We start from the raw sequence: 68,405 nt of genomic DNA, 5'->3' as shown, positions 1-68,405 counted from the left end.
GATCTAAATAAAGAAGATGAAAACATAAAGGAAATAATAGAGAGAAATTTGAGGAAAAAAATACCTGAAATAAGAGGAATATGCTTCAATTGTTCCAGAGATATGCTTCAATTGTTCCTGCTTCAATTGTTTCCGGAAAGAGATTAGAGAGACAGAGAGAGACAGGGATTTGAGAAGATGTTGTGTTTTATGTAAAGAAAGGAAAGTGTTTTCCTTTTCTTATCAAAAGGAAAACACTTTCCTGCGATGAAAGTTACTTTTTCTTTTTACCGGAATTAACTTTCCTTTGACTAACTTTTTGTATGGTTACCAAACATGGGAAAATGAGGAAAATGGTTTTCAGGAATTTGTTTTCCTGGAAACAAATAAGGCACTAGCATATATCTGAAAAGAAAACTCTATCTCTCTCTCTCTCACACGCGCGCGCACACACACAAACTAACCTGTTAAAATCCGATGTTGTTACAACCACAACCACCAAAACTGATAGCTACCAACCTCCACCATTTTCCCCAACCATGGTAATTGTGCCTTGCCAAAAAAAAAAAGATTAGACTTTATTATCTCTTATGCTCATATTTTTTTCTCATTAGCGGTTACCATATTCATTTTCTTTCAATCCAACACTAAGGACCACAAAGGCGACCCAATTCAGCTCATACCAACATCCTCCATGGTTATGAATAGCGGCACCAACTTATTGGAGTAAGGAGGAAGCCAAACTTTCTAGGCTCAAAATTCCCTTACCGACTGTTCGTGAGATACACGACCTTTAGTAATGGGTTTATAAGATCACAAGCTCTCTGATCCATTTGAGCATATGCCAAAATAGCCACAAGAAAGTATGTCACCAATGAGGCAGCGATGAAGAGTGAGGAGAATGTGCCATATTGTTTTTTGGTATTTTTTATGATTTTTTTTTAAATTAACATGTTTTTTTAAAGGTCAAATAACACAGCTTAAAAAATAATTGGTGAAATAACATAATTTATACATGTCGCAACTTGAAAATGTGACATTTCAACTTATTGTTATTCAGAAATATAATATTTTAAAGAAATTATGTATTGGGCCACACAAATCATGATAAGGAGAAGGAAGAGATGAAAAAGAAAAGACAAAATATAGAAAGAGACTTGAAGGCACACTGAAGCTCTGATTAAGACACCCGGTACCATAAAAAAGATCTCAATAATACAAATATAACGACACCAATAAAGGTCACCAATGACGATTAGAGTGAGCTCCACTTGCCGCCCAAAGATGGTGGGTGGTTCACTTGCCTTTGGCGGCAAGTGTGCCAACTCCAGTCATTGTTTGATGTGAATCAACAAGTATCACCAAAATATCCATTAGAGGTACTAATTGAGTCTATTATAAGGTCTAAAACTAAGAAGATTCAAGAAGAGTTGATTGTGTTAATTCTGGATGTTTGGGTTAACAAGTTACAAATCTAGAAAGCTTTGCAATAAGGTGTAGAAGCTATTGTTTAGGATTTACATTGTTTTCCAAGTTGGTTTAAGATTCTTTTTCCTATTTAGATTAATACTCTTATTATTTCTCCAACCTTGTTTAAAACATTTTTACTTATTATAAATAGGGTTATTTAGCTTGTATTTAGGTTTTTTTTTAGACTTGAATTTTCATAATAATATTTTGTGTGTGATGAGGTCGTTCATACTTTTGTTTCTTCATTAATTTTTTTTAGAATTATTAAAGATCAATTGTCTTTGTGACATTCTTTCTTTATATTTCTAGTTCATGATTCATTATAATCATAGGGTTGAGGTCTTTTTCATTCAATAACTTCAGTGTCTTGACTTGGGTAATCATTATGTTGTGTTTTTTCTTGTAATCTGATTTTATCTTTCTTGAGTTATTTTTTTCTTGCGTGTGGGTTCAAGAATTCTTACCCTCTGAATTTACATCATTGTTGGTGACCTTCTTGGTGCCGTTGAATTCCTCTTATTGAGATATTTTTTATGATATTAGTGGTGTTGTGAACGGAGCTTCGATATACCTCCAAGATCTTTTTATTTTATTTTCTTTCTCTCTTTTCTCTCTTATCTCCTCACATAATTAGCGCAGCTCATTTTATAATTTCTTTGAAATGTCGTGTTTCTGAATTGTGACAAACTTTAATATCGCATTTCTTAATTATGACCTATGCAAGCTGTGCTATTTTTCTAATTCTTTTTCAAAATGTGTTATTTTACCCTTTTTTTTTAAACAAAACCATGCTAACAAGTAAAATATCCATTTTCTATAGATGTTGTCATCTATATTTTTTTTAATTTGTCAACATAATTTGGTAACCATACCAAATCCCAACAATATATTGTTATCCACCTTTAAAATCTATATTCTCAATTTGTTTTGTTTTGTTTAAAAAAAACAAATACATCTACATACTCCCTAATATCATGTAGATTCAAATCTAAACTTAAAAATCACTTTTGAATAGCTACTCAACATAAAAATTCAATTTTAAAATTTAAAATTTACATATTTCTCCATTTTGATTATAAGATTATCTAAGCTAGATGTTTAAGATTTTGTTTATGGTGAAATATTTTATTTAATAGTATTATTGATCAATATTATAGTCAAACTCTATCACTGACCATAACTGATTTTCTCTCTCCATTCTTTTTCACAATATAATAATGTGATAAATATACAAATTACTTGTGTTATAGACCATACTAGATAGGTCCCATGTCGTAAGCTACTTTTAATGTACAAGAGAAGTTTTGTAAAAACAATTCCTGAATGTAAATTGAAAAAACAAATGTGTAGATATTGATAACACGTTTTTGAGTAGTAAGAAAATTTTTATAAATTAATAAAAATACACCTGTTTTTATTTTTAAAATATTAAGATAATGCATATGAACTGACATGGGTCAACTCAAGTTTACCGATCAAATTCGCTTTCTAGGACATTGACCTATATTGGTTTAGTTACCTTGTTTTTTTTTAAATTATCTTTTATTTAATTACATAATAATAAAGATAGGAACTCGTAGAATAGTCATTGAGTATAATTGTTTTTTTTTAAAAAAAAACAAATATGAATGGTTGTGCAAAAGAATGCTTACTAAAACTAAAACAAAAAAAACAAGTATTTGAAAACAAACTAAAACTTTAATAGTATTTAAAAAACTAATAACTCAAGTATATTTTCACTTAATATAAAAAATATAATAGAATATATATATATATATATATATATATATATATATATATATATATATATATAATTTCTAATGAAATAAACTTAAAATTAAAAATTAAAAAAGGCAAAAAAAAAAAAAGGGGCAGGCACATGGGCCTAGTAGCACAGGCCCGAATGACCAAACTTGATTTTTTTAATTATTTAAATGGGTGAACAAGCCATGTGTTTTAAAAAGAAAAGAAAAAAGAAAAAGAAAAAAAACAAAGCAAATGATATGTGTCATCTACAGCCTAGAATTCAATCACCATAGAAATGGCTAGAAAATCAGGGGTGTATTATTTGTGCTTAAAAAATATATTTTCAATCTATTTTCACCTAAAAATACATAATAAACATTCTTAGAACCTCTCAAAACTAATTAATCAACAAAAAATCCTAAAAAATCTAAAAATTCAAAATCAAACTAGAAAAAAAAATTCTATCTCAACTCCGATATACCTTTTCATATAAGATGAATGCTTAAAAAGAACTTACTGAGACTTTCTTATCGAATGAAATTCATTGACATTAAGAGTAAATTTTTTTCTTATCCAAATGTAACTAATTGATAACTTTCTCTTTCCTTCACCACGATCCAGTAACTTTCTCTCTTTCATTTCAAACCGAGAGAATGAAATATGAATAAAATGAGGACTTGAACTAAATCATATAATTTTCAAACTAAAGCGATGAAAAAAGAAATTGAACAAAATACTAAGGCTAAAAGGCACTTACAACATTTTTTTTTTTAAGGAATGATATTTTACCAAGTTTTTAATTTTAGTCCTCTCATTTTTTTTTAAATTCTTTTTTCTTATAAAATCAAGAAGCAATCCAATATTAAAATATCTTTTAAAACTACAATGACTTGAAAAAATAAAAAAAAATCATCGAGTCAAATAAAAAATAAATTATGTTCCGAATATTCTCACCTTTTGCTTTGAATGCCATTTTAGTATGGAAGAAAGGGCCTCCTCCATAATGATAGCAAACACGCAATAGCATCCTGTTTTCCTACCCCGAAATGGACGACCATTCAGTGTCCTAAGTGTTGGAGTGTTGTTTTGCCGATCATCCAGTGGCAATTCTCTATCGATCCCGAATCCTGGCTTAGCTGGCTAAGTGAGCTGGCTAAGTGATAGGCACCTAATGTGGAAGAAGTTACCAAGCCCCGTTCTGACGTTTTGCTGGGTAGGATTTTCTGTGCCTGGGTCCGAGCCTCTCTAACAACAGGATGTTGATGTAGAAAAGAAGAAAGAAAATGTCTACTGTGCAAGGTTTTTTTTTTTTTTTTTTTTTTTTTTTACAGAAGATTAATTTGTAAAGGGTTATATAGCTTTCTGGTGCTTACGTCTGATAGAAGCTTAATTTTTTACTTTAGACACCATAGCTCGGTTACATGTGTTTTTATTAACTAATACTCTAAAAGCTACTCCGCATGCTAAGATATTTTCTTGGAGAAGTCACATATTGCGTACTTTCCCCACGCCACATGCTTTTGTTTTTTTTTTTTTTTTTTCTGTTTGTTTATTTTTTTATTTTGTATTTCTGTTTTTTTTTTCCTTTTTTCCCCCCACATTTATTTTTCTCTTTTTTTCCTTTTTTTTGTTTTTTCTCTTTTTTTCCCAAGATTATCTTCTTCTTCTTTTTTATTCTTTTTTGTTTTTATGTTTTTTTAAATTATCTTTATCGATTTTTTTTAATATTGAACTGGTCAAAAATTTAATTCTGTGGTTTTTTTTCTTTAAAACATTATGGATTACTACAATGTTTCCCTACATGGCTTTTTTTCTTTTTTTTTATGAATTTTTTTCTTTTTTTTTTTTTCAAAATGGTCTTTGTAATTTCGCTTTGTAGTTTTTTTTCTTTAAAACACTGTGAATTGTTACAATGTTTCCCCACATGATTTTTGTTTTGTTACAGTGTTTCCCACATGTTTTTTTTCAAAATTATCTTTGTCGAATTTTTTTTTAATATTGAGCTGGTTGAGAATTCAACTTTAACTTTCCCCACATGTTTTTTTCTATTTTTTTTCCAAAATTGTCATCTTCTTTTTTTTTTGTGTTTTTTTTTCCAGAATTGTTTTTGTCGATTTTATTTTTTTGAGCTAGTTGAGAATTTAGCTTCTTTCTTTAAAACACTGTGGATTGCTACAGTGTTTCCCCACATGATTTTTTTTGTTATGATTTTTTTCAAAATTATTTTTATCGGTTTTATTATTTTTAATATTGAGCTGATTGAGAATTACAACTGTAGATTTCCTCATGAAACACTATAAATTGCTATAGTGTTTCCCTGCATGGTTTTTTTTTCATTTCGTTTTTATTGTTATGATTTTTTTCAAAATTTTCTTTGTTCATTTTATTTTTTAAATATTAATCTGATTAAGAATTTAGCTTTATAGTTTTTTCTTTGAAAACATTATGGATTGCAACAGTTTTTTTCCATATAATCTTTTTTATTTTTTCCACAAATCCACGACAACGCACAAACATGCCACAAGCCCGCGGCATCGCGCGGACATGGCATCTAGTTAATTCTATGCTTCTAGCAAGGGGCATCGCAAACACTTAAAATGTGTTTGAGATTGTAATAGTAGTGACGGTTTAAAGTATTTTTTATTTAAAAATATATTAAAATAAAATTTTTTATTTTTAAAAAATTATTTTTAATTCACCATGGTAGTATTACTAGTTAAATGACCCTGTGAATTATCAGGTAGCATCTACATTTTTCTGACTTGCACGGCATGAGTCATGCATGATTGCTTCAAAGAATGAGGCTTATAAATCCAAAAGGGATCGTATACTCGGAACATACATAGTTCCCGACGCCGTAGGAGATGGGGAATTCTTGATATCCATTCATTTTTGTATGGACACCATTTAAAAAGTGAGAATAAGACTTGCAGAGACTCCTTTTAGCTGTCAAATTGTCTTGTTATGCTCTAATTTCTCATCCCATCCCATCCCATGTGCTCGTGGACCACATTGTTCCGGTACCGTTTTCTGGCATTGATTTCTCTTATGCTCGCAAGTCTTGGGAACCACTCTGTGGCATGATGTACTAAACACTGAATTCTGCTGTGACAAGCTTGTAACTGACATGCACAAACATCCAGTTGATAGAAGGAGCGATTAGATTGCTGATTGAGAGATGAATTTCGTCCTTCTTGAAATCGAAAGACAATTACTGGGAATCTCATTAATTCTTCAGGAGGGGCAAATACATGTATCACCCTGTTCATGTTTCGTCAATTCATTGATCTTTTAAGTCTTTAACATTGTTGATCGGAACTGCTTGATCGTTACACCTGAATGAAATGAACAGTACGAGGACTATATATATATATATATGATTGATGGCGATATTGTCAAACACCAGTGATGGATCGATCATCAGTTTTGAAATGAAGTTATTGACTAATCCTACCTTCCGTACAGATCAGCCAGCTGAATTGTAAGGAATTTCTAGATTAACTTAAAACCATTGTATATGTAAAAGCAAGAAAAGATTCCTTATTTCTGTAGTTGGATTAATTGAATATTCAGAAAAGGAAAAAAAAATCTAAGAAGTTGAGAATTGTTCAAATGTATTTAATTACACAATGAATGATCATTTTCAACAACAGAATTCCCTAAGATTTTTTCGTGCTGGTCCTGCAGTTCCGAATCCAAACAAAAAGAGAATCCTTGTCTTGCTCCAAGATTATTATCACAAAATCACATGCGCAACAGCTAGAAATCTGTCGTTTCAGTACGTACACAGCAAGCATAACCATGCACGTGAAGTCCTGAATGGGCATGCCCTTGAAAATGAAACTCCAAATTAAAATTCACACAATTCTCTCCTATATAATTGTATCCGAGGTCTTAACTAGCTGCTTGTACCCTAAAATAGAGCCTTCATTCCTTGAGAAGATGATTCTCCCTATCTTCCTCATCTTTTCTCTCCTCTCCTCAACCTCAAATGCTGCCGTGCAGGACTTTTGCGTTGCAGACCTCACAGGTCCAGACACTCCTACAGGCTTCGTTTGCAAGAAGCCTGCAGCGGTAACCGTGGATGATTTTGTTTTCTCGGGCCTAGGTGCTGGTGGAAACACCTCAAACATCATCAAAGCCGCTGTGACACCAGCATTTGCTGACAAATTCGGAGGTGTAAATGGCCTTGGAATTTCCATGGCTCGTTTGGACTTGGCAGTAGGTGGAGTTATTCCAATGCACACACACCCAGGAGGTTCAGAAGTTCTAATCGTCGTCTCTGGGTCAATCTGTGCTGGGTTCATTTCCTCAGACAATAAAGTTTACTTTAAGTCTCTTAAGAAGGGAGACATAATGGCTTTCCCTCGAGGTTTACTGCACTTCCAGATAAATGCAGGTGGGACTCCAGCACTAGCATTTGTTAGCTTCAGTAGTGAAAGACCAGGTCTCCAGATTCTAGACTTTGCTCTCTTTGCAAACGATTTGCCTTCTGAAATTATAGAGACGACAACATTCCTCGATGACGCTCAGGTTAAGAAACTTAAGGGTGTTCTTGGAGGCACTGGTTAAGCACTGGGTCGAGCTCTCTCTTCCAAGAAAAACGACTTAATTAAACATCGAGCTAGATAGATGTACTTCCTCGTTCATGCTAGCTGTTGCTCTCTTTTAATTTGCTTTTCCATCAAAGGGTCTCTATGACAAGATTCTCCTAGTCGGTTTTAGTGTTTTTTGTACTTGATTCTCCATGTTGAATTGTACTCTAATAATTTAACTGGAAAATTCGACAAACATGCCTTCTTTATTTGTCTCGTTTTCCAACTACGCTAGATGAATAAATTACTGCATGTTTTTATCATCTTTATGATTTGAAAAAGTTCAGGCTATCCCGAAATATATATAGCAGTAATATGAATAGGGGAACGTAACCCACGCAGAAGCTATATATTAATTAATTAAGTAAAGAAATCAATGGGGAGGGGTCAGCTTTTCAGATACAGTGTGCTTCTTTCTAGACTGAGCTATGATTTCCTTTACGGCTAGTGATCTGAAAGTTAGGGTGAATCCCTCCTCCTCCTCCTCCTCCTCTCCTCCTCCTCCTAAACCGCTCAACATTGGCCAATTGCATGGTATACTTGAATAAATCTTACAAATGTTCCATTTCACAATGGTTATAGTTAAATGTGATAACCTCATCAACAACTTGGTGAATGTATGGCCCAAACTTTTTGAGGGCGCCCGTGCATGGCATGAGCCAAAACTTTGTTCCATCACTATCACTGTATATTTACAGTTACAATTATTTTTTAAAATATTTTTTATTTTAAAATATATTAAAATAATATTTTTTCATCAATATCGTGATACTCTTACCATCAAACGGACCCTTAGGTTGAAGATTGAAATTCAACTTTTGGGCTATGTGCTAACGTGTGGGCTTTGGAGTCATGTATCGGTCCATCTCATTTCACTCTATCACCAAAAAGTTTAAAAAAATATGGGGTTCATCCCGCTTTGCATCGGAGCCAGTAATTTAGGTCAAATATTATTTATATTTGATTTGATCTTGATTAATCGAATTAAAATCTGATCTCATCAGATTAAATTGAATGAATTACTAGGGGAGCTATAGTATAGTGATCATCATTGTGTTTAGGGTGAAGGAAAAACCCCTCATTGTCTTAAAAATCGGTTGACTTTTGATGGCCAAATCCAGACTATCGAAGCCTAGGCTGGAAGCATGAAGGTGATGAACGATTTAACAGCATATAGTTTATCTCTAGATAGGTGAGGGTTAAAAAAAATACTTAAGTGACAATAGTTAATCTATAAAACTCGTGATTCAGGATATAAGACCGTAATAATCTCATGAAACTCCAATCAAAACAAAATATTCAATCTAATTAACTGAATATTAAAAATAAAAACAAAAAACAAAAAAAAACATTCAATCTAAAAAAAAAACAAAAAATATCATGTAGCGGGCATAACAAGTTTACATTTCTTTTAAAAAAAACTAAATTTAACAAAGAGCGAAAAATAAAAAGACCTAAGATAACTCAAGTTATTTTTAAAATTAGTGAAAAATCCTATAAAAAGAAAATAAAAAATAGAGCATAATCTCTAATTAAATCAAATGCTAAATGAAAATTGAAAAGAAAAAAAAGCTTAAAAAGAGGGGGGAAATGAACCAGGAGAAGCTCCTAAACTTGGGATAATCTTCAAAATTCATAATCCCTTAAATCGTAGACCTGAACTCAATCAAGAAGCTAAATTCAATATTGAAGAATGAAATAAAAAAAAAAGTATCAATTTAAAAAAAATTACCAATGCAAAAAAAAATAGCAATAAAAAATAGAGGATGAAATCGTATAAACAATGAATTTTAAAAATTATCTCCAATCAAATAAATAACAATAAAAAAAATAGGGATAAGATTTTATAGATTAAAAAATATATATAATGAAATTGAATTATATAAGATTTTTCCCAGGTTATCACGATCACTTTTTTAAAAGATTTGGTCCATCTGCAGTTATTTTTTATTTTTTATCATTTAATTAAAATAAAGCCAACTTATTTAACCGAGTCAAGTCTATGAGGGTTTTTCTTCCCTTTTTAAAATGCATTTGCAATATCTAAACATCATTTTACATTAAAAAAATAATATGGCCCCGCGGTGTAGCTCAGGTCCACACCTAGTAATATCTATTTTGTTATAATCTTCTCGAGTTTTGAGATATTTTAAACTTCTTAATCTATTTTTAAAAAAATTCTTGTTATTGCTTTGCTAACTCCTTAAATGTGTATTGTAACATTTTTTTTATGGCTCTTATACAAAGTTTATTATTGAATCAAGGTATAAGAAGAGATAGACTAAACCCCTATACAAGATAGAAACAAATTTTATATGGAATTTTACAAAAAAAAGACTTAAAAGAAAACTTGTACTATTCTGACAATGGTTCTTCCAAAAATAATTTGGATGGGTGATATATTTCTTTGAATTTGATTTTTTCAGAAAATATCAACAAGGAAAAATAATTAGAAATTATTAAAAAAAACATGTGAATAGTTGAAATGCATTAAAAACATGTTTTCTGAATCTCTTGCTCTTTTCGAATTTTGGGAGAATATTTTGAAAAAGATGGTCAAATCAGTTTATGACAGTTACCTTCTCTTTGCAATACTTACGGCACAAAGTCTTGTAAAAGGATTTATGTACTAAGCTTATAAAGAAAAGCCGGTGTTGGTGAAAAACATTTGAAAAACCACTTAAATCTAAAAGACTGTGTTGGGGGATTTTTGGAATCTTGGTCGAATTGAGAGGTGACTCGACCTTGAAACAATTTAAACCAATTAAATGAAAGGACTATATCGAGGTCCACACAAATAAGAAGGGATCATCTTGGGATTCATCTGATAATGAAAGGAATGATCATTAGGGATCAATCTTAATGAAAGGAAAAGGGATTATCTTGGGATCCATAAAATGAAAGGAAAAGGAGACCATCTAGGGATCCATCTTTGGATGTATAGGTCTCTTTTTATTCCTCATTCCTAAAACAAGTTAATCCTATTAAATAATGGCATAGTCAGTAAACTCAATAGCATGAAGTTTCACTTTGTTTACCTCAAAATAATGGTGACAATAAAAGGTCAACTCCATTTTTTTTCACTCTAAATAAGCTTTTGAATTGATTATTCCTTAAAAAACCAGAATCTTCATTTTAATACTACCTAAATCTCTATCCAAACCATTCTAAAATCTCCTATGGCTGAATTACTCAAGTGGTTGAATTTCCCTAGGCCTTTGGTTTTTATGTGGCCAAAACCTACCACTATGGTTATCATTAAAATCTTTGGCCTCCTCATTAGTATTTTTGGCTATAGATTCTTTTGGAGATGAATTAGCTCATCTTGCAGACTTTTTTCCTTCCAAAATTATATAGTCTGGCCCATCTCGAATACTAGCCACCTTGGTTCTCAAACTATCCATCTCACTTATTACCTCGACAAATCTTATATTTCTTAACTCCAATTGTCGTTATATGGCCAAATAACCTCATTTAAGATTATTTCTATCTTTTGGTAGTGATGATTCACTCTTAGTTGATATTATCAAGAGATGAAAATTAAGTTGGTATCAATATATATATTGATACTAACTCATGTGTGTGTGTATTCATATTTTCTATCTTTTGGTAGTGATGATTCACTCTTAGTTGATATTATTAAGAGCTGAAAATTAAGTTGGTATCAATATGTATATTGATACTAACTCATGTGTGTATGTATTCACATACCCCCTCACGTACTTATACTCAATGGACGTCATTTCTCTCGTATTTCAGATAAATTTTTGACTTTTCACTTTAATATACTCACATTCACCTTTCACCACTCAATTCTTAAGATTTTAGTTATTTAAGGAACTACTTCACAAAAAATTAAAGATTAATATATTAACAATGAAATCAAATAATGTAAAAAATCAAGAAGCAATAAAGATTGAAAACTATCAATATAAAATTACAAATACAAAAACACGAGTATCAATACAAATTCATGTGAGATATGAATGACATGAAAAAAAAGGACTGAAAATTAAGAAACTAATGAAATAAGATTAAATAATTCAAAATAATAATAGAACCTTCAATTTTTATTTTTATTTTTTGTATATATGGTGGTTGAAACTAAAAAAAAAACATTGATGCAAAAACAACCTTTTTTTAAGAAAACCTAAAATATCCCAAATTAAGATTTATCTCCAAGAAACCTTAAAAATCAAGATTTTTCTTAGATATAAAACAAGTGACCAAACTTTATGTGTTTCTAAATCAAGATTTGCGGCAAACCATAAAAATTTATTTCCTTTGCTTTTTTGTTAAAGTTTTATTGGATTTTAATATCATCCTTCAATTAAAGTTCTTTGTTTTTGCTTTTTCAATTTCAGTCATCATTCTTTTAATTTCTTATTTCGTTCTTATTCCTTTTACAAAAGTTTTGTTTGTTTTCAATTTAGTCCTTCAATTGAAATTCTTTATTTTTTTTCATTTTAATCCTTATTCTTTTGATTCTTAATTTATTTCCTTGGCCTTTTTATTAAGTTTTATTGACATTCAATTTCATCATTCAATCAAAGTTTATGTTGTTTTATTTTTTTCTAATTTTACCCTAATTCTTTTGATTTGTTTTTTTTTCTTTTGTTAAAGCTATTTTTCAATTCAATTTAACCCTCCAATCAAAAAATTTTGTTTGCCCTCTAATTATTATTTTTATTTTCACCCTTATTCTTTTAATTAAGATTTTTTTTCTTAGATTCTTTTTTGTAATTGATTTTTTTCCTGATTTTATCTTTCAACATTTGATTTGTTAGGGATTTAGATTCGTATTTTTTCATTTGTAGCGCTTCCGATCTAATGACTCGGATTACGAGTTTAAAAAGTTAATGTCGTTCAACATCTTCTTCTTCTTTTCTTATTTTCTTTTACAATATTATCATTCTACATTACTTTTTTTTAATATTGATTTTGTGATTATCTTCTATTTCTTTTCTACAGGTTTATATCAGTCTCATGACCTAGATCACGGGTTATGCATGTCTTTTTTTTATAAAAGTTTTTTTAAAAATTGTTTGATTTTTAAAGATATTATTCTAATTCATCTATATTTTTTAATTTATACAAATGAACTTTATTTTTCAAAATAAAAATATTTATTTTTAAATAATATTTCTTATATGTTCAGTCTCGCGTAATGTATTTTTTAGGTTGCGAGTTTATTCAATTAGTTTCATTTGCGTTTCTATTTCTATTATTTTTTATTGATTTAAATAAATAAATTTAGTAAATATAATATAATAAATATCTCATTTTATATGGTTGAATATCTTAATTTATATTTATTTTTTATTTTTTTATTATTAATAATTTTATTTCATTTATTTTCATAAATGAGCAAGGTGACATCCATGCAGTTAAGAAAACCATTGTATTGTCACAAGACAACTATCATTCAACGCATGATGATGGATGGATGGAGTCGCCAACCTGAATCAGTCTTCTCCATTTGATGACGTTGATAATAATAATAATAATAATAATAATAATCCATTACAAGTTACAACTACAGATATACAGCCGTCTTTAATCCTGAAACGCCAGCACCAGCAAAGCTTGACCCAATCCATAATGACAAAATCTAGACAGCTAGATGCTTGTCATTTTCTGGACCCACCCTTCTGTTTCTCGTCTCTTTTATATTTCTAGACCAAAGATTTTTTTATTTTTTTTCTTCAACTTTCATTAAAGAACTCTTTATTATTCTTTCCGATTTCATTGAAAATCAAACCACCTTAAATATCGTTGGATTATCCTGAATCAAGAGCGGTGATCAATCCTATGGAAATTCTTTTTCCTTTTGTAGATCAGCCAGATAAGCGGGTTGGCAAATGAAAAAGAAAAGAGTAGGTGAGCCTAAGCCTTGGCAATTTGGCTTGACAGAGTAGAAACAAAGACGGTGAGAGATTACTCATTCCATGTATTTGCCAGTCAGTCGTTACTTAACATATGTATATATGTCTCTGTCTTTGTTTCTATACTTGTAACAATCACCTTAATTTCTTTCCCCTGCCTTGCATTTTGTATTGTGTGGTAGGAAAACAAATTCATACTATGAGTCTTTTTGGTCTTGGCAGCAGGTATTTCTTTCCTTTTCCTCTTGTGGGGCACTTGATTCTTAATCCATTAGTGTTTATCTCTCATTCCCATTTCCAATCTCTCTTATTATAACGATTAACTTTAAATGTTCTCATGTTCTGTGTAATGGCTAGTGATGAATTGATGATCAATGAAATGAATGGTTCTTTTCTGTCACCATTGTTGAAACTAGATATTTTAGGAATTGCTAATCATCTTTTCGTTTTTATTTATGTTTTATTGTTAAATTTGGGATTTGATCTTTCTTTGTTTTCTTTTTGTTGGAATCGGCTTACGTTAACTGAAGAAACCAGAAGACATTTCGGCCCAAGAAGAATGCTCCTTCAGGAAGTAAGGTTAGTGGCCTCTCTCATTCTCTCTTCATGTTATTATGCGTATAGTTAAAGGAATGGATGGATGTAACTGTTATTCGAATTGCAGGGTGCTCAACTTCAAAGGCATATTGATGCTACTTTGGGTAGTGGGAACCTTAGGGAAGCTGTGCGATTGCCTCCTGGAGAAGATATCAATGAGTGGCTCGCTGTGAATAGTAAGACACTCCGCAAATTGTAGGTTTTATTTTATTCTGTGAAACTATATTTCTAGACAAATTCATATAGTTAAATAATTTATGTTTTTGGGTGTCTCTTCTCTGGAGATTTCGATACTTGGTACAAATTTCTGAAAGATTCATGTAGGAACACGATTGCTTTCAACTGATTGTAATTCTCTTAATACGTGCCATAGTTCACTGCTCCTTTTATTTCTACATTTTGTACTTCAGAATGCAAACGATTTATAGGAGTTGAGAAGTAAATATCTGTGGTTTGTTGTAAAGGAAAATGATTTTTTGAGCTTCCGCAGTTTTATTTGATCTTTTCATTTATATTCTTTTTCTACAGCCGTGGATTTCTTCAATCAAGTGAATATTTTATATGGCACTCTTACTGAATTCTGCACGGCAGCCAACTGTCCAACGATGACAGCAGGACCAAAGTATCATTCTCAATCCCTAAATCAAGTTCTGTCTGTAGTTTTTGTTGTAGAAAGTTAATGCAAATGATTTGCTAAATTGCTGTAATCTTTGTATATTTCTACCTCTGTTTCCCTCTTTATGGTTTGGCTAGGAGAGAATATATGTGCATGCATGACTGTGTCAATCACTGCATTTGTGTGCATGCTTTGGGGAGGAGTGGAGATTGCGTTTGGTTTTGCTTTTCTTTTTTGCTCAAATGATCCTTGTGTTTATTGTGCCAGATGCGTCATGTCTGTGCTAAAGTTTTCTCATGCTACGAGGATATAACATTTGAAAAGATGTTAACAGATCAGATCTCTACATTGATTAACTTGTTGAGGACTGGCTAGTTGAGATCCTGCTCCAAAATATGTTGCTGAAAATTCCCAATTGGGAATATATGCTAAAAGTTTTACTCTGCCTTCTGATTTGAATGGCCAGAGATTCTTCATAGCTAAAATTGCAGTTTTGTGGTTTAGTTTTTTGTTCTTTTTCCATGTTTTTATGAAGTAAGTGCTCGCCTATATTTTTGCGCTTAGATACGAGTATAGATGGGCTGATGGAGTTACCATTAAGAAGCCAATTGAGGTGTCTGCTCCAAAATATGTTGAATATCTAATGGACTGGATTGAGGCTCAGCTTGATGATGAGTTGATTTTCCCTCAAAAGCTGGGTCAGTGGAATTTCTTCATTGGTTATTTTCATATAACTATTTTACGCTGCAAGGGAATCTTTGTATTTAACTCTAATGTGCTTACAGGGGCGCCATTTCCTCCAAATTTCCAAGATGTTGTCAAGACAATCTTTAAGCGATTATTCCGAGTATACGCCCACATCTATCACTCACATTTTCAGAAGATTGTGAGCTTGAAGGAAGAAGCTCATCTAAATACTTGCTTCAAGCATTTTGTTCTCTTTACATGGGTGAGCTTTTTTCTTTCTTTCTTCCAAGATTATGTCATTTCACTTGCACGCCAGATTCTTTTCGTGTATATTATGCGTGCCTAATGATTTACCATCAGAAATCACAAGGATCTCTAATTCCTTTTTTGCTTAAATCATTTCCAATAAACGAATCCTTACCAAGCCTTTGTTGTTGAAGCATTAATGTTGTGGACTGTGCCATGATGCAGGAATTTCGCTTGATAGACAAAGGGGAGCTTGCACCTCTATACGACCTTGTTGAATCTATTCTGAAGCTATAGTGCCCTGTGGATCTCTTATCAATTTTTGTCTCTAGTTTGACTGTTTTGGATATAAAGTTTTCTCTGTGAGATTCTGTCAACCCATTAGATTTTTTGTGGAATTAAACGCTTCCTTTCTCTCACTCTTTTGCTGGTCTGTATATATATAATTTCAATTTCTAATGATGTTTTTCCTATTGCCTTATTTTTAGCACTGATCTTTCATAATTTTCACCAAAAATAACTAAGGAACACGCTACCTCGATCAGAAGTAATGGTTTTTGATGCCTCATGCAAGCGAACAACCTCTTAGAAAAAACAAAAAAAAGTCGAGCAATTACAGAAACATCATTGGCCCATTTTTTAGAGCATGTCAATTACATCAAATATATAAAATCTATTTCCTTTTATATACGGGATAATCCAAGTATAAAATTCATAAACAAGTCCTCCCGTGTATTTTTAGGAATAGGCAAAGGCAAGGAAAAGTATTTTCCCTTTGAAAGTTTGACAAACATAGCACTTTTGCACAAACTTACCAATATTTTATTTTAATTTAGGCCAATAATACATTTAACTAACAACATTAATAGTCTTCTTTCGCACCAAATGATCAACCAAACTTTCTTCGTATAAATCTCAAATCACTTTCTTTAACAATGAAGAACAATGAGTGCAAAGCTTATTATTTTTTATCAATAATCCATCTTGAATATGGAAATCACCAACAAATTGGTTTTGACACTTTTCTCATGACTAGCTAAAATCCTCATCATGCTTATACAAGTCTATAAAGAACTTGAATCCAGTAATCTCTCTTCTCCAAGTAATTAATAAAGTTCTCTTTTTACTTAAAGTATCAACAGTCTTATTTAAATTCCTACTTTATATACTATTTTCTTTGGGAATCGTTACTAGTACTCACTCATCTTGTATAAATATCATTATTAATTTGCTTATGCTATATACAAATCTTAGTGCCTGATGATTAGTATACAACACAAATTCCTTCCCAATCAGATAATGCCTTCACTTCTTCAAGGTCCTAAAAATAGCATAGAACTCATTGTTATAAATTGACCGCTTCAATCTAGCATCACTTAATTTTTCATTAAAGAATGTTATAGATGTTTTCCCTTAGGACAATACACTATTAATGTTTATATGCACGCATCACTCTTAATCTCAAATAGCATGATGAAATTTGAAAGTGTTAAAATTGAAGCAATGCTTAAACTTTTTTTAATCAAAGCAAAGCTTTTTTCTGCCTTATCTCCATAATCAAACTTCTCCTTTTTAATGCATTCAGTAATTGGTGAAACAATAATACTGAAGATTTGTATAAATCGCCTATAAAAAATAGTCGATTCATAGAAACTACACACCTCACTAACTGTTTTAGATTTTGGCCAATCTCTAATGGTCTTAACTTTATCATCATCAACATGTATGCTAGTTGCACTAACAATAAACATTAGAATTAATACTTTGTCAATCATAAATCTATACATTTTCAAATACACATATAGTTTATTATCCAACAAAACTTTCATCACCTTCTTTAGATGTTTCAAATGGTCAATTTTAGATCAATTACAAATCGAAATATCATTGAAATAAATTATCACATATCTATTGATAAAGGAATATAGAAACATAATTCATCAATTACATCAGAGTGCTCAACATCTTAGACAATATGAAAGGCCTAGCCATCCACTAGTATAACCTCTTATTTGTATTGATAATTCTCCTCCATTCATCTGATAATTGACTCTGAATATGATGGTATCTACTTCATAAGTAAATCTTTGTATAGATTGTGCTCTATGTAACTGATTTAGCATGTCATTCAAATAAGATATTATAAATTTATAACCTACTTATAAAAGATGTTTACGATGTTTGAATCGTCTTTCCTTTGTTGGAAGTATTTCATTTACTCGCCTCATTGTACGATCTTCAAGAAAGATCAAATTTGCTACTAATATCCCTTTCTGTTAAGAGCATCTCACCAATATTATATTTCTTATTTTGCTTGTAACGCCTGATGATTTCATAATTATTTATAATTAATTCCTACGATTTGGTAATCAAATTATCATCGTTTTACTGAAGTTTTGGCATAGTTTTTTATTATTATTATGACGTCCCAAGTGTCAACATTAATTACCAAATATACATTAACCCTTCATAATCATCTTTTCCTACAACACCTGTCATAGTAATTTCCAATCCAATCATCCTGGATCGTAATTACTCATCGAGATCTTTATTTTTATTTTTTTTATGATTTTATGTTTATGTGGGGGTTTACATTGCTAGTTTATATAGCATGTACATTCCAATCTTGTATTGGATTGCAAGCCTTAACCCCTTAGTAAACTTGCAATTTATCCTTCCATCTCCTATAAAAGTTTGCGTTTTGTCAACCTCTAAAACTCAACCTAATACTCGTAAACATGTCTATTAAACAGTCCTAATATTGTTGAAATAAATACTGCTTGTAATCAGGAGGAAGAAACATGCCATGCAACTCTTTATCATCCTTTCCCATGATGTTGTAAGACGTTGTTGTCCTTCTCTTGCATGTATATTCATCTAGTGATTCCACCAAGAAAAAGCTCCTTTCTTTAAGCCTATATGGGATTAGTTTTATCATCCTTTTTTGTGATATTCATGCTTTCCTTAATCTTGTTGCATATGACAACTCAATCAAGGAACTCTTTTATGTTCAAATCTTCGTTGAAGTTAGGGATATCTACCCTAAATTGAAATTCATTCATTGACTCAAGCTAGTGTTGTCTCTCAAGTTATGATCTATCATAATTTACATAACCTTTGGAGCCTCCTTCAACTTTGACCTCACCAAACTTCTGGTTATAGTTTTCTATATGTGATTGCAAGAACAAATCTAGGCTTGGATAGTCCCGAGATAAGTCCTTAAATACATCTCTCTCCTCTTCATGATTCTTGTTTATGAATCTCCTAGCAAAAGCTAATTCAACGGCTCTGTTATGTCTGCTGACAACCATTACAATCGAACAAGCCTCTATGATTGGATTCTATGTGTTTCTCTTTAACCCTATGACCTCCACTCATGTTATAGATAAATTGTGAAATCAATAATAATAATTTCTCGAGGCTATTTAAATAAAACCTTGAACCAACATTCTTAAAAAAGAACCACTTGAACCAAATGAAAACTTAACACACCTATTTATAATAGGAAAAGAATTTTAAACTAACTAGGAGAAAAAAAAAAACAAGATTCAAAAACCAACAGCATCCCAACCATGATCGGTTTCATGTTCGAACTTCTTTGATTTCACCTTGTCTATCTAGTCCATAAACAAATCCATTAACAATATCCGAAAAAACCACCCTAACTATATCATATCCAAACCACCAAGCACATTTCTGTATAAAAAAGAATGGTTACAAGTGTCTACAATTTTGTTGTCTCTTTGAGAAAAGTAGAAGATTGTCGACAACCTATCTGCAGTAACTGGTATATTCAAGATACAACAATTAGGACCTCATTGCATTGGCTCCGTCCTGCACATGGATTATACTTTGTACGTGCAAGGGCACTTTCCAGCTGACTAACCGAGTCGTCCCTCAATTTGGAGGATGAAGGTGGTTGCTATCAAGATAATATGCCAAGTATAATGGCAGCACACTTTTTTGCAAGCCATTGGGATCGCGTCACAACATTAATATAAGAAAATATGTCTATTCAGAGGCTATTTTTCTTGTGCTGTTTCACAAATACATCCAGGAAGGGGATTTGCAAAGAAACTTTCTTCCAGCTTTGGAAACTCTCCAGGCTCCCTTGCATATGGAACTCCAATTCGATCTTTGTGAAGCTTTTGCACTTTGGAACTGAATTTCTTCCAAGATATTTTTCCTTCATCCAACTCATCCACAAGCTTCACAAAATTCATCCTGCATCAACAGCATTCCCCATAATTAGATGCTATGAATGCAATCGATGAAAAATTAACTAAAAACAACCCAAATCAGACATGCTAGATTTAGTTGGAAGTGATTAGATTTGAACATTACTTGTCTGGATTGATTGTTTTCTTAAACTCCTCAAATTGCCTATGACCTTGAACTGCCTTCGCCATATTCCCATCATAAGTGTAGACAAACACATCACTTTGAAGTGCAACAAGATAGTCTAGACCAGCCAACATGTTCTGATGATCCTTGAAGGGATTCAGCTCCTCTTCTGTGGAGAGAGTGGAGTGTGAGAAGATGTTTGGGAAGTCATCTAAAAGGTATTGCATGCTTCCAGTCCCATAAGCTTCACCAGCTACCAAGTAAATCCTAGAGCTGGATGGAAAACCCAATCCTTTGAGCAAAAGGGAAGTCTCCCTAGGGGTCAATGGGCAATTGCCAAGCAACCTTCTTTCTGTCCCATTTATTTCTTTCTCTTTCCAGTGGCTGACTTCATATCGCATCCTAAGTAGCTCTTCATCTTCTGCTGCTGTCAAATTATGGCTGCATCCTGTAAATGCAAGCATATCCTTTTCATACCTGCACTAAAAAAAGAGAATTATTATTTGATTATAGGTAGAAGATGCAAGTAGATTGACTTAAACAAACAATTTTTTATGACAGCATAATTAATGCCCCAAGAAAAATGATTTGCGAGTCAGTAGGTCCAGGTAATTGCATCAAGCTTAAGCACTAGTGCATAGCATATTGTTTTCTTTTCCGATTTTCTTAGAAAGGAAAAAGGTTGGGGTTCCCTATTCCATATCTCTCTCCTGGGGAACCTTCCACCCTGTCTTTTTATCCCCGACAGGGGCATAGCTAGCTTCTTTTTGGTTAGTGTAGGGATGTCTATTCAAGGATTCGAAGCTTTATACATTTCCATTTCCAAGTTGGAGTCTTTACAAAAATTTTAATAAACCATAAAATAGCACACAAAAGGAAAGGTTAGGAGAAGTTCTGGCAGATCATTTTCAATGTTTAATCTGTTAGACTTGAAAATGATTGTGCAGAAACAAATGACATCAATCAGCCCTTGTGCTTTATTATTTATGTCATTGACTTTTCCAACAAGAATATTATAGTAACAATTACCTTCCCAATTTATAGACAGAATTCTGGCAATTAAAATGGCATGGGACAAACAAAACAAGAATAATTACAACAATTCTAGTCTCAGTTTAGAACAAGAGATTCAACAGTCAGAACTTACCTCAGATGGAGAGCAAGATAACGGCTTCCATTTTCTCTCATTCTGCTGACCAAGGTGTTTCCAAGTTCTTCTATTGGTTTAGAATATTTCAGTGCCCTATAATTAGCACGGCATCTCAACTTTTGTATGGAATCTGAGAGACCATTGTTGGCAAGACGAGAATCAGTGTGAGTAAAATAGATTACTTTGTGCTGCTTCAACAATGGCAGGACCTCGGTTTTGTAATAATGAACCTGAGAGAAGATTTCAAATCAATTGTTATCAGTTGTAGAGGGTGGTAGCAGTTGCTTGAGAGTGTGGTAGCAGTTGCTTGAGAGTGTTTTTCGCTTGGAAATGCATCAAAAATAATGATTTTTTTTATTTTAAAAAAATTATTTTTTATACCAACACATCAAAACGACCCGAAAACATAAAAAAAAATTTAAGCAAAAACAAATTCAAATTTTGACAAAAAACAGGTTGAACCGCCCAGCCAAACACACCCTAAGAGAAGGCAACAACAACATTTGAGTCCATTCCCACAGACCAATAGTATTTCTCAGCAAAAATAATGAGTTGATTAATAATATTGTCACCTTGGACCAAGATATCAGTGTTTTGTTGAATGGCTCAATTCCATCATAGGCAGGTGGCAACTTCTCCACAATATGGACATCATCCTTCAGCGTGTCAATGAAATGTTGCCAATTGAACAAATCCTTAAATCCACTGAAGCAGTTGAGGAAATTAGTTAGCTCATGGATCATCCAAAAACAGTAGGGAGCCTCTATGCAATTTAAACAATATCTATTGTATCAAATGTCAACAACATCAGAGAAAACCTTCTTAGCTAGGGCGATGAGGTTTCTTCCATGGAAAAATCACATGGAATTAGTAACTTGCTCTCATTACAAGCCCAAATTCAATAAGAAAAGAAAGAAACATGATTAAACAGCACTCTTACAAGCTCTGGTCCTACTCTTCAAATTCAATGTGCTTACATGCATCAGTCAAAGACATGCTCCCCTACTAGCAGAATATACTCTGGTAAATGTATCAGTTACCAATTCTGTATTTAGCACAATTCGTGGTATATTCCACAACTAAATTGGATGAAGAAAATAATTATTCATATCATATGTTATCAGTCCAAGTGAATTGCATGATTAGAGAACAAACCTATCATCAGCCCAGTAGGAGGTGTGATCAAGGGAGGGAAGGACAAGCGTTGCCTTCATAATTTTAGCTACAGCTACCATATCACAAATCTGCACACTAGAATTTTTTATGCATCAGCCCAAAGCTCATGTCAATCAAAATTAGCTAGAAGAAATAACAAAAATACAAAAGCCAGACCCCAAATCTCATCTGATTTAAGCCACCATTAGCATTTATGAGAATATAACCATTTGTCCTTGCACCAAGCTCTGCCAAGCCAAGAGAAGATGAATTTGAGAAGAAAAAAATCCCACAAAGGCATCATGAGTGAAACACGTACACACATAAGGTAAAGAAGAGAGATATTAAAGTAATTAATTGTTTCTTTTTCATACTTTTGTGATTTCCGGGCTGGTCAATGCATTGGGTGAAATTTTCACTATTGGGCTTGGACCAGATACCTGAGAACTGAATGAAAAGCAGATTTCAGAAACACATAAAACCAGATTTAGGTTTTACTAATACTTCCCGCTCCCTAATTTAGGGAGAAATCAAATTGTGCGATATCAAGAACTAAAGTGCTCCGGATGAATTCAAGACTTACTTCAGCCTTCTTATTCAGTCTATCAACCACATCCGAGCCTACTTCTATTATCATTCTTTTCTGATCATTTTCTGATCCCATGTATCGGTAAGAGTCTTGTTCCTGTCGGGTGATGGAACCGAATACATCCTGATTGTAAATGCAGAATACGTTAGATGAGATAAAAGATGATCAATACTTAATATGAGCAGAAGGAAGTGCAGGAGAACTAACACATGTGGATACTCAAACATATCATGAAATACCAATAGAAAAGTTAGGTAACAAGAAACAATCTAAACAAGACATCAAAAAGTAATATAAAAAAACACTGTTCAGTGAGTTACCTTCCCTATTAGTTAATCGAGGCTGCAAATGGAAAGCCTGGACAACTGTACAGCCATAGCCATTCAGCATATTGGCCTTCAGTTTTCAGGAAGTCCTAAACCTAACAGACACTCATCTGACAGCAGGAGAATTAAGTCTGTAGAACTAGAGACGAATTTCAGATTTTAGAAGACAGTTATCACACACATTTTTTTAACACATCAGGATTCCAAGTTTTAGTTTCATAAAAATTCTACAATGCAGCTTCTAGCTTGGTTGTGGAATCAATTGTCGCACATTATCATCTAAATGTACACCCCAGGCTACCAATTATCTCCTTTTAGCTACAAAGAGATATCTTAGCAAAGTAGATGCAAACATTCTAAAAATAGTTCGGAATTAAACACTACCATACAAGTGTAGCCTTTACATTTATTCTAGCAAAATATTTCTTATGCACACAAGGGCACGCAGCAGCCTGACAACAATCTGAAAACACTCTACTTTAAGGTGCAAAGATCAATACTTGAAAAGGAACAAAACTTTAGAAAATTAAGTATGGACAATCAAATGAAGTACCTGATTGGAGGCAGCTCTTTCAAGGGTAGATCCAAACCACCCATATAAGCAAATCTTAAAAACACCCAGAAACAAACAAAGCCCGCAAAAGAAAAAGAACATCCAGTGGCCAAGTTTCTTCCTTTCCTTGAACCCAAAATCCAAAATCACAGATCCAATACTACCTTTCTTATTTGTCAAAATCCTAACCACACCCCCATGAACTCTTTGGCTCAGATTCTGCCTGCTGTGACTTTCCCTTTCAAACCCATCAACGGTTTCAGATCTAGGAGAGTTTAAGGGGAGATCAATCTCAAGATGGGGGCTAAGACTACTATTGTTACTGTTACCGTTACTAACGTTGTTGCTACCATTGTTGCTGCTGTTGGCGTTGCCGGCATTACTGTTGTTGTTAGAACTGGTGTTGTTGCGCTTGAAAGAGTGAGCACGGCGAGTCATTGGACCTGAGAAACGAGGGCTGTTAACTCTTTGAGAAACGCCATCGCTTGCTGAGTTATGGTTATGGTGGTGAGAATGGTGAGCCATAAGAAAGAGATTTATGGATGACTAAGAATGATTGGGATTGGGATTTTATGATCACTGACGAACAAGAAAGACAGGAATTTTAATTTTTATCAAAGCAGCCTGAAACTGAGGGAGGTTGTAGGCTTGTAGCAGGAGATGGTGTGGTGCATCATAAGCTCTTTCTCTCAACTCTGAATTTATTGATCTGCTTCTGCCTTCTATATACTAATAATACAAAGCCAGTCATTAGACATGGTATAAATCTTTTTTTGCTATGGTTTATTTTGTTTAATGTGGTATTTGGGATTGCAATAATAATTTATTCTTAAATTATTTTATATATATTTTTTAAAAATTATCTTTAATTTCAACGCATCAAGATAACTATTAACTATTAACTATTAAATTAGTTATAAATTGTCTTAAGCTGTTATTTATACGGAGAAATTGAGCTTTTTTATATTTTATATAACCCGATGCTTAAGTTTGCCTCTTGTCTCAAGATCAATCTCTTATTAAAATCTACTTCTTCTTCTTCCTCCGAATACTAAAAACAACCGATCACTATTAAGTTATACATTAAAATATATATATATATATATATATCTGAGAAGATAATCCAGACTTGGCTAGAGTCCCTTGCAAAATAGTAGCATCGAAGGAGACGTAGTTGATTGACCAAAGAGAAGACTTTTCAACGATAGGGAGGAATCTATAAACATATATAATAAAAATGCTTTCCATTGCAGCATTGTGGTTTGTTTAGGTTGGAAAATGATGGTCCACGAGGGATTGAAGGACGCCCCCGGTTGAAGACTTTGAAAACACGCTCGATTTGAACTTTAATGAGGCTACAAAATTCAAGGGCAGGTTTTTCGGTGATTGGATTATGGGTTATTCACATGTTTTAGTAAGATAATCAAGTCTTCATTGTTTAATTGTTTAAGAAACTTGTAACTTGTTATAGAAAAAGCTTGTAACATGTAAAACCGTTTATTTTGGTGGGATTTTGAAATCTCTGTACATAAAATCAATGACATTTAAACAAATTATTAGAATAAATAAGAAAATGAGCATTTATTGTTAAGAACAAAAAAGTTTGTTCTTACTTTCGATATAATAAATGCTTTGAAATTAAAAATATATTTTTGTTGAGAATGAAGATTGTGAACCTTAAACTTTGAGGGTTTATGGGGTATTTATAACTCATGAGTCTTGTTTATGTGTGGAGATAAGGGTTAAAATGTAATTTTATCCTAAAAGTATTAATGAATGATAAATATCAATTACACATTCATTAATGAGAGATAAATATATCAATGGGTTATCACCCTGCCTTTGGACCTTCTAAACAATAACTTAGGCTCAAAATTCATTTTTCATAAAGTGCAAAAAATAATGATCTATCAGTTGCCTCTCAAGTCTTTGTGTATTCAATACACAAAGATTTGAATGGTTGTCAGCTTTTAATAATAGACTTTTTACCTTCCACACATGATAGATTATCTCAAACAGAATTGTTAGGATTTTTTTGACCAAGTGATTTACTCTAATTAAAATAGAGTTTCTTGGGAAGAGAAAACAACAACGTGCATTCAATGCAATAGTTGATTATTTTTTAGAGATTTATGGTGACATCAAGGTTTATCCATCCAATAACGAGGATGAAGAGTTATTCCTTTTATAAACTGTAGTCACTCTCACTCCTATTTTTTCCTTTAACTTTCACTTTTAAAATTTCTCTAGTAAAAATGGATTGATGAAGAAGCTTTGAGCGAGACTATTTCTCAGTTGCAAGAAAAAACTTTGCTACTTGATTTTAGGTGTTCCGCACCTTTAAAATACTTTATTCTTCCTTTTTGTTATTTGGTCCTAAAAAAACATAGACTCTAAAAGGGTTAGATTTGATCCTAGAAGTAAAGATTCTACTTTTTTTGGTGGTGATTTTAGCTTCCAACTGGAAACTAGAAGCAGCAGTAAAGTATAAGGGTGCATTAGACTAGGTTCTAGAACTAAAAGGGGTGGAACTTTGGCATCCACCTTTAGAAAGGGGAAGGTAATTCCCAACCCCAGAGAGGTCCTTCTCTCACTGCCTCTAAAGAACCTCGAATGAGAGAGAGGTTGCCACAAACCTATGAGGACACTAAGCTTAACACCCTAAACATAGAGCAAGTGACCTAAGTGAATGGTCGGCAACTAGGAGACTATGTGGCTAAATTGCCTGCTATAACTAAAAGGATTAGTCAACCAACCTTGGCCACCTTTCAGAGGCTCTGTGAAATCACCTCCCCCTTGTGCATATACAAGTTGGGGTACTCCTCCCCTCTTCAAGAGTTTGTAAGGGAAGTTTTTTGTTATTATAAGTTAGGTCGCAGCTAGTCGTATCTCAAGGATCGATCATCTTATCTGCTTTTGACAAATTCTTTAGGCTCGTTGGACTCAAACTTACTGTGAATATCTTTAGGATCTGTTATAATTTGATTAATGACATCGACGACAACGACGATGTCTACTAGTTTTTTACCTTTTCCAACAGACCCAATAGACTCGTGAATAGGACCTTGCAAGACAAGCCTGCCCAAGTTAAGAAGTAGAGGGAGAGGTGGCTAATAATAAGATATAATAGGACAATCAATCTAAAAGATGAGATGATAGAGATATGGGGTTGTGCCCACTACTAGAGATTGCCTTTTACTGAAGTGAACAACAATCCCCATATGAGCTCGACTGGGAAAGAGACATATGTCATGTTGGCCCAACCTTAACCGAGTATGAGATCAATGAGATGGCCAGATGACATTTATCAAGCCCTATTGTAAAGTAAACAACTTCTTATATTTATTTTATGCATCTAAATGTTATTTTCTAACTTTGTTTTTATGCAGGGTTAATAGCTGAAGATGAAAAAGAGTTTTCAATAGGGCTTGTGTTTGGGAGGGCAACTACATCCCTCAATTTGTCTAGAGTTGGGATTGAAAAGAATATGGAAAACAACCTTATCAATATGGATAAGCTTCTTGTTACCACTAATGTGATAATGATAGGGGAACTACTCTTGTGGAGGTGGATATGAAAGCTAGTGGGGGAATTCGTTCTCCCCTATTTAGGGGTCCAACATAGTTGACCCCTCCTGAAGTCATCGCGGGTGTTGTTGCCTACTTCAAGAGATGGAGGGTCTTTACCCCTGTGAAAGTTGACGTTGTAGTCAATGACCTTTTTTGTTATTGGAACTTCTACCTATGGTGCTCTTCTAGAAGCTGAACAGCCTTGGCTCGAAGATGTTTTTGCTAACCTCATCCTCAATCAAGCCCTCTACACTTTCCCTACCTTGGTCAAAGAGGAAATGTGGGTCATGAAGGTTATCCTTGGTGGGAGGTCCAACTCGGGGTTGATGGCTTAGAGGTGGTGAGATGCCTGAAGAGGTTTTTGACTATTCCTTCAGACGTCTAAGTGATGTCTAATGAGAGCTACAATCATTATTTGATCTTTACTAGACAAATGCCCTCCACGTAAGAAACTTTGACTTTTTCTGATCTTATTATTTTATTTTATTTTTATTGTTTTTAACAATCATCATTTATCTTTGTTAGACTTTCATGTTGTACGTCCATTTTAATAGGCGTTAGCAATTTGAGAGGAGCCAAGTGAGAGAGGTCATCATCAAGCACAAGACAAACCAGATTGCTTCAAAGGTTGAGGGTGAGAAGGTTGTAGTGGAGGCTAAGCTGAGAGAGCTCAAGATAGCCTATACGATGCTGACGAACTACATGAGAGATCAGGTCATTCAACTGAAATAAAAGGGAGCTTCATATAACTCATATTAAAGTAGCCTTTCTGAAGCAGAGAATGATTGAGGTGAGGGCATCCTATGAGGCTCTAAAGGCTGAGATCCTTACAACTAGAAAGGAAGCCTAGAGATCTCGTGTGAGGATAGACTATAAGGAACTCTCATGAGGAGATCCAAGAAATGTTTGTATGGTCTACATAATTAACCGAGATGGTTAGAGATAAAATTTCTCTTGATATATCCAATTTATATTTTTTTAACCTGTTAAGGGGAATTTAGATGGATTTTGATGTTGCATTCCATCTGGTTCTCGTGTTTGACTTCGCTGATATCTTCCCTGCCAGAGTTTCAATTGTCCAACATGGAGTTTACCTTGCAGAGAAGTCTGGCCTCGATGTTTTGGCCTTAGCCCTCCACCCCATTGGCACTGTACACAACCCCAATCCTGTGGGGTTTTTCATTATATAATGATTATTTATATTTTGTTATATTTGATATTTTATCACTTTTCATTAATGTTTAAATATGATGTTCTCTTTGAGAAATATATTTTTTTATTAGCTTTGTTTAGTCTAGATGGGTTCAATGCCTGTACTCAGAAAAATTTTCATACTAGGATTAATGCCCATATGCAGCTTATGAGCTAGATTTATGTAGTCTGGATGGGTCCAATGCCCATACTACACAAAACTTTTATACGAAGTATAAGTTAGGCTTATAAAGCTTGTTAGCTTCATAGCTTCGATAATGATTTAATTATATATTTGATGATGACATAAACATTGAATAATAAAAACATTGATTTGATATAGTTTTGATTTATGCATATCATTTTGATTACTCATGATATATTCCATAAAGCTTTTAAACGCTATGTTATAATGCTTAAATGAATTAATAAAGAATATGTCAATATGCTACATGTAATATGATTGTAAGCCACATGTATTGATCATGTTTTAATTGTTAAGTAAAACACAATGCATGCCATATGTGTGTGTGTGGATTGCACACACCTTTGCGATGATTTAGACATGTTTATATCATTTAAGAAATCATTAAGCAAGCAAGGAAATGATTTGTAAAGGTAAACAATAAAGACCTTATAAACATAACAGTTATTGACTTTGCTTATCAAGACTTTGTAATAGGGTTTTACCAAATAGCACTAGAATTGTTTAGAACAACGTATAATACCCATACAACCTAAACAAACCTAAAAGAACAAAAAAATTAAGAAAAGACCAAAACACAAAAATATGATAAAATTTGGATAGTGGCCAAAACAGTCTCATCATTTTGGAAATAGCAAGGCGATAGCCAATTCAAAAATATCTTATCATTTCTCAAAATAGCCAGTTTGTTTCTGGAAAAATTCCAGAAACACTTAAGGTTCTTCAAAAATGGTATGGCCGATTATAAAACAATCTAACAAATTCTGCCAATGGGCAGAAAACTGTCTAATTGCTAGTTTATTTTTTAAGCTTATAAATAACCTTTCACTTTCCCAAAAAAAAGTGTGGAACTCATAAGGCAAAAATCTAGGTATACTCCCTCTAAAAAAAACAACCTATAATACCCTTGTTTCACTTGTAATCATCCAAAAACAAGGTTAGGTGTGAATTGGTAAAATTCTTCTAAAAAGTTTAATTATTATTCCAATCAATGAAAAGTGTAAGTGACACTCTAAACACTTGGAAAAGTCTCGTAGAGATAAAATTGTGAGTGGTTTAATACTTTTCCTTCAACAAATATTGGTGAAATGTTTTCTAGTCTTTAACCCGTAAAAAGATTAAGGATAACGATTTGATCTTAAGCCCGCAAAAAGATTGTGTAATGGTTTGATCTCACTCGCTAAGAAGATTGGTGTGTGATAGTGAAACTCTTGAACAGAAGTTCAAGAAGAGAAGTAGACGGTTTGCTAAACCTTTTTATAAATATTGTTGCAATCTCTCTAAACTCTCACTCTTTAGTTATCACATTTATATTGTTTATTGTTTTCGTATTTGGTTGAGTATTTAGAATTCCTTGTTATTAGGTAAATAATTTGTAATTTATAGTTTTACCGTGCATACCTAATTCACCTTCATCTTAGGTGTTTATGTTGCCTTAATCCTAGAATAACAAAGCTTTTATGGGTCCACCGCCCACACTTATAAAGTTTTGTCTAGACTTGTTGAAATATAGAGGTCTTTCATACACTATATACATGGGTCTGATGCCCACAAAATGATGGTGATCATGACAGGGGACACTAGAAGCATTTTTTATGGGATGTTCATATGTAGTTTGGATGGGTCTATTAACACACATAGACCGATTACACCTCATAATGATTTATAGGAACTCGAAGCATTGGTTTTTTATGAGTGGAACCTAAAGTGAGGTCTTTAAAGGAATTTAAGTAATTTCAATGTGCCAAAAAGTGAAAAAAGACAAAGCTACCCCTAATAAAATCAATAATGACCTATGAATCTTGTGAAAAGATCTAATTACCCCTTATAGAAAGCTTTTAAGGTTTTTCTATGAGAAGAGCAAACTTACACTCCACTATTCCAGTGAATAATGATTTATCTACTTAGCTAGAATAGTTTTCCCACGAGACTTAATTTGTGTTAACTAGATTATAGGCTTGTGCTATACTACGGGCCAGATTGATTTTTTAAAAAAAAATTTTAAAAATACTTATGTGTTGCTAATATTTTTCTAGTAAAAAAATTTAAATCATGCGGAGGCCGATCTGATCCACTTGGCGGGTTTAAAGGCAATTTAGACAATCGGTAAAAATACAGTTTGACTAAAAAAATTCAATACATCATTTTTTAAAAAGAATATTGAGATGAAAATATACTGGATTGACCCGGGTCATTAGACTATGATAACCCTATATAAAATAAATTCTAAAGTCCAATTCCTAATCAACCTAGTGAGGATGAAATCAGAAAAAGAATTATTTTAAAAATATGGCACAAAAAATGACCCAAATTAACTAGTCAAACCTATTACCCGGATCATGAAACCAGAAGAATCCTATAGAAAGTATATCAAAACAAATTATGAGACCTAATTCCTAATCAACTCAATGCTACATGATGAAATTGAAAAAAATCCAATTAAAAAAAGGACACAAATAAAATGATCCAAGTCTACTTGGACTAACTCGTCAAACCTATGACCCTAGTCAGGAGACCGGGATAATCTCATAGAAAGTAAACTATAAAAATGACTCAGGTAAACCCAAATTAATCTATCAAACTTGCAACCCGAGTCTATGAGATTGAGATAACCACATAGAAAACAAATAAGAACAGATTATGAAGCACAATTCTCAATCAATTCATTATTGAACAATGAAATTGAAAAAAAATCAGTATAAAAAAAACACAATAAACAACTCGAGTTTACCTGTGTTAACTTGCAAAACCCGCATCATGAGATCAAGATAACGTTATACAAGTAAATTGAAATGAATTATAAAGTCTAATTCTTAATCAACCCAATTTTGAAAGATGAAATAAAAAAGTCAATTAAAAAAAAACTCTAGTTAACCGGGTTAACGTGTTAAATCCGCGACACAGATCATAAAATTGAGATGATTTTATAGAAAATAAACCATAACAAATCATGAAGTTCAATCTTTAATAACTCAAATATGGAATAATAGAATTAAAAAATATATTTAAAAAAAATCACTGCAATGAATAGTATTTTACGAAGCAACATCTCTTTTTATTTTTTTATTAAAAAATATTTAAAAAATATTATTTTGTATGGTAAAAGCTACATCTCATTTAGGCTATGTTTGTTTCCCGGAATTTACTTTTCTGGAAACCACTTTCCAAATTTTCCTGTGTTTGTTTGACATTAGGAAAGTTGGTCAACGGAAAACACTTTCCAGTCAAAGAAAAATTTGGCTTGGTTTCCAGGAAAGTGTTTTCCTGGAAAATTTGGGCGGAAAACACTTTCCGGAAGTTGTGAAAAATTTAGAAATGTCATATTATTTACTGATTATATCAAATTTGATCATCAAACTGTTGATTGCTATATATATATATATATATTGAATATTTATTTTTCAATTTTCATCTCTTAAAATTTAATTTTTATATTAACTTTGGTCCTCATTTTTATAATTGTTATTTGCTTTTTCCTTATCATTTTTTTATTGAAATTTTTTATCTATCAAATTTGATCCTCATTCTTTTGATTGTTACTTATTTTATTTGAAATAATTTAAGAAATGTTAATTATTATTATTTTAATTTCTTCATCTTTCAAATTTTTTTTTTAGATTTGATCTCTATTATTTTGATTATTATTTATTTTATTTGAGATAATTTATGAAATTATATTTTTTTTCAATTTCATTTTTATTCAAATTTTTAATTTGTAAGATTTGTTCCTTATTATTTTAATAAATTTGAGAAAAATAAAACATTAATAAGTTATTTTACAGCTCATTTTTCATGATATAACCAAACACTGGAAGTGTTTTCCAACTTATTTTCTATTACATTACCAAATATCAAAAAATAATTCACTTTCTTGAAATTCACTTTTCAAAAAAAAAATTTAATTTCCAGCAAACAAATAGGATTTAGTTTTTATTTTAAATTGTTAAATGTTAATGTTAATAATTTGCATCTCTGGTTTTTTTATTCCCGCCACCGTTAGGCCGATTTGTCTTGTAATTATTTTTGGAGCACTTTCAAATTACTCGGATTTATTTCCCCTGAAAAAGGCTAGGATAAACCGCTCTGGGAGGGACATTTGACGCGCCAGTTTTTCAGTTGTTTCAAAAGAAGCAGCTCTTTTTCTCCATCTCTCTCACTGTGCTTGTCTCGTCCCCCACTCCCTCTCCTTGCCAATCTGACGCACAGCCATCCGGCTCCCTCCGCCAGCCAGATTACCCACGTTGAGGTGTGTTATTTCTCGTTTTTGGGTTTCTGAATTGGGTTCTTTTTTCCAAACTTTCTATTTGCAATTTATGAAAAGTTAATCTCTTTCTTTTTATTTTTCAATTGAACACAATGGGGCCAAAACTATGTTCGTTTTCTCTCCAACCAAACACCAAAAAAGGCACTGTCAAAAACCCATTTCTCCATTTTCTCTAATTTTCCAGCACTGTTGCCTTTTTCATTCTATAAAAATGGGATTTCTTTCCCAAGACTATTTCTTTGTATATGTAAAGCTTTTATTGATGTTATATGTGTACTTCTTTTTTTCTTTTTGGGTTTATGAGGGATTGAAAGATTCTCATTAATTCATATACTAATAAATTAAGTGAGTAAGGATTTTGTTTTCCCTTTTGCTTTTAGGTCTGTTTTCTTTTCTGATAGTTTGAGGGAAATGTATGCGAGAAAGGGATATGAACTAATTAAAGACCTTGCCAATGGTGAAAAGGGACAGCTTCAACCTTTCAATGTGAGCAAAGTTTTTTGTTTTATTTTATGGCATATTCAATTACCTATTTTCTGTGACAATTTTTTTGGGCAAGAAGTGGTTTGGATTAGTTCATCTGTTGTTGTAACAATATATGTTATTTAAGTGATGTGATATTGTTTTGTAGGAAGATTTGTTTAATCAAGTTGTTGATCAATGTAGTCAGCACTACCTTGAGCTTCAGGCTTTGATAAGGTACTCCCCATTTTAGCTCATCTTTTGGAAATGCTAGAATGTATATTTTCTTTCCTTTTTAATTTTTATTTCTTTTAGCTGTGCATCCGCTGGTCATGAAGTAGCGATGATACTTTATTAGTTATTGACTGCTAGAAAAATCTACAGCAAAAGAATTTGCTACATTTAGGTCCCGCTACTATTTTAATTTGTTGGTGTAATGGATTAAGCTCTAGTCTTATTTACACAGTGCCCCCCATGAAATTTGTTGTGGGAGTCCTTATCACTTCAACTTAAACGATCAGTTTGGTTTGAATTTTCAAAGACCTAAGGTTCTGCTATTAGAACACATTGAATTATGATCTAACAGATGCATCAATACATACTTAAGTTTATATGGACACATGAAATTAAGTTTTACCCGATGCTCTTTTGGCTCCTACTCTGGTTCAACCTTTGAATTACGGTCAAGTTGGTGAAGTCTAGAGGGAAGCAGTGCTTGTATTTCATAATATTCAGTTCCATGCATTTGGTACCTGGGATTTCAGGTTTCTAGTGTGGATTAGTATTAGTTTTTCATGGAATTTTTAGTAGCATATTCATGCTTGCAGATTGTAACCCACATTTCCCTTTGGTGGAAAAGAGGATATCATGCAATTGATAATATCCATTACAACTTTGTTGCATATCATTGATTTTCTGTAGATACCCATCAGTTACTATAATTATTTGTCTTGATTTTACCATTAGAAAGAACAAGAATTGCTCTGTTACATGGGAGAATTGGTTTGGACAAATTTCTCTGGTATGGGAAGAGAGCAGGCTTGTTATATCATTCATACACCTACGCAGGGCCAATGTGCCTTTACTTTTTAATAAAGACCTTCCTTGTCAGTGTATGGGCCTACATGTGTAACCATACGGAATTACTTCTCTGTGATCAATTGCTGGAAGAATTTCAATCTATATGGCCGATTGGTCATATCTTAACAAGTTGTTTGCCTCCTTTCCATCTTCCTCTCTCTCTCTCTCTCTCTCTTGCAATTTTGTATGCAATGCTAAAATATATATTGTTCTTCTCCTGCTTAATTTATTGACTTGTTATGGAAATAGGAAAATGCAGGAAGAAAGTGTGGATGTGAGAGAAACTAGAAATGCAGAGCACTATGGGGCACTCATCCACCACCTTTCTTTAATTCGCAACAAGCGTTGCTTAATGGCTTACGTGTGAGTATCTCTAAATCCTTGTTCTATTTCATGACCCTACTCTTTCTAGTGAGTTCCTTTGTTGAGGTTTGTCTCATCTTCAGCTCTTTTGGCTCATGGTTTATATCCTTGCAGGCACAACCGAGCAGAAATTATACAAAGTTTTGCTTGGAAGGTTGGGCTTGAGCTTCTTGAGCTCCCAGAAGAAGTTCAAGAGAAGCTCAGTCTTTCAGAGAAAAACTATTTTGGGAAGCATTCTGCTGCTTTGCAAACATACATGGCAGAAGTGGGAATTGATTTGAATGTGGTAAGCTCTCTTTCTGTTTCTCTCAGAATATTGACTTGATGCATTCAGAGTTTCAGACTAATAATGGTTGCTGGTGCAACAAAAAAATAATTGAAATTGTTTGGAAAATTTTATTGTGTTTCCAGTGGCTAACAACTTCTCCCTATAAATAGGAAATGAGCCTTTCTTTTGACATGGAATGCTGTTTTTTATATCTGGTCGGCTCATGGCTGACATATCCATTTCTTTCCCTTGTTTTGGTGGTTTAGCTCTTACCAACAAAAGGCTCTAACATTTCTCGATCTTTCTGTGGATGCAAGCCTTCTGTCACTTTGATGTTATTGCCAGTCTTAAAAATTAAGTTGCGTGTTCCCAAAAAAGTATATTCCATTTCGTTTTTGTTAGCATTACCAAGGAAACTCATCCTTGAGTGGCCAAATGCTATAATTTATGGGTGAAAAATAAAAGATGCATGAATCTTCGACTGATTATGATATGAAAACCCATGTCCAAAATTAAACTTGCAGATTTGTTTTCTAGGGTCCTTGGACGGACCATGTCTCTTTACTGAAAGATGGGTGATAATGTATCACTATGCAGTGGTAGCCTTGGCTGATGAAGAAGGATATGAAGCATATAACTCAATAAGTAGAGAAAGAAGAGAGTATATGACTCAACTAGCAAGATGGTGCAATAATTTACCAATTGGATATGCTTGACAAAAGTTCAGCATGATAGTATATTTTTTTACTCAAAATCCAAATGGTTTTTTCAAAAGTTTATTAATTGTGTTCTGTTCCCATCTTACAAAGACAAGCATTATCTTATCCACAAGTGTGCTTGAGATGGTAAGAGGTTGTTCAGAAACATAACTTTTTTATTAGACTTTTTTGCCGAATGTAATATTCTCCATCCAAAAAACTGGAAAATTAGTTTTTCATATTTTCAAATTTGTACTAAGTTTAGAAAACATATTTTAGAGGTTCTCCATGGTTTTTCTTTACAAGTTTTTTACTATTTTTCAAATAAAAAAAGACATGAACAATACAATTTTTTTTATATACACAAGTAGTTTTTTGCAATGTAAAAGATTAAAATTATGTTTATATATATATATTCATATTTAGTTAGTGTCTAGTTAGTGTCATAAATTTAATTTTTATAAAAAAAAATTAATATGATTTTTTTTAGTTTACAATATAATTTTTTCATGATAATTTTTAATTTGAATGATAAAAAATTAATATTATACAATTAGATTATTAAAAATGATTATTATAAATCATGGTTTGATGTATTCCTTTTTTATTATGAAAATAAATCATCTTCATTCTCAATAAATGAACAAGTTTTCAATTATTCATAGAAAAAAAAACTGAAAACAGGAAAGAAAAATAATTTTATGCTAGTGAACAGATACTAAGGGTTTCTCTGCCAGAGGGAGACCTGACCGGATCTTCAGTAGTCATATAGGTCAAGTTTAGCTTTCATGATGGTTTTAAGCAAACTATTCGAGTGTTTTTTTTTATTATTATTAATATAGATGTTCGGGTCAGCTTGTGTGCACCACGATTAATCCCACGGATCTTGAAGTTAATGACCATGTAAGCCTCTAGTGATCATCATATTAGCAACCACAAAGCTCGAACCTAAGACCACAGGGGGGGCAAACCCCTTAGTTTCAAAGTTTTATCACTGGATCATCTACTAGATGGTTAACTATTGAAGCTTTTTTTTTTTAGTTTAACGTGGGTGTCCGGGCCAGCTTGCGCGCACCTTGATTAATTCCACGGGCCCTAAAGTTAACGACCATGTAAGCCTCCAGTGGCCATCATATGAGCAATCACAGGGCTTGAACCTGAGACCACAGAGGAAGCAAACCTCTTGGTCCCAAACTCTTACCAATGAGCCACCACCTAGATAGTTACTATTGAAGCTTTTTATTTATTAGGGTCAGTTACTATTGAAGCTTTTTTTTTTTTTTTTTTTTTGATTTACGTGGGGTGTCCGGGCCAGCTTACGCACACCACGACTATTCCCCACGGCCCACTGGACATCCTGCAAGCCCAGGAGCAGGTAAGGCACCGCGGGGGTGACAGGCGTGCACATAGAGGGTCGAACCCGGGACGGGGGCGGAACAAGTCACACGGTTGACCACAGCAGCTAGACCCTCAAGTGCCTATTGAAGCTTTTTATTTACTAGGGTCGGTGCTAGTCAGCGCAGAAGCAAGGATATTATAAGATCAAAAATCAATCAAAGGAAGTCGTGGTTATATTAGCTTCTAAGGTTATATATGTAGTTTTTTTAATCAGTAGACACTACTTTTGAAGAAGCATCAATACATCTGACACTAATATGCGAAATTCAGCATGTATATCTTTAGCAGTTTTTGACTGGTTTGAGAAATATAAACAGTGAGAAATTGTCTTCTAAACTGAATACAGTTTCGTGCTCGAATTGTTTCACTTCACATGATTACCTAGATTTTGATGGCTGAGGTTATTGTGCATGGCAGGATATGGTTCCGCCCAAAGATCCATACATCAAGGTGAGAGTCCTTGATGATATGGGTGAAGGGATATTACTAAGTGATAAGACAGCCAATCTTGCTCGCCATTCGATGCACTTTCTTAAACGAACTGATGCTGAGCAGTACATTGCACGGGTGGGTTGTCATGGTGACTTGGTTAGCTGAAATTGTCTTCTAACATTTTGTTCTTGAACCCACTTGAATTTCACTTTTTTCCTTGTTTGATCAACAGGGCTTGATGGAAGAGCTTACAGGCTGACATTGATGCAGCAGTTTCCCACACAATTTCAATGACGATGGAGTTTCAAATGTGAACGTGGACCTGCTCTTTAAATTGCCACAGCTCAATGCACCGTTACGATACCTGCTAACACTGTGAGAGAATTATAGTTCTGGGTTATGATGGTTCCATAGCTTTGTAGAAAATTTTTCAAATTTCCGGATGTTTGTTTGTGGCAATTCATTTAGCCTGAACATTATAATTTTTAATGCAACTCTATCGGAGCATGATCATTCCAGATCCTGACTATGTTGTGGCCTTTTGCGATGAAGGTTTAGGGTTCCGACTTTTTACTACGCCTGAAGAGTTGATTCCGTTTATCAGCATTGCTTTAGCCAATCCGAATTCTGATAAATTCCATGTTTTAACTGGTTGATCTCACGTTACTTTCAACCTAGCTTCCATTGTCCAATTCTTTTCCCGAATGCGAATTGTAGACAGGAACAACTAAACAAACTCTATAAATCTATTCAGAAGATGATCATTGTAGAGCCGGCGAATTGGCAAACGAGATTACTAATCTTGTGTAAGTTGGACTTGTTTACTGTGAGTTCTCCTCGTAATTACAATACACAAAAAAATACTTAAAAGAGATTTGGAAAACACTGCACCTAAACACAATGCGTGTTTTTTTTTTCCAGTACTTTTCCACCCTGGTTATTTTTTTTTATTCTATACTTTCACATTGTTTTGAATGAGATTTGGATTTGATATTTTATTATGATTTGGTTTTTTATAAGATTATCATGGTGTAAATATTTTGACACTAAGCTTATGATTGATTTTGTAAAAAAAAAAAATCAGTTTTATTACTTGTGAAAAATTGAAAATGTAGATATTAAATTTGTTAGCAAGGTAAAAATGTAGGCTTTCTTTTAAAACAATTCATGAAACATTTTTTTAAAAAAAATTTGGACTCCAAAATTTTTTCGTTTTCATTTTTATTCCTTCAGTTTCATAATTTTATATTTTGATGTAAAACTTTATTTTATTTATATTTCAATATTTGGGTTTGAGAAAAAATGATTCTTCACCTAGATTTTGTGAATAAAAATACTAAATTTGATGTCAACATGTTTTTCTTAATGAAATAAGTGTCATTAAAGTATTTTTTAACTTTTGTATTGCTAGAAAAAATAAATCAAAATTGAGATAAAAGATTTTTTTATAATTTAATTGTGTTTTTAACCAGTTTTATGAGCATTTTAAGTTAAAAAATTAGTTTATTGAAATTTTAAACATGTTTATTAAATAGACTAAAATATATTTTTTATCTAACAAAACTTAAACTGATTTTCAACCATATTTACAACAGTTAAAATCTTGGTAAACAAATTTCAAGTCGTTTGCTTTTTTTAAAAAAAAAATTAATAAAAGTACAAAAGCTAACAAAAAAAAATTGATGCACTAGTTTTTTTTTTATGGGTCAAGTGTCAACTTGCCCCCAAATGCCTAGGCCCTTTTTATGCTACTTCTTTTCCTTTCTTTAAAAGTAATAAATAATAAATTGTTCATGAGTATTTAATGATAAGAAAATTTATGCTCTTTTAAGTTTTTTATGAATCTTTTACATGATTTTATGATGTTTATTTTTTTCTTCAATATTTATACAATATATTAAGATACTATTTCAATATTTTTTTTAATCTTGTTTTTTAGATCATGGTGGATTTTGATTTGAAAAATAATGCTTATAATAAAAAAATATACATTTTTGTTAAAACAATAAAGAGATGTATTAATATAGAAATGAAGTTTAGATTTAAAAAATATATAATTTTCTGTATAATTTTATTGGATGTTTTTTTTACAATTGTCATTTGATTAAATAAAAATAGATTTTAAAGAGTAAGGTTACTAAACACAATTAAAATCGTGATTTAGGTTACATGTTAGGTGAGTTAAACTCCATTTAACTTGGGTCAATCCAGAGCATTTTAATTCTAATATTTTTTATTAAAAAATATTAAATCAATATTTAAAAAAAAATAATTAAACTGGATTTTAACTAACTAGGTCGAGAGTATACCACTAAGTTGCTTCGAGCACACTAAATCAACTACTATTTAATTTATTTTAAAACCTAACTAGATCCAGATGTCGAGTCACTCATTATATTATCTTTATTAGTTAAGGGCCCGTTTGTTTGTTGGAAAGTAGTTTTTTTTTTACAGTGAATTCCAGAAAAATGAATTATTTTCTGATGTTTGGTAGTGTAATGGAAAATAAGTTAGAAAACACTTTCAGTGTTTGGTTATGTCATGAAAAATAAGTTGGAAAATAACTTATTAATGTTTTATTTTTCTCAAGTTTATTAAAATAATGATGAACAAATCTTACAAATTAAAAAGTTGAATGAGAATGAAATTGAAAAAAAATAATATAATTTCACAAATTATCTCAAATAAAATAAATAATAATTAAAATAATAGAGATTAAATCTAAAAAATAAAAGAATTGAAAGATGAAGAAATTAAAATAATAATAATTAACTTTTCATAAATTATTTCAAATAAAATAAGTAACAATCAAAAGAATGAGGACCAAATTTGATAGATAAAAAATTTCAATTAAAAAATGATAAGGGAAAAGCAAATAACAATTATAAAAATGAGGACCAAACTTAATATAAAAATTAAATTCCAATGGATGAAATTGAAAAACAAATATTCAAAACAAAATATATAAAGCAATCAAAAGTTTGAGGATCAAATTTGATATAATCAACAAATAATATGACATTTCTAAATTTTTCACAACTTCCGAAAAGTGTTTTCTGTAAAAAATAAAAGGAAAACACTTTCCTTGAAACCAAGTCAAATTTTCATTTGACTGGAAAGTGTTTTCCGTTGACTGGAAAGTGTTTTTTTTTTACTAATTTTTTTAATGATAAACAAACACAAAAAAATTTAAAAATTAATTTTTTAAAAATTATTTTTCAAAAAATAAACACCTGTAAGTTAGGTTTGATAGCATTGTTAAAATGTTTTAAGAGATAACAAGACGACAGCCGACTAATGTTGTCACTAATTGATCCTGTACTCATGCTAATGTCATTTTCAACTTGTTCCATAATTTTAATTTCTTTAATATCTTTATGTAATTTAATTTTTTAATAATTTTGATAGGTTAATATTAAAAATTAAAATATTTTTTAAAAAATATATTTTTAATATATTTCTACATATAAAATACTTCAAAAAAATTAAGACAATCCGAAATGATCAGATACTAGATTTTAAAAATAATTTTAATTACAGTGTTAGCTTGATTTTCAATGATGGATTAGGATCTATTTTTTTAGACGGAAGTCATATGAATTTTTCCAAAAAGTTGAAAATAAAAATAGCTATACAATGATGGAATTGATTAAGAAAAATATCTTTAATATTTTAAGAACTTGTTTGAAAGCATGGTTATGGTTGTTTTTCACTCAAAAATATATTAAAATTATTTTATTTTTATTTTTATAAAATTATTTTTGATATCAGCACATTAAAATGATTTGAAAACATCAAAAAAATATTAATTTGAAGCAAAGAAAAAAATAAAAATTTTTTAATTTTTTTTAAAAATACTTTTGAAACGCAAAAACAAACAGAATCTAAGAGAATTTATCAATATATTTCTCATTTGTTTAAATTAAACCTTATATATGAATTAACAATCACATGTTAAAATAAATATAATTTTATTTTTATTTTTTACATTATATATATACATACATATATATCACATAGAAAACAAATGCTCAAAATACATGGGACTGAATTAAATTTAAATTTTATTTATTTTTGTGTTTTAAAATTATTTTTAAAAAATTTAAAATTTTTATTTATTTTTACTTTATATTAATATTTTTTTTTTTTTGATGTTTTTTAAACATTCACAGCACAACACCCAATGACAACTCGACCTCGAGGTAATGCCACGATATCCCTTAACTAAATAGATGGGAGTACTAAATAATTGTAATTAAAAAAAAAAAAAAAACAAAAGAAGTTGGCGGGAAACACAAGCAGCGTACAAGGGAAGTTTGGGTCCAAAACCCTAAAATTAGAAAAAAGAGCGGCACCCATTGGCGTTCTTATATTGATTTTATTATCAGTTCCTTTCCGCTCCATCATCTTCCATCTCTCTCTCTTCACCCACCATTCCATTCCATGGCTGTGCTCAGGTCCCGCGGAATACTCTCAACAATACCCTCAAACAAAAAAGGGCCCACACCCGAACCTGTCACTCCAACTCGAACTCGCGAACCTTCCACTCACCAATCCCCTCCCACCCCCAACCCCCCCGGTGTTTCCCTTTTGGGCTCCGACTCTGCCCCTCCACGCAGGCGGAGCCTTCGTCTCGCTTCGAAGTCACTTCCTTCTGCCGATGCCTCCCTTCTAACTCCAACCCGCAAGAGGAAGAAGGGGAGTGATGGTAAACAAGGTCGGCTTGTTAATGAAGGTGATGTGGTTGAGAAAATGACCGAACGAGATGTTGGAGGTGAAGTATTGAGGGTTTTAAGTTTGAGGTCTGGGAAAAGGGTTGTTGATAATTGTAATATTGAAATTGAAGGTGAAGAAGTCAAGGGTTCGAGTGTTCTGCGTACAAAAGGGAAGGGAAAGGGAAGGGGGCATTTGGGTAAGAAAGTGTTAAAGTTGGATGTTCAAGAGGAGTTGGTGGAAATTTTGAATGATAACGCGGTCGAGAGAAGTGAAAATTTGGAGAAGTTGAGTGAGTCGTCAAGGGGAAAGAGGAAATGTACAGGGGAAGTAAAAATGGAGAGAGGTGAAGAGGGTGGTGTTGCTGTGGAGGACCTGGGGAAAAGCCCTAGTGCTAATGAGAGTGGGATTTCAACAAGAGGAAGGAGAAAATATAACAGAGAAGTGAAAGTGGAGGGAGTTAAAGAGGGTGTTGTCGAGGGATTGAAGGAAAACCCATGTACAGATGAGAATGGCACTTCAAGGAGAGGGAGGAGGTATAGTAGAGAGGAAAAAGAGAAGAGAAGTAAAGAGGGTGCTGTTGTTATTGAGGAATTAGGGGAAAATCCAGTTGCTCTTGAGGGTGGAAGTTCAAGGGGAAGGATGAGGTATAGCAGAGAAGAGAAAGGGAAGGGGAAATTGGTTGTTGATGATGGTTTGATATCAAATGCAAAGGATATGTTGCAATTAGAACCCAGAGTTAAGAATCTGGTTGATGGTTTGGCAGAGAGTGTGGTTCTGGAAGAGAGAAAGGAGGGTGCGAGTGCAAGAAGTAAAGTGCCTGAATCAAGAATGGAGCAATTTCGTGATATAGCAAGGCAGAATGCTTCTCGATTTGCTCATTTTGAAGTTCAGGAGCATGAGGCAGACCATCATGACGTAGAAATGCCATCTGTGGAAGAAGAGCAGGACAAAGTTGAAGACTGGCCTGGTCCTTTCTCTACTGCTATGAAGATTATTAGGGATAGAGCAAATAGGCTTAACTTGCAACAGAGGGGCTCCACTTCAGAGAAGGAAAAACATGTGCCCATAACTTGGATGCCAAAAACTGATCGGGCGTGTAAGCCTTCAAAAGGATTGGTTCCTTCACTGCAAGAATTATGCATGAAAATTCTAGTGAAGAATGCCGATGCAATTGCTTCACTTGAACATGTCCCAGATGCTTTGAGGCATAGGCTATGCCAATTGCTCTGTGATTCTCGGAGAATGAATGCTCATTTTTTGGCTCTTCTTGTCCGCGGATCACCTATGGAGATACGTATTAGGGATTGTTCGTGGCTAGCAGAGGAAGAGTTCACAAAAATTTTTGAGGTGTGCGACTCGCGCAATTTAACGGTATGTTTATCTACCCGTCTTGGTTTGTATTATCATGCATTTGCTTTTATGTTGAATATCTGAAATGGAACTCTGATGGATCATTAGTTGCTTAGATGAAAACTTATCTTGGGGTTTCATCTTTGATGGTGCTAGCATATTTTCGGGGGAGTTCTCTAAAAATTGTAACTATTACTTCAAATAGATTAACCTTGATTAAGGTTGGGATATGGCTTAGTGACCCTTTATCCATGTCTGGCCTACTCAAGGCCAAGACCATGTGGTTGCATCCGACATCTTCCCATCATATAGTTCTTTTTGAATATTGATGTAAGAGCTTTTCTTTTAGGAAAATTATTTTTTTAGTTAATTTTATTTCTTTCTATTTCATTTTTTTTTTATTTTTTTTATGATGTTTTTCTAGCTTTTATTTTTATTTGAAGGGAATTTTTTCTCTAATTTATTTTTTCTATTCAATATTATTAGGGTTCTCTAGTTTTTTATATAGAAAGGGTTGTAATAGTCTTTTGACTAAGAGAGATATAGAAGAATAAAATTAAGTATCTTGAGTCTTCCTGTATTTATAGTGTTCTTGGACTTTAAGGGTTTTGACTTGTAACAAACCTTTTATTCTTTGCCCCGCCTATGTTAATTGGTATAAGAGCCCAACAATTGCAGAATAGGATGTGCTTGTATAGGAGGGATGAGGAGGTTTCTTCTTGAGAAAAAGACGTTCAGGAACTAGTGTGTTGTTTTCATCTATATTAGTTGTTGTCATTCAAAATTCTGGTGGTGGGATTCATAACGGGATGACCCGCACAAAAATATCGTGTTAGGAATCCAAGATGGAGCTACTTGCACAAAAGTGTCGTGTTAGGGATTCATGATGAGGTGGTCGATACGAAGGTGTTAGGAATCCACAATGAGGTGGTTCACACACGAAATGATATTCTTGATGGAGGATAATTTCTAACTCGACGACGAGTTCCTTCCAACCCATGCATAAGGTTTTTATTTCTTATTTAATTTTATTTATTCCTATTTTATTTTTCTATTCTTTATTATGATGCTTTTCTATTTGAAGGGGATATTTTTCCCTAATTTTTTTTCTATTCACTATCATTAGGTTTTCTAGGTTTTTTTTTTTTTTTTTATAAAAGGGTTGTAATAGTCTTTGGGCAAGGAGAGACATAATAAAATTAAGTATTTTGATAGCCTTCTTATATTTATAGTGTTCTTGGTCTCTGAGGATTTTGACTTGTAGCAAACCTTTTATCCTTCGCTCCGCCTACATCAAATATACAAATGAGTGCATGCTTCTCTGTGTGCCTCATTTACGTTGACAATAATGATGTTATGGAATGGCATTGTGAAAGAGGCACATGTGAATAAAAACAATGAGAAGTCTATTATTTCCCTAGACCAACTTGAAGCTCTTGTTTCTATTTTCATTTTCCTAAACATTTTTATGGTTCTACTACACGTCTAGGTAGGTTCACCTTTAGTCTTACTGGATTGAAGGAGTCAAGAATGAAAGCAAGATGAACCAATAATGTTCTGGTCATACCGGTTTATGTAGACTAAATTGAACTAAATGGAAGTCTCATTGATTAGAGATTCTATCATATTGCTGGTTGTTGCCACAGAGGCTGTAAAGCCCAACTAAATGTTGAGTTGGTTATCTGTATAATATTTTCCTTGGCAGTCATGAGTATGCCATTTATTTCAGTGGCAGTCAGGTTTCTTTCATTCTGTGCTTCAATCAGATTTCCAGTTCAAACATTTTTTGTGATTTAATTCCAGAACCTGTTGTTGGTCTCTAATATACATTTTAGTTCTAGAACCTATTGTTGGTTCTCATATATCTTTTGCGTAGACTTCAACTTTGACTGGATTTATAACAAGTTTCCATTCAATCATAGCGCTGTGATCTGTGGTATTGTAAGACAGCTCATCTTGTGAAAGGATATCTCTGTGTGTATGAATAATCCTCTCTTTGCACATTGATTATAACATGGTGTCTCTTTCTATTTCAATGAGTGGAAACTGATGATGATCTAACTTTCATTGTTCTGAGAATCAGGTTCTACAACTTGACCAATGTGGACGCTGCATGGCAGATTATACTTTACTTGCTACTTTAGCTCGGTCACCAGGTAGCTTGCCTAGGTTAACTACTTTATCCATCAGTGGAGCATGCCGACTCTCAGATGCTGCACTTTGTTCACTTGTTTCTTCTGCCCCTGCCCTACAATCTTTAAATCTCAGCCAGTGCTCCCTTCTTACCTCTGCCAGTATTGATACTTTAGCTGATTCGTTGGCAACAAGTTTGCGGGAACTGTACATTAATGATTGCCAAAGCATTCAACCCATGCTCATTTTGCCAGCACTGAAGAAACTAGAACATTTAGAAGTGTTGTCCCTGTCTGGAATTCAAACCATTAATGATAATTTTTTGAGGGGATTTATCGTTGCACGTGGCCATAATATAAAGGAGCTTGTTTTGACTGATTGTGTGTAAGCTTCTTTTAACATTTTATGTGCAACATCAGTGAATTTGTTTGCTATCTGTGGGAGAATATCACACCGTTGATTCCTGATTTTAAGTGTTCTTTTCTTATTTTGGATGATGTAATTTGGTGCAGGAAATTGACTGATTCTTCCATGAAAGTCATAGCTGAAACCTGCTCTAAATTATGTACACTTGATCTTGGTAACTTGAGGAAATTGACAGATTCTGCTTTGGGATTTCTTGCAAATGCTTGCCGAGAAATCCATACTTTGAAACTCTGCCGCAATGCATTCAGGTATTTGCATAACATTGTGATTTAATTACTATTTATGTGTTGTGATTTCTACAAGTGTTTGTTTTTTCTTGCATGTACATGATTTGGATTTTCTTTTTTTTACATTTAAAGTTCTTTATCATCTTTCTTTTATCAGTAATTCCTTTTCATCATGTTATAAGCATGGTTTGGGTGCTAAAATGGTTTATATTATTTTTATTAGAGCTAGCACGACTCATGCTTGGTTTATAGAAACATCATGCGATTGAAGAAATTTCTGCAGAGTAGTTTTATTTGGCTGTCAACTTCTACATTTTCGTTTTTACTTTGGTTGCCCATTTCCCTGGAGTGTGTAAATTGATTCTCTGATCTGGGCTCCTAACCATTGTTCATCCCTGGAATGCCAGAATATCTACTTGATTTATAATCTATTGGCATTGCTGCATAATTTAATCTTGCTATGCAAACAGCCATGGTGGGGACACTGAACCCAAAACATTGTTTACGCACTTGTATGATCATAGATGATGAAGGATAGTCCAAACCATTAAGAGATTGGCTTTAGCTTATGTTTTAGTGTATAAATTTTTAGTTGAGGTTTATTAATTAGGCTTTATTTGTTGGGTTTGATTTAATTATTGTTGGGTATTTTATTTAGTAAGCCACAAGCCTAATCGCTTGTTCTAGTTAGAGTTTTAGTATTTATATCCTACTTTTTTAAATGTTAATGGAATTTTTTATGATTAATGAGAAATATTGCTGAGTTGCATATTTCCAATTCTCATTCTTCTCTTTCTTTGCTTTCAATTCTTAGCTTCTTTCTCTAAAAGCTTCTTTCTTTTCTGCTTTAATCTTTTTGTTCATTGTTCCGCATCAAGCCACATTCTTAGTTTGTATCAAGATGTCCTACTGATGAATGGAAGGATCATGTTGAATCATCCAACCTGTTATTGTATTGACAAGGAGCATGTATAAATCTTTGTGCATTTTAATGAGTTTCAGCATTTTAATGAGTTTCAGCATTTTATGGATTCAACTTAAGTAGGGTGGTGAAAAGAGAAAACATGGCTTCACACATTTTTTCCTCCATTGTTCACAATTATATGGCAATTGGCAAGTTGACACTGTTTTTAGAACTTTCCAAGGGTAATAAGATTCTTCTACTTAATTGTAAGATCATGTCAAATGTTTCCTTCCCTACTGTATGTTGATTGCTGAATCAAAGGAATTTTTTGGAAAGTGTTGCAAATGTTTCGATATATTTGAATCTTGACTCGAGTGAAGATAAAATGTCTTATGGTTAGACCAAGCTGGGGCTGTTACTGGTCATGGCTATGCAAATTGCTTAATGGTCATGTAAGCTGCTCCTTAAGATGAAGGGTTTTTTCTTGTCAGGGCATCTTCTGCCATGCAGACCCAAATCATTGTTCTACTCTGGCCATTTTTAATTTTTTGCATGTCAGTGACTTGTTTGGATTGGACCCTCACTAGTAATAGCAACTTCTCAATGGCAAATTGATTTTATTTCTCAACTCTTCCTTCCCTCTGCTGGTGACAGTGATGAAGCTATTGCTGCATTTTTGGAAACTTCTGGAGAGCTTTTAAAAGAACTTTCACTGAATAATGTTACGAAGGTACCTTATTGCTTACTCTCTCTTCTTCTCAGGATCCTCATTTTCCCCATTCAAGGGGTGGTTTAGGAGTTTCTTCCATTCACTTTTGAAATTGCATCAAACAGTTGGTCCTATTTAGTTGTTACTGGAATGCAGTCCTCGCCAAATTCTTCTGGCTCTGCCTGCTGATCTTCTTATTATTGATTAGCTACTTATGTTTCTGTTGGCTTAGAAGGTTCTGTTGGAGTATTGGACCTAGGTGAATTTGATCTGAAATTAGATTCTTCTACTCACTGATAGGCATCTGTGACTCTTTTTCCTAGGTTGGCCACTGTACAGCATTATCACTTGCTAGACGTTCAAGAAAGTTGCTAAGTTTGGATTTGTCATGGTGCCGGAACTTAACAAATGAGGCTTTGGGTTTGATTGTGGATAGTTGTTTATCATTGAAGGTGCTTAAACTTTTTGGATGCAGTCAGGTACATTTCTCTCGTTAGGTTCACTTTGTTAATAATGCCAATACTAAAACTAGTATTTATTTCTGTTCTTGATAAGCTCTAACTCTACAGGTCTCTCTTCTTTTCATGGACTCACAATTGCTGGACATTGGAGTTCTAAATTGTTATGATGCTTTGTTTACAGGTTACAAATGTTTTCTTAGATGGTCACTCAAATTCAGATGTACAAATTATTGGCTTGAAGACGTCTCCTGTACTGGAACATATCAGGGTTCCTGAACTGCAAGAATTTGCATTGCGTTATTCCTCAGTGTCTTCTATCTGAAGTATGTGTTGTAGTTACGAGGGTAGAATGAACATCAGTAGCGGCCAGGGAAACTTTTGGAGTTCAGCCCATTATCAATACCTGAAGATAGGACTTCTGAGATGCTTTAACCAAGAAAAGAAGACATGAATATTGGGCTGTGCATACAAGTAGATTGGACTGATTAACATTATGTAAGCTTTCTAATTTAGTTTTTATGCAGAAGGTAGCCTTTCACCATTAATTCTGTTCGATTCTTTTCATTGACCCTCAATGGTTGATGCCTACAGCCGTCATCGAGTAGCCTTTTGAGCACGGCTCATTTTTAAATGAGTTGTCGAACTGTTCTCCATCCAGTAAACTAAATATACAGACAAAATTATGTCCTGCAAAAATGGTATCCAGCTTGCTAGAAGGAAAAGTTATGCAAACTAGAAATAGAAAAGGGTTTTAACCACAAAAGATAGAAATGGTGATCGGTCAATGGGTTTTACTGCTTATATAGATTGATTTCTTAAAATCTTCCAAAAAGAGGATTTAGAACATGTTAGGTGCTCTTAATTTAAACCTTTTGTTTTAGCTTTTACTGGATCATTGGCCCACCACCACCTTGAAAGGAGTTTTTGATTTAGAATTCCACTGCAGTAGCTACTGTTGGGGGATCTGTACTTGAAAGGAGATGATGGATAAATTGTTACAAAAACAACTTCAGCGAGCTCAGCACAAGATGAAACAAATTTCAGATGAAGGAAGAACTGAGAGAGTTTTTAGTGGAGGATTATGCGTATTTGAAATTGCAACCCTACAGGCAAGGAACTGTGGCTTTGAGGAAGAATTTAAAGCTGCATCCTCGTTGCTACGGGCCTTAACTCATATTACAAAAGTGGGAAAGTTGGCTTATGGGTTGCAGCTACCGGAAGGGTCGCAGCCGCACCTAGCCTTTCATGTATCACTAGTTGGGAAAAAATAAAACAAAAAAGCAGGCACTAATGCAGTGGTCACTACCAATTTGCCTACTTTGAGCGATACTGGGCACAATTAAGCTTTATCCTGAAGCAGTACTGGACAGGAAGATAATGAAGAGGAACAACGGTGTAGTTGTCATGGGATTAACTAAGTGGACTTCTCTGCCTAAAGAAGATGCGACTCGGGAACAACTGAGTGAAGTAGTGCTTCAGTTTCCAGACATCAATTTCTATCCTTGAGGTCAAGGATTTGGTGAAGAGAAGGGAAATGTTATGAGACAGTATACGAGTCTACTTCAACTTACATACAAGTCAGGCCATATCATAAAACAAGTGTTATAGCTAGCTATATAGGCAGCTCGTTAGAAGACTGGTAGTTCTATTTTAACTGTCAGGTTAGTTCATTAAGGTAGTTAGAGATTCGAGTTTTCTAGGAGAAGCCAATCTCACGTTGTATAAGCTTTTCTGTTTGTAAAGCATTCATAAGAAATAATATCAAATTTGTTAGCTTCTTCAAAGCTAAATTTCTCTCATCTTCTTCTTTCTTTCTTCATATTTCTGCATTGTTATAACTCTTAACTCCCGAAATTTGTTATCCGAGTCCTGAGGTTTTTTCCACAAAGAAAAAAATATTCTGTAAGCTGATGCAATATTACAATTTACATGGACTCAAGCCACTTGTTGCTAGAACCAGCAGCCTGAAAGCCGCACCACTCTCCGTGGTTTGAGCGCTGAGTCATGGTTCATTCGTGTGAAAAATAGCATCTCGTTTATGCTTCTAGATAAGCACTATATATATATAGATGCAGAAATCATATTCTGTCTCAGTTTTTTGGTTCTGAGCATTAGATTATGTTCTACCAGGTAAAGCAGAGTAGGCGGTTCCTTTTTATCAGGTTATTACTATTACCTTCATCACATAACTCAATGCAACATGCATTAGCTAGTGCTTATTCCTGTTAATAGAACACATCCCTCATAAGACCGGATCACATACCTTGGAAACACAACAAGAACGAGATATCCTTGTATATTCATCATCAGTGAAATTGTGGATTTTGCAAACAATAGCTAAAGCAAGCTCGCAATGAGCGGTGTGGTCACATGACTCTGCTTCTGGGATGACAACCTCCAGCTATAGTTACCTATAAAGTATTCTACAATGCTTGTATACAATGATTTCTATTTTACGCGCAAGGAATTCGCTTAGAGAAGAATTTTTATGCCTTACAACATAGGAGGTAAGTCTGCTCTTCTACTAATTGAGAGCTTGCCGCTTCAACAATCTGACAGAGAATGTGGAGGCTTTGTCAGAATTTCATGTTCATTAAAACTAGAGGCACAAATGAGTAACTCTGATGGTATTACCTCAAATCCCATCTTTTCGTACAGTTTCTGTGCAGGAGTGTTGTTTCTATGCACATGCACATATGCATGTTCTATACCTGTGACACAAGGATTTGATAGAAGAGAAATTTTTAACCAAATCCACATTATACTTCACCAGTTCAGAAAATTCTAAAGGAAGTTACACAGATTATCTACCATTAGATTTGACCAACTCGATAGCAAAATGCAGCATGTTGGTTGCAATTCCCTGGCGCCGTGCTGATTTAGCAACACACAAGTTGGCAACATAACCATATCTATTTGGGCCTGTACCGTGGATGCTGCAGAAGAGAGGAGCCTTCACCCGTTCCTGTGGAGGGCATCAACTCCATTGCCAAGTTAATGAAACCATTTGATCAGGTTGATGGACTAATAGATTGGCACTTCAAATTTAAATAGAAAGCATCATACCCCTGGAAAGGTCTCTCCATGCAGTAAGCACCTGACACTCAAATCAAGAGTTCCGACTACACCTTTCAGTACAGTACGTTTTACATGTTTGTCTTCCTTCCTAACCTGATAATTTGATATGTGAGTGATTGGTCTAAGCTTCAATAAAAGCACGTGTATAGAGGGAGAAAAAAAAGGCAGCAATCTTTCTTTTTTTCTTTTTATCATAGTGAAGACTGAAGATAAATTGAGAACACTTTCAATTAAATCAACTCCAGCCTGGATATTGGGCTTCAATTTGTTCAGCTTTTTTTTTGTTCCTGTTCTCTTATTTTTACTAAAGAGAACTGATATAAGATCTTGTAAGACATCATACCATAATAATGCATCTACATTTTTGTCCATGCAGGCTTGTCCGACGCCTTTTTATGGCATGGAATTCCTGCATAATACGAGAAAAGGTAAGAATTTTATGCCACAGAAGACATTAAAAAGCAACCGAAAAGGAAAAATATCCACTCCTACCTGCTCTGCAAATTTCCTTTTGTGGTTATCAACATATCTGTGTCAATCAGGGATAGCTTCTATTAGTAATGCCCATCTCTTCCATCCATACACACATTAATACCGACCTCAAATGAGGTCCTGAGAAGAACCTCACCAGGGTATCTCCTCCAGAGACCTCATTAATATGGGGGTGGGGGGGGCTAAATCGTTTAAAAAATGCAAATAATGGGCATCAAATGGAAGGACATATAACTAGACTCCATTTTGACTAAAATCCAGGATAACATGTTGAAGAACTCAGTTAAAACCATTGCCCTACATCATTTTCTTTGTATTCTCAACCAGCTTTAGTTTTAAGCAGTCAAAAGCATATTTTTTTAACAGTAAAAACACAATTCAAGTTGCCTCATTTGGTCTTATCATTTCTTATTATTTTAACACTTAAAACGAAACACAGTGCACATCAGTAAATTCCAGTTTGTTTGAGATGAATTGCGCACCGGTCATTTCTACCCTCCCAGTGACTTTCTGCTCGCAGCCATGCTGCTGTCTGCCACGGAATAAGAGAGCAACCATCACCACAACAAACACAAGCTATTTATGAACACAAACAAGAAGAGTGGGGGGGGGGGGGGGGTGTGATATAAAGGAAAGGACAAAGGATATAAAGGACAGATTTTTTTTTTAATTTTTAATTTTTTGGTCTTGCTGGATGGGCCAGAGATATTAGGAGGCAAAGGAACAAAATACTTAACTAACATAAAACATGCAAAACAATACTCACCATGTTTTTTCTTCAAAATTTTCTTTTGCATCAGTTGAATAAATAAAAAATAGAGCGAGCCAAGTGAATAAAGATGAAAAGGGAAGGAAAGGCACATAATAACCCATGTAGAATTTGAACAAGGGTGTAGATAGGAAGGGATGACATACCCAATATTCCTCATCTATCACAGCTTCTCTTGCCACAAATTGCCCAAATTCAAACTTTCTGTCATGCATCAACTCCTTTTCTGGCACTTGAAGTCGGTCAAATCGCAGATCAGAACCAGCAAACCTCTGTGTTTCCGATGAAGAAATAGATGTTGCTGGGACCTGTATTGATAGCTCTTCCTTCTTTCTTGTTTCAGAAGACCCAGAATAATTACTCATAGCTCTGTTGGCTCCCAAAAAAACCCATGTAGTATTTTTCTTAATTATCATGAATTATTTATTTACTAAAAGAAAAGAAGAGAAAAGACGGGCATGGGCAAGAACTTACATTGTCCAAGATGAAGGAATTCTACTGAATTTGTGAAGATCCCTGAATCCAAAATGGGAAAAGCTCAAGAATTCAGGTTTGTGAAGGGAAACAGTCAACATGAGAGCTTGGTTAAATTTCAGTACTGGTGTTATTCATGTTACAAAGAATAAGAGAAAGGGAAAGAAAATAACAGAAAAAATTCAAAGGAAACCCCCACGCAAAAGAAATAAAAATAAAAATAAAAGAGAGAGAATCTAAAAGAGGAAGAAGAAGGAGGTGTTGAAGGCTCCTTTCTATACAGACAGGCTGTACATATCTAAAGGGTGGGACATACGTGTGTCATGGATAAGACGAACTGCCCTTTCTTTATTTTTTATTCTTTTAAATAAATATGTTGTGGATAATTAAAAATCTTATTTGATGGTCCAAAAGACTTTTCCATCCTTCACCAAAATAAAATAATTAATACACTCATCACTTCAAAAATAATAAAGAATTCAAATTAGTTCTTCTTTTTCAAAGTTTTAATTAAATTCGTTCCCCTACAATTTCATATGGATTTTAAAATATTTAAATATATATTATTATATTAATATTTTTAGGGTTTGGGGAGAAACAATTTTTCTAAGGGTGATTACTTAAGGGTTAAGAAAAAGATTTTCCCTCCAAATCCATCTCTGGGTTAAGGGGGGACGAGTTTTATGATATTTGGGGGAAACAATTTTTTTTTTTTTTTTAAGTTTGGAATGAACCAAATAGTTTTTAGAAATAATTATTTTTGAGTTTTTTTGGGAGGAAAATAATTATTTTTAGGGTTTATGAGAGATAAGAATTGTATTTATTTATTTATTCTTCAAGGGTAAATATTAGTGTATCACTATATATTTATATATTTAACATATTTAGGGATTGTAATTTATTTTATTTATTTGTGGTTTTTAACAAGCTTCTATTAATCTCTAACTATTTATTTTTGCTTAACTTATGAATCATGTTAAAGAAAAAAATTCATAAATGATAGATCAATGAAAAACTAAAATCTATCTATCTAATTTTATAATATAAGGATGAATTTAAAAAAAAAAAAAACCGGGTATGTGTTTTATTAAAATGAAATATAGTTTTATTTGGCATTGTGATCCAATTGTGTTTTTAAAATCTTTTAGCTTCAAATTAATTTATTTGAATGTTTTTTTAATTGTTTTGATGTGTTTATATTTAAAATAAATTTAAAAAATAAAAATAATATTATTTTAATATATTCCTTAAAAAATAATTTTTACTGTAATAATCAAGAGAAAAAAAAAACATCATCTACGACGAAGGGTTTGTGTTGTGTGGCGTCCAGCACAAGTGATTGGGGGAGGCACACAGAGAAATAGAATGGTATGGGAAACCAGTAGCGGCTCTTGTTTTTTATTTCGTTGTCAGAGAGGAACACGTGGCTCTTCCTCTTCCTGTCTGCCCCCCTCATTTTGTGAGTGGCTTACATGATGCTCTCCCATTCATTATACTTCAATAATTAAAAGAAAAAAAAAGAAAAAAAAGTTTGACAATATCCATATTATAAATATAAATCTAAATATTCTACAAATATATTTATATATTATAAATATATATTTCCGGTTAGGCTCGGTCGGATTTGATAATATCCATATTCTACTCATTATTTATTGAGTCCAAAAAATAATCATTTATTCAGGTCAGATCAGTATCCATCGAGTTCAAATTAAATTTTTATCCTTAATTAAAGTTTTATTTTCTAAAAAGAAAATTAATAATATTTAATAGTTGTTGGTGGTTGGATTCAAACTTGTAAGAGTACATAATGTACATTAGTAGCTACTTACCACTTGATTTCACTATATATTTAGTCCTCAGGTGCCACATGATTCTTAAGAGGAGAGAGAGCTGAAAACTTTCTCTAATTCTCCTAGGTTGAATGTTTAAGCTTCAAAAAGAAAAGGGAGAGAACCATCTAGGTGGTGGCTAGTGTTAAGAGCTTGGGACCAAGAGGTTTGCTCCCTCTATAGTCTCAGGTTCGAGCCCTGTGGTTGCTCATATGATGGCCACTAGATGCTTACATGGTCGTTAACTTCAGGGCCCGTGGGATTAGTCGAGGTGCGCGCAAGCTGACCCGGACATCCACGTTAAACTAAAAAAGATAAAAGAAAAGGGAGAGAGCTGAAATTTCTTCTTCTCTTTCAAAGGAAATCCATGGGTGTTAGTGGGTAAGTTATTGTAGTTAGATTGAGAGAGAAATTGGAAGAAATGGGTTGTTAGAAAGAGTTCATCAATTTGAAGAGGAAGGGTTGTTCTTGAGTTTTATCATCAAAACCTACTAAACTGGGTTAAATGGAGAAGGTGAAAGGTGTTATCTTCAACTAATTTCATATTATTTTGAATTTGATGGTTGTTTTTTAAAAGAAAAAATAAGTTAGGGTTAAATAAAATTGATAGTGCAAATATTAGTTTGATTAAATTGAAATCTCATTTTAGGGATCTAATAATCGATTGTCAAAACACAAGGGTGGCTGGCTGGCCATGGTAGTATTTATTAGGTTGAAAAATTATGAAATTTTATTTTGTTTCGAGGTGTCTCTGCATCTATCTTGAAATCTTCTTCAAGCCATGATGACATGTGTACAAAGCAGAATTTTAGTTTGGTTTCTTCAAGTCCCTTCTTTTTCTTGATTTTGTGTCTTGCAATATTTCAAATCAACCCCTCAACTTATTTTTGTTTTTAATTTAGTCCATGATCTTTATTTTATTTTAAATAGTTTATAACAATCAAAATTGGTTTGAATTTCATCCTTTTTTAGTAGTAAAAGTTGTAAAACAATAACAATTAGTATCAAAGAGCTAGCCAAACAAGAACAAGAATTTCATATAAACAGACTTAGATATATATATATTACTTAGAAATAATAATAAAAATGGACGAAACAGGACCGGTGTTAACCGGATAAATCTTTCTAAGATAAAAGACCATCTAAATTTTAAGGTTAGTGGTGGTCGGCCTGGATAAGATAAATAATGTCTAATATTCTTAAAGAACAACCAAAAGTCAAGTTAACTCTGTTCATCCACCCCTGCAAGAAATTCAAAAAGATCATAACGACAGGATTGTCATCGGATTACCTTTTAAAATGATTAATATCATGGACAATAATAATAATAATAATTATAAAATTTATTTTAATATCATGTTTGTTTTTACCTTTTAAAAAGTGCTTTTAAAAAAATTTAAAATTTTATTATTTTTTTCTTTACTTTAAATTAATATTTTTTTTGGTATTTTTAGATCATTTTAATATGCTAAATTATTGATATAAAAAATATTTTTTTATAAAAAAATATTATTTTAATATATTTTTAAATAAAAAATACTTATATATATATATATATATATATATATATATATATATTATATATACACACACACTAACGGATCAATTTCTTCACACCATAGCACAACAACTTGATCGTGTAGAAAACTCTCAGCATGCGCATGTCTCACTTTTAAAAAAACCCAAACAATTGTTTAAATCTTTTGATATAACAAGAGAATATTTAAGCATTTATTGTTTTTAAAATATTTTTTATTTAGAACAATATCAAAATAATATATATTTTTTATTTTTTAAAGTTTATTTTTAATATGAGCACAATAAAATGATTTAAAAACATTAAAAAATTAAATTTTAATAAAAAAACAGATAAAAACTTACTCTCAAACCCCTAATAAAATAGAGATTAATAACAAAGAAAATAGAAGCACTCATACCTTCTACATCTAAATCAAAACTCAGCAAATTATTAAATTGGCCTTAGTTTTATTTATTTATTTTTTCATAGGAGTCCCTTGGTTATTATGTTATACATGTTATCTTTTGACTCTCTACGATGAAAGGATTTATATCTTTAGAAAAATTCTACTTTGAAGTTTTCTACTTTGCATCTGGGGTTTCCTCGCTCATTTGAGCTTATAAAGGGCGTTTTTTAAAGGGTGAAGTTTCCTCAAATAATATATATATATATATATATATATATATATATATATATATATATATATGAACTCTTAAAAGTAATTTTTTTTTTTTTAGTTTAACGTGGGTGTCCGGGTCAGCTTGCGTGCACCTCGACTAATCCCACGGGCCCTGAAGTTAATGACCATATAAGCCTCCAGTGGCCATTATATGAGCAACTACAGGGCTCGAACCTGAGACCACAGAGGAAACAAACCTTCTTAAAAATAATTTTGAAAGGACAAGATACTTTTATTTCATAATATTAAAATATAAATATTAGTGTATAAGATCCAATATTACTTTTTCTGCATTTTTTTAAGGATTTTTTAGTCAAGTTACAAAATATAATCAATCAAAATAAAAAAAATAGAAAATGATTTTAGGCTATGATTTATTATAATTTCACTTTTATAATCGGTTTTTATTTTATCATATAGTAAATTGATTTTATTTTCAAATAAAAAAACAACAGTTTTTTTAGTTGAAACAACTAATTATGTACATTGCAAGAAAAACAAAAAGATTTTTTTTTTGTTTTTTTTTTTGAAAAAAGACATGAAAATCTTATTATAAAGACGAAGAATATTGTTTTAATTTTTAACTATGTTTTAGAAATGGTATGAGTGCTATTTTCAAAGACTTGTAAGGATTGTAGTCAAGTTCTAGAAGGTAAGAAAACATATTCAGAGAGTAGGAATTGACATTAATAATAGTATGATTAAATTCCAGAGAATATAACTCATTTTTAGGGATAGAAGCTGATTTTACAAGAATCAGCACTTAGATTTTCAAGGAGAGGACCGGTTTTCAAGCGATAAAAATCGAATAACAATTTTCATTTTGGAACTAGGAATAAAATTTATGGAGAGTTTTGAATAATTTTCAAATATTAGGAATCAATTTTCAACGATAAGATTTTGTTTTTAAATGGTTGGAATTGAAGCTCAGGAAGTAGAAAAATCAAAAACAGACTTTTTAAATGGTTGGAATTGAAGCTCAGGAAGTAGAAAAATCAAAAATAGACATTGATTTTGAATGCTCTCAGTCCACCATCTTTCAAATGGTAAGTATATTAACAATAGGTTGTTTGGAATTTGAAAATGTAATTGCGATTGCTTTTTAAAGTATTTTTTATTTAAAACAATATTAAAAAAATATTTTTTTTAATTTTTTAAAAATTATTTTTTATATCAGCGCATCAAAATAATCTGAAAACACTAAAAAAAATATTAATTTGAAGCGAAGAAAAAAATAAAATAAAATTTAAATTTTTTTAAAAATATTTTTGAACGCAAAAACAAACAGGAATAAATCTTAAATAATCAACTTTTAGTTTAGAGATTGACTTTCTTTTATGAAAAATAAGAAGTAATTGACTTGAAAATATTTGTTTTCTCCAATAATAAAGGCAATTCAAATCTTAAAATCAAGATTATGAAGAAAAGGAGACTTGATCTCAATCAATATATATATACAAACAATATTGAAAATATTCCCAGTTCTGCTAGGAAATTACTTGCCTCCACACATGATAAAAAGAAAGATACTTTTTTTTTTATGCATAAATTGATTTGTTTTGTGATTGAATTGCAAGTAGTCTCCGGTTTAATCATCATCTCGTTGCAAATCTTTCTACATTCGTCTCTCCTTTGTGCTACAAATTCATCAGTGCATCTCATCGGTACAACTTATCTGGCTTGACCTTCTTTCTTACCAAGAAAACGTGCAGGTGTTATTCAAAATCTGGCAAAACTATACACGATGGCCTCCGTAGCAAGAACCCACACCATTTTGATTGCAGATACATGGAAGAAAGGGTGGCAAGACCCTCAACTTGTTCATTAAAAAAAAAAAAAAAAACCCCTCATCGAAGCAAAGCCCAGCTGCATCTGTACATCCATTCATAGTTCAATAAGAAAAAGATCCGTGACAGTAATCTTCTTAAATTCCCAGGAATACTGCAATATTTGCTTTACTATTTTCCTCCTGCGTCCCAATTAGCAGCCAAATGATCCCAACATTGATTGGACCACCATATGGACTTCGATAGCAAATCTTTCACTGGTCAGGGTCTTTCAAATCCCATGCATGCTGAGCATCCTTTTCCTGCCACGTTCGGTTCAATATGAAGTTCTGTGCGGAAAAAGGGAAACATTGAAAAATTATTTAAAGAATCAACCATGGAAGTTCTCCATTTTTCACCTCCAGGAGACTACTAGGTACACGGTATTCAAATCATCCAATATATTTGTAGCATTTGTCTCTGATTAGAACCGGAAGTTATAGTTTCATCTATTAAATCCCCCAAGTCTCCATTACGTCCTATCACCCTTATCTGTTTAACTAAAAGAATAATTTAATAATGAAAATGCCCCAGTTGTCAGTTTTCTTGAGGACAGGGTCTTTTATTGTTTATCTCTATCGTTTTATTTGAAAACAAGAAAATCTGTCATTGTTCAATAAAAAAAAGTCGCCAGTCTTGAACAAGATAGCTTTTCAGGCGGCTAAAAATAGGGCACTGAGCAATTCGCGAAAAAGCTTTAAACAGTTCCCTGCCTATACGTTAAACAGGCAATAAGATAAGAAACAAGATGAAATTTTGGCTTTTCATCTGCAAATTAAAGGAATAGACAATAACAATTATTATTGATTAAAAGAAACTAAAGGGCATAGTGTTTTTACTGTAGCACAAAACACTATTCATTCTCCCAAAAATAATTGTGAATAGGAACAATGATTTTTTTTTTTTTTTAATTTGATCCTTAAACTTTTATTTTGCACAATTGAGTCTTTTTGAGCTCAAATTAGCACCCAATTACTTGTTTTTTAGGATAGAGCGTTTAATTGCTAGACAGAGGACTGAAGTGAAAATCACAAGTAACATAAGGGGCGGCTTTGCAAGTTGTTTGAGAAGTACATTTTAGTCTCCCATCTTTTTTTTGCTATTAGAAGACAGGTCCCTTTAATTTTAGAAAGTTATATTTTGGTACAAAACTTCATTTTCGTTATTTTTTCAGTCCTTTATTCAAGGGAGAAGAGAGAGGAGTCGCCGGATTCCAACAAAGAGAGAGAAAGATTTTCGTTAGCGACAATTCCAACCACAAAACAAGTTAAAATTAATGTCAATAAATTCCACTATGTGAGGGGAGTCCTATGATAGTTGTTTTGAGCCTTAATGTAGCTTAAGAAACCAGATATAAGTCAAGGATATAATATTTTTTCCGGTTTGATTTTGTGGCTTAGACCGTTTTTTGGGTTTGTTAGGTTGATAGGTAGATTTCTTGGTGTTCTAGAGGTGTTTGTAGGGTGTGTTGTTGTTAAAATGGATTGAAAAACAGGTTTTTTAGGGAAAAAACTCGTAGGCTTGATTTTCTGACCACCATTTTGGGCTAGCAGACGACATGTCATTTGCCACAACATGCAACAGGTGATTTGCCTGTTATTTTTTTCAAAAAAAAATTGGGTTCGCCCCTTTAAATAGAAAAAAATAACATGCCCAGGCACGCAGGCCTAGGCTTCAAGGCCCACGCTCCTAGGCTTTTCCCTTCTCGATACTTCTTTTTTTCTCTCCAATTAATACCTTTTTTATGTCTTTTTTTTAAATATTTTTTAAGTTTGTTTTTTAATTAAGACACCTTCCATGTCAATTTGTTTTTAGCATTTTCTAAATAGCAATTATTTTTTTTAATTATATTAGGTGTCTTTAATTTTTGATGAAGTTGATATGATTCATTTATAATTTTTTAAAATATTTCATATAGATTAAATTTATTTTAAAACATTAATTTTTTTTATTTTTTATGATATTTTTAATATGTGCAACCTTATATAGAATTGTTTTCTTTTTATTTTAATCAATAAATTTTATGTGTTTGTCGATTTATATTACAAATTGATTTTAATAAATATATTCATTAAACACAACCGGATAAATAACCTATATTGCGCTTTTAAATATTTTGATCTACATTTATCTCTTAATTTTTTTAGTTTCTTTTCTATTTATCGTAATTTTTTTATCGAGTTATTCTGACCTCAAGATCTAGGACACACAATAGACATGTATTCCGGACAAATCTCATGTCCAGGTCACATATTTCTCGTGCTAACCTACCATCGCCCAGGGCAATATTTTTTTTTCATTTATTTTTTTTATTGCCTCAGGTTTAATCTTATTATTAAATTAATCAAAATTTAACTTGATTATCAAATTTCTCTTACTTCTTTAAAAACATAATCATCTCCTCTTTTTTAGGGTAAAAAAAAAATTAGTTTGGCTTGCGGCGTCGTGCTGGCCACCAATCTAAAACTAAACGGACAGGTCCTAATCCATTCTCTTGTCCTCTTGAACGGGGTTATTACCCATCTAAATGTTGCCTTTTCTTTTCCTTCTCAAAGTTGGCACCGCCATTTTCATAGTTGCTAACAAAACCCCCTTTAGGGATAACTCTCTAAGACATAAATCCCAATTTCTAGGAAATGATACCCAAAATTGATGCTATAATTGCAGAATCCTCCATATCCAACATATATTTAAGATGTATATCCACACTACAAATGTGGAGTGCTTGGAGAAACATCCATAACCCATTTCCTCTATCATTATGTTCTCTATAACCACATGGAAAAATTAAAGCGCTCATTCCATTTTACTATTTTTCCTTGAAATCCATTTTGATTAGGAACTGTGACAGTTTCAACTGAGCATAAGAGCACGCTTATGTCACTGGGGGGCTATATTATTCTTATTATTTTGTTTATTTCTATTTTAGTCCTCAAATGCCACACATTCCTAATTTCTTTCATCATTCCTTCTCTCACCAATAATAGTTATTTGATACTTTTCTCTCCTGGAACAAACAATATACCATAACTTACTGCAGCATCTTCACAAAAGTAATGAGATGTACAAACTTCACCTAAACCAGTCTTGAATGGATTTGATATAAGCATAGCAGAATAATGTCTTCTCAAATAGTAAATGTGCTCATATCATTAGCTAGCAAACAATAGTCCCAAAGGGATGGTCATTAATTTTGAGAAAAGATAAAAAATTGCTCATATCATGAAAGCTAGTAGCAACAAATAATAACTCCAAATAACATGTAGAATGTTCATTAATGCTTGAGGAAAAACTAAGGGATTCCATGTTCTACAGAAATTCAGTAAGAAACCAAATGACTAGTGTAAATGACAAGGATAGGCAACTCTACCTTTTCATCTAGTACCGGTCGTGATGGATGGGTTAGAATGGCCTCAACTCTATCTAATGATGCTTGCAGTCGTCCAGAGTTCATGTTGAACAATGGCTCACCAGTACCCAAAGCCCTGAAAGATATACGGTTTCATCCATAACATGAGAATAAATAAACCACAGCAACAAATTAAATAAGTTAGCATGTAACCCTGACATGAGAAACAGTTATTCAAATTTAGTTTCTTACGCAACAATAGCACTTTAATAATTAACTACTCCTTCATGAACTAATGCGTGGAAGATCCAGGAACTTGCCCGGTAATTTCTGGAATAACATAATCTGCTCTCCATCCAAACCGCAAATCCATGCCAGGGAACAACCCGAATGATGTCTTATTCTGAATCCTAGATATGCCATCTCCACCTAAACAGGTTGTAAGCTTCCAATTCCAACCAGTAGAATGCAACTGAAAATTATGGCCTATGCCAACCTATATTTCCAAGAGTTACAGGTCCGATCACCAAAAAAATGCATACCCATGAGTTCAACAACCAATAAATTACTCAAACGACAAACTACTCTTTTTTAAAACTAACCAACCAGCCATTACATGCTAAAATCCACAAGATGTGAAAAGGATCAAATCAAACCTGGAGATTTAGAAACTTGGTAACAGGAATCTTCTTTGAAAGAATGCGTACATCCTGATGTATTGCCTCATATGTGAATTTCCACCTCCGTTCCGGGGATAAGGGTTTCAGAACAATCTTGCCTTGGAATTCATTGATTGGAGCATTATAGAACTGAATCAAAATGTGGACTCCAAAAATCACAACCAGACAGACAACAGGACAAGTAATGCACATATAGCACAGCATAAAAAATATAGACAAGCATTCATCAAAAAATAAAAAAGGAATTCCATTCAATCACAGCAGAAATGAGAAAGGGAATATCTATATTGTTCAAGTGTTCATTTGACAAATTACCAATATCCATCACTCTAACAGGAGCGATGAATAATTTATTTATTCCATTTTGCACCCACTACCCTGTCAGGTTTTCCAAACAATACAAACTCGCAATAGCTTAAGGTTCCACTTTAAAGTTCAAAACTTTCATGATCACATCTTAGTGCTTTGATTAAATTAGCTGTCTATCTTTAATAGCAGAAAAATGTTCTCCAGACATTGAATCCATTGCTCTCTGTGAAGGATCCACGTCAAAGAATTCAAGTCGAAATAGGATATTCATCAAACATGGAAACCTAGCAAAATTTACCAAAATGGACAAATCCAGAGGTATTTACCAGACAGAAAATTGTCAGAACAGTATATTGCCATGATAGAAAAAAGACAAAGACAAAGCATTAGAATACAACTAGATTGCCATAACAAATCAATCTTCATATTTACAAGTACCCTACATCTCAAAGGAATAACCAACACCAGAAAAACTCATTTTCTTTCACAATGGTACATTTCCAGCAAAGGATATGCGAAAAGAAAAAACAAAAAACAAACTAGCAACAAGATGTTTCCTTGACCAAAATCCCGTCTTGCTTCCACTCTTACACTTTCACTCTCATTGATCATTTAGCACATACATAAATTAAGAACATAGCATAGAAAAGCCAAGTAATATCCAAAATAATCCATTTTTCAAACATATACTGTCTCTTGGCTAGCAAAACAGGCAGGAAATCCAAATAATACCTCTAAATTAACACCAACTCGAATCCCCTCAATTTCCTTTCTGAACTTGAGAAACAACTCCGACGGTATGAAATTGATATTGTAAAGCTCTTCCCATGAAGTGGGCTCCTCTCCATTTGAACCAGAATCCATTTTTCTACTGCAAAACAACCCACCAGTCCTGCGTCAGAAATTCTCTCTTGGGTCTCAAACTTTATTAAATAAAGCTTTTTGTTTGCTTTGAAATGAGCGAAAAGTTTCTTTCCTGTTTTTCTATTACTAAAAAAACCTATAAAGAAGAATTTTATGGCAAAGCAACCCTACCTTATTTCTTATTATTAGTATTATTATTATTTAAAAGAAATAAAGAGCAAATACCTTGTAAAGTTTAAAAGAGAAATTCATCAATTTTTTTTATATATATTTCAATACTCAAAATAAAAAACAAATAATTTATTTATAAAAAAATAATAAAAACATTTAAGAACACTAGAAGACTCGAGCATCATAGAAAACTAAAAAATTAAACCCAAGAGTAAAAATTTTAAAAATTCTAATAAATATTTAATATATATAATTATAGATTTCATAACACTTTCTTTTGAAGACCATGTACTAAAAATATATCTCATTAAAACTTTGCAAAAAATACTCAAAAAAAAAACCTAAGTGAAGAAAAAGAAGTACAACGTTCATGTGTGATTTTTAAATACTTCAGAATTCGATAAAAAAATTTAATATAAATAATTCAAAATCTATATTTAAATACTTTAAATTCACAAAAATACAAAATTACCTCCTTAAGACTTTGCAAGGTAAAACTTTAAGGCATATGGTTGCCTCATCTGCTAGTTCATTTACTAAAATACGAGGCAAGGACAATATTTTCTTAACGACATTCCTGCTTGCAGCCCATTCTTTCCGACCAGAGCCAAATAGCCATGACTTGCATAGACTCCATGGGATCCCTCCATAAGGTCATCACAGGAAGGGTATAAAGCTCTCGATCAAACAAGTGAAAAAGGTTGGATTGTTGTTCTTGCGGATTAATGAAAGATGTAGAAGCCTTTTTCACTTGATTGATCAACTTTCAAAGCAAGAAAAGGAACCTGAGGGTTCCCTTTGAATCACTCTCTAAGACCAATCTGTAAATTGAATATCTAAGAATTATTCAGCCACACCATTTTTATTTCTAGTGGAAGCCAATTTATAAGCACTTTGCTGGATAGTATTTGGTGTGCAAAATGAGCTTGTCCATATTCATGATGTTGTGCATATCAGTGGGCATGGATGCATCATCAAAACTTTATTGGATAGTATCCCATTTTAAGAAAAAAAAAAAAAACTTTTTTATGGTAAGGTACAATTATTAATTCGGCATTCTTTCCATAGTAAGGTTATAGTTTTTCTTTTTTAGTCATTACTAGCATATGTAACCGCGCTTCTCCGCGGGGTTGCATAATTTTTCAAATAAAAATAATGTTTAGATACTGAAAATAAGTATAAAAAAATATAAAAAAATATTTATAATAAATATATAAAAAAATTAATTAAAGTTAAGCCAATACGGACATCTTAACAAACCCAATTAAATTATGTGACTGAAATAACCCAATTAAAAATAAAAAGAATTATAATTTTTTTAATGACAAATATATAAAAACACTTATTATTATTATTATTATTATTATTGTCACAACTATCATTAATAATATTATTATTTTAATCACTATTATTATTATTATTATTGAAAAAAATAAAAACCATGAACTTGATTTGAAGGATAGAATTGAAAATTATAAAAATCTGACAAAAGGGCCAAGAAAAATAATAAGAAATTAAAAGAAAAGGGACCAAATTGAAATCACTATTATCATTGAAAAAACAAAAATCATAAACTTGATTTGAAGGATCAAATTACAAGCTATAAAAACTTTGATAAAAGAGCAAAGAAAAAATAAAAAATTAAAAGTAAAATGATCGAGTTGAAATATCTTATATTTATAGTATATACAAATTAAGAACCAAGGGTTAAATTGAAATCAAACAAAACTTCAACAAAAGAGAAAATGACTAAAAAAAGACAATCAAAACTCAAAGGTCTGAATTTGAAATAACAAAAATAATGAGGATCATAGTATATTTACGGGGGTAGGAGAGAGAAATGAAGGAAGGAAAAAAAAATGGTCGTTAGCGATACACCGACCAGATTTGGAGCACACACGCCACCTATAATGGAAAAGAAGACGGCAAGAAATAATCTGAGACGGCGAGTGACTATTATTGACAATTGAAAACTACCTTATGCTTTGGGTAGCATGTGCAGTGATTCCAACATGCAGCACGTGTCAGTAGCTTTTTAAATAAGAAATTATTATTTTAATGATAAATTAGGTAACTACCCTCGACCAAACTTACAATTAACAAAAAAAAAATCAAGGTGAAAAGACCAAAATACCTTTGACAACAATGAATTAAATATTTTGCATTCAAGGGTAAATGTGTAATTCTATTGTGTATAAAAAAAGAAAATTACCTAAATATCCCTACCCGACACCATTTATTTTTTTTACTCCTGGGGTACATGTGTAATTTTTTTACTATTTATAAAAACATGAAATGGACAAAAATATCCTCAAACAAATTAGTAATGACTTATGAACCCTGTGGAAATTCTATTTTTTGATGGGAAGGAAAAAATGGTCACCACACTGTAGTGATGAATAGGAAAATGTGAAGGGGGCTATAATGAATCTCCAATGTCTTTTAGTATATTTGTTATAAAAAAGGATGATGTGATACATATATAAAATTTTTATATAACACGCTTTGATAGAAAAAAAACCCGAGGAGTATGAAATTTGAATTTTTTTAAAAAAATGATCTGAAACAAAATAAATTTTGCAGGGGTTGGCGCAAAACTCGAGGAAAAGAGAGAGAAGAAAAAGGAAAAAGAGAAATAGATGTCAATGACAAACTATCATGAATCTTAAAAAGCGCGTCGTACCACGGTGTAAAGGGTGTCGAGATTTTCCAAACAACACCTCCAAATTGGTGGCTAGATAACCTCACACGTGCTGTTTGAATGACACGGGGGCCACCCATATATGCTAACAAGTTTTTTTAAAATAATATTTAATATATGATAATTACAATAACATCTTTGAGCAACATCCAAAATTACAACAAAACCAATGTATAATGACCAAAAAACCTTATAAGAGAGTATTTTTTTTTTGTCTGCAAGGTTACCAAAGTAATTGCACTATTCCTAATAAAATGAAAGTACTAAAATACCCCTAAGACAAAAGTATAAGTATTTTTTTTACCAAGGTTGTATCATGGTGAAAATACAATATTGCCTCCAATGCCTAGTTTAATGGTTTTATTTTGAAGGGTAATTATGTAATTTTAATAGTATAATGAATAGTAATTTGTGTCTAAAAACAGTGTAACTTTCCTTTAAGAATTAGTTTTTTGTTAATATTAAATTAATATTAATGTGTATTTATCCCTGTATTATATAAATAGACTTTAATTTTATCCTAAATTATTAGTTACTATATTTAATCAAGTTAATCTAATCAATCTTTTTAAGTTTATGCAAGTGATCACTTGATACCAAAATTCAATAAAAGAATTAAAAAACAAATTCAAGTTTCAAACCGACCTACATGTCATTTCTCTCTTATCGATAATATAACAAATTAAACAAATTGAGACAAATTTATAATCCTCTATTTTAGGACAAATTATTTACTTATTTTTCTCAAAATTAAGAAAAGAGATCGATCATTTACTAAATCCATATCTTTTTTATTCTTGAATTCTTAGAACTTCCATAGCATGTGGGATATCTAGGCATGTTGGATTAATGAGTAACAAAACCTGAG

The 68,405-nt window shown here is 32.5% G+C and overlaps 7 protein-coding genes across 18 annotated transcripts; 4 read left to right on the top strand and 3 right to left on the bottom strand.

Moving 5' to 3' along the window:
• The first annotated feature begins 7,085 nt into the window (after window positions 1-7,085).
• Window positions 7,086-8,053, top strand: LOC18100345 (auxin-binding protein ABP19a). The gene has a single exon (XM_006381570.3). It carries the CDS (start codon window positions 7,138-7,140, stop codon window positions 7,765-7,767), a length of 630 nt encoding a protein of 209 aa, XP_006381632.2. The 5' UTR covers window positions 7,086-7,137; the 3' UTR covers window positions 7,768-8,053.
• Window positions 8,054-13,492: 5,439 nt separating this feature from the next.
• Window positions 13,493-16,302, top strand: LOC18100344 (MOB kinase activator-like 1A). Of its 7 annotated transcripts, none has more exons than XM_024603219.2 (9): window positions 13,493-13,670; window positions 13,709-13,750; window positions 13,858-13,900; window positions 14,206-14,254; window positions 14,340-14,448; window positions 14,801-14,894; window positions 15,453-15,586; window positions 15,674-15,837; window positions 16,047-16,302. In XM_024603219.2, the coding sequence occupies exons 1-9, from the start codon at window positions 13,652-13,654 to the stop codon at window positions 16,116-16,118; spliced, it is 726 nt and encodes a 241-aa protein (XP_024458987.2). In that variant the 5' UTR covers window positions 13,493-13,651; the 3' UTR covers window positions 16,119-16,302. The 7 variants fall into 7 exon arrangements, with proteins under 7 accessions (XP_024458987.2, XP_052309547.1, XP_024458988.2 ...); XM_052453587.1 differs by having other exon boundaries at window positions 13,494-13,670; window positions 13,709-13,811; window positions 13,868-13,900; XM_024603220.2 differs by lacking the exon at window positions 13,709-13,750 and having other exon boundaries at window positions 13,494-13,670.
• A 3,189-nt stretch (window positions 16,303-19,491) lies between these two features.
• On the bottom strand, window positions 19,492-24,670 carry LOC18100343 (O-fucosyltransferase 35). Its single transcript, XM_024604370.2, has 9 exons — window positions 23,939-24,670; window positions 23,054-23,182; window positions 22,845-22,917; window positions 22,648-22,718; window positions 22,471-22,559; window positions 21,888-22,020; window positions 21,313-21,545; window positions 20,166-20,642; window positions 19,492-20,045 (listed from the first exon to the last, which is right to left on the bottom strand). The coding sequence occupies exons 1-9, from the start codon at window positions 24,461-24,463 to the stop codon at window positions 19,844-19,846; spliced, it is 1,932 nt and encodes a 643-aa protein (XP_024460138.2). The 5' UTR covers window positions 24,464-24,670; the 3' UTR covers window positions 19,492-19,843.
• Window positions 24,671-32,955: 8,285 nt separating this feature from the next.
• On the top strand, window positions 32,956-38,386 carry LOC18100342 (uncharacterized). Of its 2 annotated transcripts, none has more exons than XM_024603446.2 (7): window positions 32,956-33,149; window positions 33,569-33,653; window positions 33,799-33,866; window positions 34,959-35,072; window positions 35,187-35,358; window positions 37,854-38,003; window positions 38,101-38,386. In XM_024603446.2, exons 2-7 carry the CDS (start codon window positions 33,579-33,581, stop codon window positions 38,125-38,127), a joined length of 606 nt encoding a protein of 201 aa, XP_024459214.1. In that variant the 5' UTR covers window positions 32,956-33,149; window positions 33,569-33,578; the 3' UTR covers window positions 38,128-38,386. The 2 variants fall into 2 exon arrangements, with proteins under 2 accessions (XP_024459214.1, XP_006381629.2); XM_006381567.3 differs by having other exon boundaries at window positions 32,957-33,149; window positions 33,548-33,653.
• A 3,772-nt stretch (window positions 38,387-42,158) lies between these two features.
• Window positions 42,159-50,593, top strand: LOC18100339 (uncharacterized). 2 transcript variants are annotated; one of them, XR_002982501.2, is made up of 7 exons: window positions 42,159-43,955; window positions 46,018-46,451; window positions 46,580-46,741; window positions 48,279-48,354; window positions 48,657-48,812; window positions 48,976-49,289; window positions 49,741-50,593. XR_002982501.2 is itself a non-coding variant. In XM_024603683.2 (6 exons), the coding sequence occupies exons 1-6, from the start codon at window positions 42,312-42,314 to the stop codon at window positions 49,114-49,116; spliced, it is 2,613 nt and encodes an 870-aa protein (XP_024459451.2). In that variant the 5' UTR covers window positions 42,159-42,311; the 3' UTR covers window positions 49,117-49,339. The 2 variants fall into 2 exon arrangements, 1 of the variants encoding a protein (XP_024459451.2); XM_024603683.2 differs by lacking the exon at window positions 49,741-50,593 and having other exon boundaries at window positions 48,976-49,339.
• Window positions 50,594-51,063: 470 nt separating this feature from the next.
• On the bottom strand, window positions 51,064-53,877 carry LOC18100338 (uncharacterized). 3 transcript variants are annotated; one of them, XM_024603684.2, is made up of 9 exons: window positions 53,608-53,874; window positions 53,280-53,502; window positions 52,847-52,896; window positions 52,365-52,401; window positions 52,216-52,281; window positions 51,861-51,965; window positions 51,606-51,759; window positions 51,429-51,505; window positions 51,064-51,346 (listed from the first exon to the last, which is right to left on the bottom strand). In XM_024603684.2, exons 1-9 carry the CDS (start codon window positions 53,706-53,708, stop codon window positions 51,281-51,283), a joined length of 879 nt encoding a protein of 292 aa, XP_024459452.1. In that variant the 5' UTR covers window positions 53,709-53,874; the 3' UTR covers window positions 51,064-51,280. The 3 variants fall into 3 exon arrangements, with proteins under 3 accessions (XP_024459452.1, XP_024459453.1, XP_024459454.1); XM_024603685.2 differs by lacking the exons at window positions 52,365-52,401; window positions 52,847-52,896 and having other exon boundaries at window positions 53,608-53,877; XM_024603686.2 differs by lacking the exons at window positions 52,216-52,281; window positions 52,365-52,401; window positions 52,847-52,896 and having other exon boundaries at window positions 53,608-53,876.
• Window positions 53,878-59,219: 5,342 nt separating this feature from the next.
• Window positions 59,220-64,795, bottom strand: LOC18100337 (uncharacterized). Of its 2 annotated transcripts, none has more exons than XM_024603020.2 (5): window positions 64,534-64,795; window positions 63,469-63,621; window positions 63,133-63,308; window positions 62,834-62,948; window positions 59,220-59,726 (listed from the first exon to the last, which is right to left on the bottom strand). In XM_024603020.2, exons 1-5 carry the CDS (start codon window positions 64,663-64,665, stop codon window positions 59,679-59,681), a joined length of 624 nt encoding a protein of 207 aa, XP_024458788.1. In that variant the 5' UTR covers window positions 64,666-64,795; the 3' UTR covers window positions 59,220-59,678. The 2 variants fall into 2 exon arrangements, with proteins under 2 accessions (XP_024458788.1, XP_006381624.2); XM_006381562.3 differs by having other exon boundaries at window positions 59,220-59,753; window positions 64,534-64,794.
• Window positions 64,796-68,405: the final 3,610 nt, after the last annotated feature.

This window comes from Populus trichocarpa, chromosome 6 (genome assembly GCF_000002775.5).
Source record: "Populus trichocarpa isolate Nisqually-1 chromosome 6, P.trichocarpa_v4.1, whole genome shotgun sequence".
NCBI classification, from domain to species: Eukaryota; Viridiplantae; Streptophyta; class Magnoliopsida; order Malpighiales; family Salicaceae; genus Populus; species Populus trichocarpa.
The sequence above is the reverse complement of the archived record's forward strand: the minus strand, read 5'-3'. Positions and strand labels throughout refer to the sequence as shown.

Bases quoted from the DNA above. Each gene is read 5' to 3' on its own strand.
- LOC18100344 (XM_052453587.1), top strand. The intron at 15,587-15,673 runs GTCAGTGGAATT...ATGTGCTTACAG, and splicing joins GATTTTCCCTCAAAAGCTGG to GGGCGCCATTTCCTCCAAAT. The intron at 15,838-16,046 runs GTGAGCTTTTTT...GCCATGATGCAG, and splicing joins ATTTTGTTCTCTTTACATGG to GAATTTCGCTTGATAGACAA.
- LOC18100343 (XM_024604370.2), bottom strand. From the start codon at position 24,463: ATGGCTCACCATTCTCACCACCATAACCATAACTCAGCAAGCGATGGC. The intron at 23,183-23,938 runs GTACTTCATTTG...ATTTACAATCAG, and splicing joins AAAGAGCTGCCTCCAATCAG to GATGTATTCGGTTCCATCAC. The intron at 22,719-22,844 runs GTATGAAAAAGA...TTGGCTTGGCAG, and splicing joins CCAGCCCGGAAATCACAAAA to AGCTTGGTGCAAGGACAAAT.
- LOC18100342 (XM_024603446.2), top strand. From the start codon at position 33,579: ATGTATGCGAGAAAGGGATATGAACTAATTAAAGACCTTGCCAATGGT. The intron at 35,073-35,186 runs GTGAGTATCTCT...ATATCCTTGCAG, and splicing joins CGTTGCTTAATGGCTTACGT to GCACAACCGAGCAGAAATTA. The intron at 38,004-38,100 runs GTGGGTTGTCAT...TTTGATCAACAG, and splicing joins CTGAGCAGTACATTGCACGG to GGCTTGATGGAAGAGCTTAC.
- LOC18100339 (XM_024603683.2), top strand. From the start codon at position 42,312: ATGGCTGTGCTCAGGTCCCGCGGAATACTCTCAACAATACCCTCAAAC. The intron at 43,956-46,017 runs GTATGTTTATCT...TCTGAGAATCAG, and splicing joins GCGACTCGCGCAATTTAACG to GTTCTACAACTTGACCAATG. The intron at 46,742-48,278 runs GTATTTGCATAA...TGCTGGTGACAG, and splicing joins CTCTGCCGCAATGCATTCAG to TGATGAAGCTATTGCTGCAT.
- LOC18100337 (XM_006381562.3), bottom strand. From the start codon at position 64,665: ATGGATTCTGGTTCAAATGGAGAGGAGCCCACTTCATGGGAAGAGCTT. The intron at 62,949-63,132 runs GCAAGTTCCTGG...TATATCTTTCAG, and splicing joins GTTATTCCAGAAATTACCGG to GGCTTTGGGTACTGGTGAGC. The intron at 59,754-62,833 runs GTAGAGTTGCCT...TTTTCCGCACAG, and splicing joins GACCGGTACTAGATGAAAAG to AACTTCATATTGAACCGAAC.
- LOC18100345 (XM_006381570.3), top strand. From the start codon at position 7,138: ATGATTCTCCCTATCTTCCTCATCTTTTCTCTCCTCTCCTCAACCTCA.
- LOC18100338 (XM_024603684.2), bottom strand. From the start codon at position 53,708: ATGTTGACTGTTTCCCTTCACAAACCTGAATTCTTGAGCTTTTCCCAT. The intron at 53,503-53,607 runs GTAAGTTCTTGC...GGGAGCCAACAG, and splicing joins ATTCCTTCATCTTGGACAAT to AGCTATGAGTAATTATTCTG. The intron at 52,897-53,279 runs GTATGTCATCCC...ATTCCGTGGCAG, and splicing joins TGATAGATGAGGAATATTGG to ACAGCAGCATGGCTGCGAGC.